Below are 64,879 nucleotides of genomic sequence, written 5' to 3' on the forward strand. Positions count from 1 at the left end.
TTTCAAACATATTGACAAATAAGGAACTGCAGCACAGGGCATGAGTGCTGAGTCCATGTGGGGTATCATGGGTTGGGTCCAGGGTCCTGGAACTGGGGCATGGTCAGTCAGTCTGGTGGGTCCTGGAGGTGGGGTGCAGTCAGTTAAGCCAGGGGTCCTACAAGTCCTGGCTGTTGTCCCAAAATGGTGGCAGTCACATGTAACCAAACCTGCAGGTACTGTGACAGTGAACTTCCAGGCAACGGCAGGCAGCTGGCAATCCATTGGTGATCTGAGGGTGGTCTGCCAGTCACCAGTGGATGAGTGGCAGGTAGACCTCAAGTGGTGACTGATGGATAGGGGAAAGGAAGGTGATGGGTCAATAAGAGACAGGGAAATGGGCAAATGATGGATGATAGTCGGGAGTCAGTGAGCAATCTGCACTCAAAAAGTAGTATGCTGGCAGATTGCAGGATATCAAGGTGGACAAATGGGGTAAACAGCAGGGATGAATGAGCAGCAAAAACTGCCTCACAGAGGAACAGATTTTCCTCTGCTTGAAACATGAGTTACAATGCTACAAGGAATGCAGCCTCCATTTCACCATCTTGGATCACTCATCTTCTTTTTTAAAATGTTTTTTCAAACAAAGTCTAAACAATAGCAAGCAAGTGAAATATACTACAAGGTTTTGGAGACCGTGGACATTATTTCACAGATGAAAACAGAAAACAATGAATTGAAAACATATAAAAAAGAAAAAATAAATAAATTATTTTGATGCAATTTCTAATAAATGTTTAGATCTCTATTTCAGTTGTCAGTGAGTGACTTTATTGAACAAGGTACATTTATTCTCGTATGGAATATGTAAGGCAAAGGATCAGAAACTACCTGTTAGGATAATCCTAAGACAATTCCAGGAAACATGGATTTTTTTAAGAACATTCTAAAGATTGAAGTAAGAAGCTCAGTAGTATGACCAAATCTCTGCTGGAGGAAGGCCTGGAGGTGCACTCCCACTGGTATGAAAGTTTTTTCCTGTTGCACACATTGAGGTGACAACAAGAGATGACCACAGCCACTGAAATATAGCACATTCTACAGGAACATTAATTTTATAATGTGATTTCATGTAATAAAGAAACACGTGCAGAAATATGTTTATCAAACTTGTAGCTACATATACGTGTCATTAGAGAATTAATAAGACTCTGAATAATAATTTTGCAGAAATTCTAAACCCATACCAGACTCCTGAATTCTAGAAATTCTTAATTGTTTAACAATAAAGAATGATTTAGAGGTAGAATTTGCAATATTCTGATTACATTATAAGAAATTTTAGAGCAAAGAAAAAGGTAAAGATTTACCTCAGTTATATCTAAATTTTTCTTCATGTTTTTAGAGAAATAAAAGAGCAATGAACACACCATACTCCATCACATAATCATCACCACTGCATTGTTGTATATTACCAGTATACTTTGCTTCAGAATCTTGCACCTGACAGTTTAGTAATAAAACACTTTCAGTTATATAGGACAGTTTTATAAAGGCTTCACACAAGGATATCACTTCACTTTTTCCAAAAAAGTATTTGGCATATGATCTACGATGATTATGAAGGGAAATTTGGCATTCACAAATTGGAGTCTTTGGTGAAGTATTCAACTTCAGCAGGTGGGAATTCTTTAGAGATTCAAATAAGCATCTGGGAGGTCAGGATATTGTTCTCTATGGACCAAGTCAGGAGGACAGGAGCAAATATGGATAGTATTTTTGGTGAGTTGTAGTAGCCACATGATGAAGGAAACTAGAATTAAAAATTCATTGAAGATGGTGACATATAAACTAGTTCAATTTAGAGGTTAAAGTAATTCAAATGGACGTGCTTTAACATTCCATTGTAACAAAATTCACCTACAATCTCTTAACCTCATTTCTGATCAATGATAAACTAAGTAAGATTATTATTGACAAAACATGTTTTGACTTGCTGGATTCATAGGATTATTTACATCCATTCAGAAATAATAGAGATTGGCCACATATTGCTTTGTGAGTTTGCCTTGCTGAATCTTTTTGCTAGGAGTATCAGATGAGAATTCTAATCTCCTTTCAAGGCTGGGAAGTCAAGTCAGGAGTCAGACTTCATCTTTAATATCTTTAAATCTGGGTAAATTCCTCTCTTCTTGCAATCACCAAGATATTTTAAGGTTTGTGGACCTGATGAGAAATACCTTGTTTACCAATGCAGACAGGAGGGAATTGTGTAATTCATAGCTATTTTGTCATACAATTATTGTGTTTATTAACAAAACTAAATTTGATAAGTTAAAACCCATGTCAAAATTGCATAAATGCATAGTTCCATTCTTTAATTAGTGTTTTGGTGGTTAATATTAGTTTGAAATGGGATCAGTATCAAATTAATATATACAACAAATAGTATATATCAAGTTATCATGTTGAGACAAAAATTTTCAAAAACTGTTTTGGGGAAGATAGACTATGACATCAGCAAAAGTTGATATCATCTCAAGGTATTTTCTTTTTATCATAGGTAACTGGTTAATACATTGTGAATATAAATATAATTCCATAATATGCTTAATGCTGATTGCTCAGAAAACATTTTTCATTAAAACCAATGTCAAAATAATCTTTTTTCCAAAGATTTGTTCAAGTTATATGAGCATGAATCCCATTTTTTGTTTTTTTCCCATATATTTCTAGAAGTTTGTAATTTCTACAAGTTCTGATTTTACTCTATGTAAATGTGAATAGAAATCTGACCAGAAGTTTTATAAATTTAATAAGAAATACCATCTTGTACTTAGGAAATATCATATAAATATAACACATACATAAATAAACATAGTGTATAACATGGCAGTCTTCTTCACAGAGCCTATGGCCTTCATTCTAAAATGTTAATCATGAATGAGGCAACATTATAATACAAACCTCAATGCATTATCCCCACTTAATGTTTTATCCTAACTGTGTTTTTGATAAAAATTCAATAATTTGAAATGATCTACACAATATGGAGTGAAGTTTTATTGAACAGGCATTCAGTAAAGATATTATGTTGATAAGATTATATTTAACATATTCCTATGGGTGGTCATTTTATTTCTAATATAATTTTTTTTCCATTCAACCTTCATTACTTGCCTCTAGCAATTAGAGAAATGCAAACCAAAACTAAGATTTCATCTCATTCTAGTCAGAATGGCAATTTTCAAGAATACTAGCAACAATAAGCTTTGGCAAGGACGTGGGGGAAAAGCAACATTCATGCTTTGCTGCTGGTACTGAAAATTGGTACAACCACTCTAGAAAGCAGTATGAAGATTCATTAGAAAACTTGGAATGGAACCACCATTTGACCCAGCTACCCCACTGCTTGGTCTATACTCAAAGAACTTAAAATCAGCATACTACAGAGATGCAGCCGCATCAATGTTTATAGCAGCTCAATTCACAATTGCTAATCTGTGAAACCAACCTAGATGCACTTCAATTGATGAATTAATAATGAAATTGTGGTATATATACCTAATGAAATATTACTCAGCCTTAAAGAATAAAATGATGGCATTTGCAGTTAAATGTATGGAGTTAGAGAATATCATGCTAAGCGAAATAAACCAATTCCAAAAAACCAAATGTCAAATGTTTTCTGTGATATTTGGATGCTGATCCATAATGGGATGGTGGGGGGAAAGGAAAGAATGGAACAACTTTAGACTGGGCAGAGGGGAGTGGGAGGAGGAGAAGGGCTTTTGGGATGGGGGAGATGGTGGAATGTAATGTAAATTATTACCCTATGTACATGTAAGATTACATGAATGATGTGACTCTGCATTGTGTATAACCAGAGAAATAAAAAGTTTTGCTCCATTTGGGTACAATGAGTCAAAATACATTCTGTTGTCATGTATAACTAACTGGAACAAATAGAAAAATTATACATTCATGTTATGTATATTTGCACTTAATTTTAAAAAGAGCCATTACTCTGGTATGTCCTCAAAACATTTTATTTTTCTCTCCTTATGTGATTGAACCAATCATTAAAGCAGTCTTTGCTCTGCTATTGAATTTGTGATGAAGCAAATTCTTTTCTTCACAGGAAATGGAAGACTTTGTCCAAATCTCAGAAGAAAACGGTGTCATGGTGTTTTCTCTAAGGTCAATGCTTGGTGCCCTGACTGAAGAAAGAGCTAACATGATGGCATCAGCCCTTACCCAGATTCCACAAAGGGTAAGATAAGGTGACCTAATGGTACAGAACTATGGAAAGGGTCTATTGAACTCTCTAAAGGATCTGATGATAGAAATTTCCTCCCAAAAAGTAAACTCTTGTGATATTTTAAAATTGTCTCAGCATTCACTTTAAAAACAAAATACACGTGGCAGCTGCTAAAATAGGGCAGCAGATATATCTGATTAATGAAATTCAACACTAACATTGTGTTAAGGTAGAGGTACATTTAAGAGGTTCACTGTGAATTTGATGTTGGTATGATAAATGGATACACAAAAATTACCAAATTCTGTCCTGCCATGTCCCTTTTCCCATGCAGGACCCCAATGTAGATACAAATGAAGTAAAATTTTAATGAACACCACACGATGATGATAAGTAGGTAATAAAAAGTCAAATTGCATCACATACTGTCATCTTCCCATATAATATTGGCCTCTATTCTTCTCCTAAATGATGAAAGGGGCTGTGTGTGGTGTGCTGTCCATGGTGCTATTCAGAGAAAGAAAGCCAGGGTAACTAACAAACCAACCAGACTTAGAGAAAAAGAAAAATGAACCTGCCCTGGTGACTGGCCCTGCCAGTTTCTTAAGATTGAAGATGTCTGAGTTAAGACAGGAAGCTGCTCCTAACGTGGACAGTCTGCATTAGAAAAATATAATCCCCCAGTGCAAACACTAATACAATAATTTATTTTAAGAAAGGATTTCTGAGCAAAGTTACTCACATATCTCTCAAAAGGAAAAAGTGTAACATTAATTTTAAAAGTTGACAACAGTAAAATATATATTTATAAATAATGATAAATGTGGGAAGTCATTAGAAATTTTTGTGTAGATTATTGTCCCAAAATGATAGTAACTATCCATTTTTAAATATTTATATTTCATATGGAGAAATTCATTTACTTCAGCAACTATTTCTGAACTCTGAAGATTGCATACCAAACACTGCTAATTAAAAATACTTACATAAATAGAATGTCCTTTATTTAAGGCCACATTTCAGTTATTTGCATTATCATCTCTCGTTCTTACTTCTCATTTCATTATCTGCATATAAGAGACATTCAACTATGTAACTTCTTAATCTATTCCAAATTTTAATATGCTATACTTTGAAATTTTCTCAAGGAATAAGAGATCTGCTTTACCCCAACAGGTTTTATGGAGATTTGATGGCAAGAAATCAGATACATTAGGACCCAATACTCCACTTTATAAGTGGATTCCCCAAGGTGACCTCCTTCATATGACCTGGGAAATAAATCATGAAATATGAAGAAAAGTTAATCAGAAAGATAAAAGTTGAATAATACATGAATATATTGAAAATATTAATGAAAAATTCATTACTTACCTAAGTTCTTTATATTTACTCTCTTGACAGGGAAAAAATGGATAAAGAAAAACTTTTGCATTTTATTAGACATGGTATAATATATTATCAGCATTTCAGATGCAATTACCTCCCACAGAGAATTTTTGTCACTTTCTGCATGGTCTCTCTGTCTCCCATTTCTTCAACTTTAGACCTACCCTTTGACCTATTACAGGGCTGTTTGAAATACCAAAAAAAACTGATACCTCTTCTTTATTACAATGTTCTCAGCATTTTCCATGACAAAAAAATGGCCATAATTTTAATCATGAAGTCCACTTCATTTCACAATAAAGTGCTATCAGTCCAACCTCTGATTCCATCACCACAACTACCCTACTCCCTGCTGCCTTGGACAGTGCACAGCAGACTCAAGGATGTCACTATTGCATTAATAGTACATAGTGGCTTACTTCCCCTCCTATGACTACACATGGTATTGCTGCTACCTGGAATACACTCTTTCTTTTGTCCACATGGCAACCTTTCCTCATCTTTCAAGTCTCAAGTCACATTCTTCCATGTAATCTTCACTTATCTCTCCAATGGACTTACGTGCTTCTTGTTCTGAGTTTTAAAAGCAATTTCAGTACAGTTTCATGGCTATAATCTGCTATCTAGAAAATAATTCATCTTAAATGACTCATGCTGTGCATTTCCTATCTTATTTATGACATAATTGATATTTTACCTTAATTTGTTCTAATCCTAGATCATCCAAAAACCAAAGCTCTTTTAACTCATAGTGGAACCAATGGCATCTAAGAGGTGATCTGTCATGGAATCCCAGTGGTTGGCATTCCTTTGTTTCCATATCAACCTGATAATATTACTCACATAAAGCTTTTTCTCAGCAAAGGAAACAATCAATAATGTGAAAAGAGAGCCTACAGAGTGGAAGAAAATCTTTTCCACACACAGAGCACTCATCTCCAAAGTTTATAAAGAACTTAAAAAACTTTACACCAAAAATACAAAGAACCCAATCAATAAATGGGATAAGGAACTGAACAGACACTTCACAGAAGAAGATACTCAGGTGATCAATAAATTTATAAAAATGTGCTCATCATCCCTAGTAATTAGAGAAATGCAAATTAAGACCACCCTAAGATTTCATCTAACTCCAGTTAGAATGGCTATTATCAAGAACACAAGCAATAATAAATGTTGTTGTGAATGTAGGGGAAAAGGCACACTCATACATTGCTGGTGGAGTTGCAAATTGGTGCAGCCACTCTGGAAAGCAGTCTGGAGATTCTTCAGAAAACTTGGAATGGAACCACCATTTGACTCAGCCATCCCACTCCTCAGTTTATACCCAAAGGACTTAAAATCAGCATACTACAGTGATTCAGCCACATCAATGTTCATAGCTGCTCAATTCACAATAACTAGATTGTGGAATCAACTTAGGTACCCTTCAATTGATGAATGCATAAAGAAACTGTGATATACAATGGAATATACATATGGAATATACATACAATGGAATATACATATATGTATATATATATACACACACACACAATGGAATATTACTCAGCCATAAAGAAGAATAAAATTATGGCATTTGCTGATAAATGGATGAAGTTGGAAAATATCATGTTAAGTGAAATAGGTCAAGCCCAAAAAACCAAAGTCCAAATGTTTTCTCTGATAAGTGGATGACGATATATAACGAGGGGGGCGGGGACTAAAGGGGAAGAGAAGAATGAAGATCAAGGGACCAGCTTGTGGATTGGATTTTAACACAATGCCAAGTACTGGTTTGCTCAAAGCATTGAATGCAGTCATCAAAGACCCTTCATGATTCTAACAATTTATTTCATTTAAGTGGTTGTATAGAGAGATTCTCTTGACAGTGAAAATAGATTTGTTCCTATTTTTAGTCAAATTTACAAAAATTAAAATGACTTATACAATGTGATATGTTTTTACTAAATCTGTTCTTTTAAAATTAAAAATCAAACTAATATGTTGACTGTATAACTAGTTATTATTAAATCAATATGATGCTAAAAAATATTAAGCAAAATTTTGAGTAAAGTGAAAGAATACAGAGAAAAGGTAATCAAATTTGAAGAAATATTACAAAAAATTCAAAACCTCAAATTTCTGAAATCATTAATCTTTTTATGTATTATGAACATTATTATGCAGATTTGAATAATTTGATACATGGATAATATATGTAATGGTCAATTCAGTTAATATTCACTTATCTTTTAAATACTTAAATTTCTATTGTCTCAAATCTTCAAACTCCTCTTTTCTGCTTCTTTATAAGATACATAAGAAGAGTTTTATCCTATAATCACCTGACTGAGCACAGAACAGTTATACTTATTCCTACTGTCCAACTGCAGTTTGATACCTGTTGTCCAACATCTCTATTCCCACTCCCTCCTACCCTGCCTAGCTTCTGTTCAGCGCAATCCTGAACCTACTTCCATGACCAACTTTTGTAGATTCTACACATGAAGGGGAACATGCAGTACTTTTCTCCTGGGTCCTAGTTTATATTGTTTAACAAGATGTTCATCAGTTCCATCCTCACTCTTGAAAAGATAGGATTCCATTCTGTTTCTATGACTGCTTAAAAATTCCCTGGCTATATATTTCACTTTTTTAAAATCTGTCATCTAAAAAGGAACACAACACTTGATTTCATATCTTCACCAATATTAAGAGAGTTGCAATGAAAATGAGGGTGCAGGTATCATTTTGATATACTGATGCCTTTTTCTTTCAATTTATACCCGTTGGTGGAAACACTGAGTTCCAGGAGAGTTGTATTTGCAGTTTTCTGAGGGACCTCCATGCTCTTTTCCACACTCTGGCAGTGATCTGTAGGAGTGCCTCTTCCTCTGCACCCCACCAACATCTGTCATTTTTCACCTTTTTGACGATAACCCTTCTTATTGAGGTTATTATCTCTTGTGGCTGCCTTTGTTTGCATTTCCTTCAGGATTATTGATGGGGAGGATCTTTTCATATACTTATTGCCTATTTCTGTTTCTTGAAAAATGGATATTCAGATTATTCATTTTTATGCAATATTTTTTCCTGTTGAGATTATAGCATTCATCATGTATTATGAATATTAATGTTTTATAGATAAATAGTTTGCAAGTATTTTCTTTCCAGTCTCAAAGTTTTATCTTTACCCTTCATTCTTAATTTATTATGTAAAATTACCTTAGTTTGATGTAATCATTTGTCTATTTTTGCTTTTGTTAATTGTGCTGTTGGACATTTATCCAAGAAAATGGTTATTGATCATTGTCTGTACCTATTCCTTCAACTATTTTAACTGTGCTATATATGTATTTTTCTTAAAAATTGTTTTTATCATATCATTATGAATTGTGGTAAGATATATGATGAACTATAACAATATACCATTACAAATATAATGATAAAATAATAAAATATAACTCCAACAGATTATTTGAGACATAGTTTCCAAGGCATACATTTTTTAATTATGTTTTTATTTTTACAGACTGCATTTTGATTCATTGTACACAAATGGGGTACAACTTTTCATTTCTAGGGTTGTGTACAATGTAGATTCACACCATTCATGTAATAATACATGTACATAGGTAATGATGTCTGTCTCATACCCCTGTCCTCCCTCTCATTTCCCTTTATGTAAACTAAAGTTCCTCCATTCTTCTCTCACTCCCCACCTCCCCACCTCCATTATATATCATCATCCACTTATCAGGGAAAACATTTGGCCATACATTTTATGTTTACATTGTGAAAGACAAATTGTTGAAGTATTTTAACCTAGTGAAAAATGTCTCATCAAAAGACAATTTAAGCTGGGCATGGTGGTGCACGCCTGTAATCCTACTGGCCTGTGAGTCTGAGACAGGAGGATGGCGAGTTCAAAGTTAGCCTCAGCACAAGTGAGATGCTAAGAAACTTTGTGATACCCTGTCTCTAAATAAAATACAAAATAGTGATGGGGAGGTGGCCCAGTGGTCTGGTGCTGCTGGTAAATCCCTGAAAAAAAGATAATTTCAGAAAATTTTCACTGAATAAGAAACCTCATACTTCATAAATAAATCTCTCTTTACCTTATCTCTCCACAACCACTGATCTACTACCGGTCAACTCGCATGCACATATCATGCAAATACAATCATACAATATTTACTAGATTGCAATTGGGATTTTTTGCTTAGTGTAATGGTTTTTTTTACTTTTTCCACATTAACCATATATAGATATTTGATTTCTGTTCATTGCTGAACAATATTCTTTGCATGGATATACTACATTTTACAAACCCATTCATTGTATCACAAACATTTGGTTGTTTTCAATTTTGACTCTTATGAACAAGAATATATATATTCAAGATATTCTTATATATTCAATATATTTGTATATTATATAATACATATTGTGTGAACATTTATTTTTGTTTCTTCTCTATAGTGCTGAGGAGTGGAATTACTGGTTCACATGTGAACATCTTGTCAATGAGTAAATCCTAATCAGTATTCCAAGCTAGTGGCATTTTACATTTCCACCAGCATTATAGGAGGATTCCCATCTATCTATGTCTTTGCTAATACTTGCTATCATCTGTGTTCCTGATTATAACCATCCTAATGGTTATGAAGTGGTATTCCTTGTGATCTTGATTTGCATTTATCTTATGGTTAAAGTTGATGAGCGTGTTTCCTTGTGTTTATGTGGCATGTGTATTTATTCTTTAGAGAAATGTCTATTCAACTCTTAAACTCATTCATAAATGAGTTATCTGTCTTCTAATGTTTGCATTGCAAGGATTCTGATGTTGATAGAGACAAGTCCATTACAAGATACTTGATGTGAAAATATTTTCTTCCATTCAAGAGAATGGAAGGTCCATCTACCATAGATGTTCTATTGATTTCTTCATAGTGCGCTTTTAAGCATGAAACTGTATCATTTTAGTTAAAATATCCTTTAGTTATCAAAATTTTTCAGCTCTGATAGAAGTGACAATGTACAGTACATAGTGCATAATCTATAATCAATTCAACATTAATCACAACCATCATTAATATTACTGTGTAAAGAAGACATCACCTAAAGGAACACTGGAATAATGCATAAAAAAAAATAGAAAGAAAATTCAGTGGAAAAGTAATTTTAAACAGTCAAGAAAAAAATAGAATGGGAATGTAATACAGGTCAGAAAAACAGAAAATGAATATAAATAAAATGCTGAATTCAACCATGAAGGTATTGAAGCTTACATTATAAAAACTGGAATTATTATCAAAGGCTCTCAGATCATATTTTTAAAAACTAAATATCTATTTATAAAACATTAATTTAATTATACTGGAAAGCTATGAGGGAAAAGGTAAGAAAAGTCCTACTGAAGTCATAATCAAAATAAGTCATTTTACCTCTACTAATATTACCATAATATTCTAAAATAACTACTAAAAATAAATATTAATATTTTTGTAATATTACTTGATGAGTCATTCCAAATGACACCATTCTCAATTTTATGCATCTACTAAATTAACTTCAAAGTAAACAAGTCTAAATTAACAAAAAGTATACATAGAATCTATTGTTACAATAAAAGATTTTAAACACTATTGCAATAACTCAAAATATTTTTTAAAAAACTAATAAATATAAGTGTATATAATATTGCTATAAACTAATAAATATAACCAAAGTGATGAATGTATATTTATGCCATAACACCAATTTAGTAAATTTGAAAACATTGAAGTCATAAAGAATATATTCAACAGACACAGGAATTAAGTGAGGAAAATAATACAAAGGTACTTAAGTAAAATAACCACCTATGGACATTACTCTTAAGTACATGGGGAGCCATTATGGAAATTTTGGTCAAAATACAATCAAAGCTGATGTGTTTAATCAAAAAGGATCTTTCTGACTACTGAGTGGAAACAGAGTAATGGGTAGAAGAGAAGAGCAGAAATAGAATTGTTAGAAGTCATTTCACCCACCATGACACAACACCTCTTCAAAAACATCAAGATGATCATTTTCAAATAACATTTAACCATTTTACTTACTACACTGAAAATGGTTTACTACCACTTGGTCTACTAGAAGAGATTAACTTTCCACCTGACCTTCCATTTTCACTTTGGAAAATATTTATCCATCAGAAATTTCCAATTTTGGGAGTTTGAACTACTTTAAATCCATTCTTTCCAAACACCATTTTCATTTTAATTACATTTGAAATGGAAGTCAAAAAAAATCAATAAATAAAACTCCAATTTAGAAGCCAAGATTTCCAAGACAACACAATGAAAAAAACAGTACTTTTAAGCTTGTACTATGGCACGTATTTGACCCACTTCTGTGAAACTTTCAAAGAAACTTCCAGACTTGGAAAGTTAGGTCAATTAACCTGCTTTAAATGTTAATGTCTTATGTTTGTCCTTTAGATATAAAGAGAATGCTATGAGATTATCAATAATTCACGATGATCAACTAGTGAAGCCTCTGGACCGAGCTGTCTTCTGGATCGAGTTTGTCATGGGCCACAAAGGAGCTAAACACCTCCAGGTTGCTGCCCATGACCTCTCCTGGCTCCAGTACTACTCTCTAGATATGACTGGGTTCCTGCTGGCCTGTGTAGCAGCTGTGACATTCATCATCACTAAATGCTGTCTTTTTTTGTTGCCAGGGATTTGCTAAAACAGGAAAGAAGAAAAAGTGTAGTAGTTTATTTGTCCTGAACCTGGGAGTCCTCACGGATGAGCCCCTTTCAGTTTACCCGGCAATGAGGGGTGACTATGCTAGACTCCCTTCTATCTGTGAGAAAGCAAAATTTCAAAACATACCTAACCAACTCAAAGTTTCTTTTTCAGAGATTTAATTCCTGGTTGAGGAGTATAAACATTTCAGGTCAAAGAAAAATCAACACTGAGGAAGTTTAAACTATATGAATCTGTGTAGAAATTTAATAATATAATTTATTATTCATAAGAAAAAACTTGATGAGCTTAATTATGATTATTCATTGAGACAAAACCAGTAAGGATACACTCATCCTATCAATATGGTTTCTCAAATTCTCAGCCTGCTTTAACAATTTTGGTGCAGAATTTTGTATATTTAACTTTCTTGAAGAAAGTACTTAATAATTATAATTGAGTAAAAAGTCTAACTCTTCCCTTGGATTTGAGAGACCAGTATTGCTGCTATCTTTTACCATAAATCCAGCTTCATCATTACTTCTCTCCCGAGCATCTGGAAAGATGTTTGCCTTCTTCCAGCTAAGTCACTTCCCAATAGAATGTCTATGGAATCGCAAACATAATGATTCCTATCTGCTTCTACTGTACAGTTGAACTACTGAAGAAAATATTTGGTTTCATTATCTCATTATTATTCACTCTTAATCCTTCAAAAAAGTTGCTCTGGTTGCCCACTCTCATAATCATACTTTAGCAGTAGATACTAGGTCTCAATTTTAGGCTGTGGTGATATAAAACAGTAACAGGAAAGAAACTTGCTGAATTTTACTCTCTCCTCAAATAGGAAATAATGTTACCTAAATCTGTTACAGTTATATTGTGAAATGTAACAAATTTTTCTAGACAGTTTGCAATGTTTACTCTTCCATAATCTGTAATTATGAAGAGCTTGTCTGATTTTTCTTTCTCCCACCCATAACACTGGTAAGGAATCTAAAGCATTTGGAATAATTGAAAATAAAATCATCATGCTTTTCCTTCAAAACTCAGCATGTTATCTATTATAATAATCAGTAGCCCTGAAAACAATACAAAAATATATAAATTGTATGGATAATATATAAATAAAAACACAATTATTCTAAATGCTGTCCTTTAAGGAAAATATCAGGGAACCATTTTATTAACAAAGAGGCCAAAATTGAGGAATAGTTAGTGTTTTAGTCAACTTTTTCAGTGTGACTGAATGACCCACCAGAACAATTGTAGAGGAGGAAAAGTTTATTTGAAAGCTCACAGTTTCAGAGGTTTTGGTCCAGAGAAGTCCAGTTCCATTCCTTGTAGCTCGGGTTAGGCAGAACATCATGGTGAGAGAGTGGAGGGAAGTAGCTCACATGATGAAGAGGAAGCAGAGAGAAAGACTCCACTTACCAGATACAAAATATAGACCCCAAGACCATGACCTCAATGACCTGCCTCCTCCAGTCACACCCCAACTGCCTCCAATTACCACTCAATTATTCCCATCAGGTGATTAATTCAGTGATTGGCTTAGGCTGTCACAACCTAATCATTTCCACCCTAAACCATTTCCCATTGTCTCACACATGAGCTTTTGGGGAACATCTCACATCCAAACCATAACAGGTACTTATCTTTTATTGGTATGAAGACCACAAGCCAAGCCTCACAAGAGACATTCTCCTTCTTAAGGTAATGATTCAAAATAAATATTAAAACTTATTTTTTTCATATCTTTTCCCCACTTCTTTATTTGTGCATTATAATTGTACAAACTGATAGGATTCAAAGTGACATATTTGTACATGGACACAGATACACAATGTAACAATATGATTTGGCCAATCTCACTTCCCAGCAATTTACCTCTCCCTCCCTACTTCCACCCTTTGGTTGCTTTTCTCTCCTGATCTCATTTTGATTTTAATGAGATCTACCCCCATCTTTCCTTTTCCTCTCTAGCATTCACATATGAGAGAAAACAGAAAACCCTTATCTTTCAAGTTTGATTTATTTTGTTTTATCATAATGGTCTCTTGCTCCATCCATTTTCATGAAAATGACATAAGTTCATTTTTCTTTATGGTTGAATAAATACCATTATATATACTAATTAATTTTATTAATCTATTCATCCATTGACTGACACCTAAGCTGGTGCCATAGTTTGGTTATAGTGAATTGTGCTGCTGTAAACATGGGTATGCATGTATCACCTTAATAAGATAACTTTAATTCAGGTATATACTGAGAAGTGGTATAACTGGGTCACGTGATGTTTCCACGTCTAACCTTTTGAGTAACCTCCATACTGATTTCCATAGTGGTTGCACTAGTTGACAATCCCACCAACAATGTGAAAGTGTTCTTTTTTCTCCTTTTTCTCTTCAGCATTTATTATTCTTATTATTCTTGATGACCACAATTCTGACTAGTAAAAGATGGAATCTCAGCATTGTTTTGATTTCTTTTTCTATTCTTATCCCTTTAATTTCCCAACCAATAAATGGGTTTCTTCACAGAAGAAGAAATGCAATCAACAAATACATGAAAAAATGTTCATCATCTCTTGTAATTAGAGAAATACAAATCAAAAATATTCTAAGATTTTATCTCAATCTAGTCAGAATGGCAATTATCAAGAATACAATCAATAATGAGTGTTGGTGAGGATGTGGGGGAAAAGATACACTCATACATTGTTGGTGGAACTGCAGATTGGTGCAACCAGTTTGGAAAGCAGTATGGAGATTCCTAAGAAAACTTAGAATGGAACCACCATTTGACCCAGCTATCCCACTCCTCAGTTTATACCCAAAGGACTTAAAATCAGCATAGTATGGTGACACAATCATGGCAATGTTTATAGCAGCTCAATTCATAATAGCTAAATTATGGTGCCCACCTAGATGCCCTTCAACAGATAAATGAATAAAGAAAATATAGTATATATACATAATGGAATATTACTCAGCCTTAAAGAAGAATGAAATTATGGCATTTGCAGATAAATGGACAGTTTTAGAGAATATCATGCTAAGTGAAACAAGTCAAACCCAAAACAACCAAAAGGTGAATGTTTTCTCTGAGAAGTGGATGCTGATCCATAGTGGGGGATGGATAGGGAAGGATGAAGGAAATTTGGATTATGCAGAGGGAAGTGAGGGGGACTAGGGGAGTGGGGATGGCAAGGTCAGTGGAATGAGACAGACATTATTACCCTTTATACATGTATGGAAAAAAATTTTAAAAAGATGGGGCAAGAATCTCATGAAAATCCAAGGGGGACCAGTAGAGGAAAGGGACCAGGGGGTAGAAAGATGGGAGGGAGGAGGGAAATGCTAGGAAGTGATATTGGCCAAATTATATTGTTATAGTGTGTGCACATACAGATATTTAACAACAAATCCCACCATTATGTACAACTATAATGCACCAATAAAAATGTGGAAAGATAAAAACTTAAATAAATTGATTAACATTTTTAAAAAGAGAAATTATAGGAAGGGTTTTGAAAGAATTATTTATACATCTCATCTAATAATTTATATATATTAAGGACAAATCAAGCTAATACACTCAGTTGTTAATAATATTGTTAAATCATGAAGCCTGAATTCATTTTCATGCAGTAATCATGCAACATATGTATAAACAAAAGCTTAGTGATCATCAAATTATGAGAAATATTGCAAATCATCAAACAAATACATAAACAGCCATGAACACAAATAGATGAAGGAGGCAAATAGGCAATCACACAAGTGAAAATGACTAATAACAGGTAGAATATGACGACTGTCACAAAAGGAAATTGAAGGTACTCCATAAAATTCAGTAACTTTCAATAAATTTTGTCAGCAAGTTACGAGTGGAAAGAACATACCTCAACACAATTAAAGACACATGTGCTGGTCTCACAGATAACATATTATTGAGTAGTGAAAATTTGAAATTTTTCCTTTAAATTTGAGAGCCAGAGAAGAATGTTCACTTTCACCACTTATACACAACATAAAATTGAAAGTCCAACCCAGAACAATTAACCAAAGAAAGAAAGAAAGAAAGAAATTTCATGCAAATAAACTTTGACCATGTTGATACCACATGATCTTATATACAGAAAACCCTACTCTCTCCACCAGAACCTTTTGGATGAAAAAGAACAGATGAATCATTCTTGATAATGTTACTGGATAAAAGATCAACATACAAAAATTACTAGTGTTTCTAAAAACCAAGAAGGAACTACCTGAAGAATCAAGAAACCAATCCAATTTACAATAGTTATGAAAACATAATTAGGAATAAATTTAACATGAAAGGTAAAAGAATTCAAAACTGTAAATTTTGAAAAACTGATAAAAGAAATTGAATGAAACACACACACAAATGGAAAGATAGCCCATTTTTATAAAAGAATACAATTTGGTTGAAATTCCACAAAATATAAAGCAATCTTACAGTCAGAAAGCAGTAACAAAATACTAATGAATTTATTTACAAAAATAACTTATAAAACATAAACATAATAAAATCTACCTGGAATAATGAAAGACATAAGGAAACATTGTACTTCTGAACAACAAAAAAAAGAAACACAGTGAGAGAGATCACAATACTTTGCATCAAAATATATTACAAAGTTATACAAAGCAAAACAGCAATGGATGAACATAAAATCTGATAGGTGGAATATCAGAGGAGAAGGGAAGCAGAGAAACTATTGAACTCCAAGAGAAACAATTGTTCAATTTTCCTTTCAGACTTTTTTTTCCCCTTTCTATTTCTGCTCTCACATCCCCACCAATGTTGAATCCACAAACTTTTCATTCATCAGGCTATTGAGAACTGGGATATCTGAATAGTATATTACAGTTTCATTATATATACTTTTATTTTTACATTTTTCTATTTCTTTTGTATTTTTTATTTTTTCTTATATTATTCTGTCATTATTTTTATTTTTATTTTCATTATTTTTTAACTCTATATATTTTTGTCTCACTTATCTTTTTCCCCAGATTTTCTTTGTCTTTTCCCCTGTTCACAACTTCTATTGATTGCTATTTCACTCTCCTATGATTTAACACTTCATCCTCTCCACACTATCTCATAAACATCATATCCTACACCACCTCTGTTCTCTCTTTATCAACCATTAGAAATTGTAGAATCTTTTGCAAACCTATTGTTTATATCATAGACAATAATTGAAGATATCATTTCTGTTTATTGCAACAAAACAGTAAATGTCTTAATAGGAACTATTTGGTTTAAGGCTGCATATTGTTTGCAATGGGTGTTGTTAATATTTATCTCACCCTTAAAGGTGAAGTACTGGAAACCTACAGGGAAACTATAAGTCTATAATGTAGAAATTGTAAGACATTGGATCTGCACCACTAAAGGGGAAGACATATGAACAACATGAAAAAGCAAGGGAAGAAAGCAACCCAAACAAACCAAGATACTAAAATAATAAAATCCATTGACAACACAATAAAATAAATGTCAGAGAAGGAGTTCAGAAAGTACATAAACTGATCTGCAAAATGAAGAATGCTATAAGAGAACTAATACAGATAACAAAAGATTACTTCAATAAAGAGATTTAAGAAAACAGAAATTATGAAAAAAACAAACAAAAATTCTTGAAATAAATGAAACAATAAACCAAATTAAAAATTCAATAGAAAGCATCACCAACAGACTAGATCTCTTGGGATACAGAACCTCAGACAATGAAGACAAAATATATAAGTTTGAAAATAAAGAAGACTGTGCAGAGAAGAGAGTAAGAAACCATGAATAGAACTTCCAAAAATTATGGGATAACATGAAATTTAGACCAAATGTAAGATTTTGGGGGATAGAGGAAGGCAAGAAAATACAAACCAGAGGAATGCAAAATCTTTTCAATGAAATTATATCAGAAAGTTTCCCAAACCTAAAGAATGAAATGGAACACCAAATACAAGAGGCTTCCAGGACCCCAAATGTACAAAATTACAATAGACCCAGATCAAGGCAGATTATAATGAGAAAGACAGAATACAATACAGAATAACCATATAAAATAAAATACAGAATAACCATAGAATTTTAAAGGCCCAAGAGAAAAGTATCAGAATACACATAGGAGAAAACCAGTTCAAATCTCAGCAGATGTCTCAACCCTGACTCTCAAAGCTGGAGGTCCTGGAACAACATATAGCAAGCTCTGAAAGAAAATGGATGCCAACCTAGAATCTTATATTCAGCAAAATTAAGCTTCAGATTTGATGACATAATAAAAACCTTCCATGATAAACAAAAGTTGAAAGAATTTACAACTAAAAAACCTGCACTACAAAACATTCTCAAAAAAAAAAAAATAGTCAAAATAGTCCAGGGGGAGGAAATGGAAAAATAAAAATTAGCAAAGGGAAGAACTACTCTAAAGGAAAAGCCAATCAAAGGAGAAACCAAGTCAGGTAAAAAACCAAAAATAAAATGACCAGAAATACAAATCATATTTCAGTAATAACCCTGAATATTAATGGCCTAAACACATCAATCAAAAAACATAGACTGAAGTGAATTCAGTAAAGTAGCAGGTTACAAGATCAATGCTCATAAATCCAATGCATTTTTATACATAAGTGATGAATCTTCAGAAAGAGAAATTAGGAAAACTACCCCATTCACAATAGCATCAAAAAAAATAAAATACATGGGAATCAATCTCACAAAAGAGGTGAAAGATCTCTACAATGAGAACTACAGAACACTAAAGAAAGAAATTAAAGAAAACCTTAGAAGATGGAAAGATCCCCCATGGTCTTGGATACGAAGAATTAATATTGTCAAAATGGCCATACTACCAAAAGTGCTATACAGATTCAATGCAATTCCAATTAAAATCCCAATGATGTACCCTACAGAAATAGAGCAAGCAATTATGAAATTCATCTGGAAGAATTATAAACCCAGAATAGCTAAAGCAATCCTCAGTAGCAAGAGTGAAGCAGGGGGTATCGCAATACCAGATCTTCAACTCTACTACAAAGCAATAGTAACAAAAATGGCATGGTATTGGTATCAAAATAGAAAGGTGGATCAATGGTACAGAATAGAGGACACGGACACAAACCCAAATAAATACAATTTTCTCATACTAGACAAAGGGGCCAAAAACATGCAATGGAGAAAAGATAGCCTCTTCAACAAATGGTGCTGGGAGAATTGGAAATCCATATGCAACAGAATGAAACTAAACCCATATCTCTCACCATTCACGAAACTAAACTCAAAATGGATTAAGGACCTCGGAATCAGACCAGAGACCCTGCAGATTATAGAAGAAAAAGTAGGTCCAGAGCTTCAACATGTCAGCTTAGGACCAAACTTCCTCAACAGGATTCCCATAGCACAAGAAATAAAAGCAAGAATCAATAACTGGGATAGATCCAAACTAAAAAGCTTTCTCTCAGCAAAGGAAACTATCAGCAATGCAAAGAAAGAGCCTACAGAGTGGGAGAAAATCCTTGCCAATCATACTTCAGATAGAGCACTAATCTCCAGAATCTATAAAGAACTCAAAAAACTCTACACCAAGAATGCAAATAATCCAATCGACAAATGGGCTAAGGAAATGAATAGACACTTCACAGAAGAAGATCTACAAGCGATCAACAAACATATGGAAAAATGTTCAACATCTTTAGTAATAAGAGAAATGCAAATCAAAACCACCCTAAGATTCCATCTCACCCCAATTAGAATGGCGATTATCAAGAATACAAGCAACAACAGGTGTTGGCGAGGATGTGGGCAGAAAGGTACACTCATACATTGCTGGTGGGACTGCAAACTAGTGCAGCCACTCTGGAAAGCAGTGTGGAGACTCCTTAGAAAACTTGGAATGGAACAACCATTTGACCCAGCTATCCCACTCCTTGGCCTATACCCAAAGGACTTAAAATCAGCATATTACAGAGATACAGCCACATCAATGTTCATAGCTCCTCAGTTCACAATAGCCAGATTGTGGAACCAACCTAGATGTTCTTCAATTGATGAATGGATAAAGAAACTGTGGTATATATATATACAATGGAATATTACTCAGTCATAAAGAATGATAAAATTATGGCATTTGCAGGCAAATGGATGAAATTGGAGAATATCATGCTAAGTGAGATATGCCAATCTCAAAAAACCAAAGGACGAATGATATCACTAATAAGTGGATGATGACACATAATGGGGGGTGGGAGGGGTTAGTGTTAGGGTTAGAGTTAGGGTTAGGGAGGGGGGCAAGAATGGAGGACGGAAGGACTGTAGAGAGGGAAAAGAGGGGTGGGAGGGGTGGGGGGAAGGGAAAAAATAACAGAATGAATCAAACAACATTACCCTATGTAAATTTATGATTACACAAATGGTATGCCTTTACGCCATGTACAAACAGAGAAACAACATGTATCCCATTTGTTTACAATAAAAAAAAAGAATAAAAAAAATATGCAATGAAGAAAGATAGCCTCTTCAACAAATGGTGCTGGGAAAACTGGAAAACCATATGCAACAGAATGAAATTAAACCCCTATCTCTCACCCTGCACAAAACTCAACTCAAAACGGATCAAGGACCTCGGAATCAGACCAGAGACTCTGCATCTATAAAAGAAAAAGTAGGTCCAAATCTTCAACTCATTGGCTTAGGATCAGACTTCCTTAACAGGACTCCCATAGCACAAGAAATAAGAGCAAGAATCAACAACTGGGATAGGTTCAAACTAAAAAGCTTTCTCTCAGCAAAGGAAACTCTCAGTAATGTGAAGAGAGAGCCTACAGAGTGGGAGAATATCTTTGCCACTCATACTTCAGATAGAGCGCTAATTTCCAGAATCTATAAAGAACCCAAAAAACTCTACACCAAGAATACAAATAATCCAATCAACAAATGGGCTAAGGAAATGAACAGACCCTTCACAGAAGAAGATCTACAATCAATCAACAGATATATGAAAAAATGTTCATCATCTCTAGTAATAAGAGAAATGCAAATCAAAACTACACTAAGATTCCATCTCACTCCAATTAGAATGGCGATTATCAAGAACACAAGCAACAATAGGTGTTGGCGAGGATGTGGGGGAAAAGGTACACTCATACATTGCTGGTGGGGTTGCAAATTAGTGCCACTCTGAAAAGCAATATGGAGATTCCTCAGAAAGCTTGGAATGGAACCACCATTTGACCCAGCTATCCCAGTCCTTGGCCCATATCCAAAGGACTTAAAACCAGCATACTACAGAGATACAGCCACATCAATGTTCATTGCTGCTCAATTCACCATAGCCAGATTGTGGAACCAACCTAGATGTCCTTCAATTGATGAATGGATAAAGAAACTGTGGCATATATACATACAATGGAATATTACTCTGCCATAAAGAATGATAGAATTATAGCATTTGCAGACAAATGGATGAAATTGGAGAATAGCATGCTAAGTGAGATAAGCCAATCTCAAAAACAAAAGGATGAATGATCTCGCTGATAAGCGGATGATGACATATAATGGGGGGGTGGGAGGGGTTAGCATTAGGGTTAGGGTTAGGGTTAAGGAGGGTGGCAAGAATGGAGGAAGGAAGGACTGTATAGAGGGAAAAGAGGGGTTGGAGGAGTTGGGGGGAAGGAAAAAAATAACAGAATGAATCGGACAACATTACCCTATGTAAATGTATGATTACCCAAATGGTATGCCTTGACTCATGTACAAACAGAGAAGCAACATGCATCCCATTTATTTATAATAAAAAAATAGATCTAAAGTAAAAAATGTAAGAACTATAACTATAAAATTCTAATTGAGAAACATTATATAATTATTTGTGACCTAGCATGTCATTTATTCCTTCCATAGGGCCCCCAAGACATAAACAACTAAATTAAAATGGATAAATTGGACTTCATCAAAATTAAAAATACTCTGCATCAAAGAATACTATCAAGAAAACTGAAAGAACAAGCCACAAAATTAAAATATATTCTTGTAGTGCCTGTACCTAATGAGGGACTTGTATCAGGTACATATAAAGACAGTCGGAGATTCAATAATAAGAACAAAAACCCAATCAACAATTGGATAAAGGATATGAGCACTCCTGCCTCCAAAAAAGATATAGTAGCTGAAAATTGACAAATAAAAAAATGTTCAGCATCATTAGGATCAGGCAAATTTCAGTGAAAACCACAAGGGGGCACCATTTCTCTTAACTAGCATGTTTATAATCATTTACAAAATAATAAAATGACGGCAAGAATGGGAGAAACTGGAATCCACAAACAGTGCTGACCAGAATGGGAACTGGTTCAGATTCTTTGAAAGAGTCTGTCAGTTCCTCAAGGGTTAAACACAGAGTTATCATAACACTCAAAAATTCCTTTTTACTTATATTACCAAAGAGAAATGAAAACATAGTCACATAAAATTAGCACATAAATGTTAATAAATATCCTTCATATCAATACTTATTGGGAAAAAACAAATTTCCATTGACTTAGGAATGAATAAATATTTATCCACAATATAATATGATTTGGCAATGATAAAATGAAACCCTGATACTCTATCGCATGAATGAACTTTTAAAACATTATAAAAAGTATTTAACGTAATTAAAAACACCACATATTGTTTTATACCATTTATATGAAACCCCAGAAATAAGACAACCTATAAATAGAGAAAGCAGATTAGTGGTAAAATCAATAAAAGTATTAAATTTATTTCTGGAATGATGTAATATTGTAAACTTAATTTCAATGCTTCATTACAATTCTGAGATTATAATATAAATCATTGAACTACATATTTAAAACTGATGAATGGCATGATATGTAATTATATATCAACTTTTGTACAAAAGAAAATTTAAGTGGGGGTGGGAGGGGTTAGTGTTAGGGTTAGAGTTAGGGTTAGGGAGGGGGGCAAGAATGGAGGAAGGAAGGACTGTATAGAGGGAAAAGAGGGGTGGGCGGGGTGGGGGGGAAGGGAAAAAATAACAGAATGAATCAAACAACATTACCCTATGTAAATTTATGATTACACAAATGGTATACCTTTACTCCGTGTACAGAGAAACAACATGTATCCCATTTGTTTACAATAATAAAAAAAGAAAGAAAATTTAACTGTGATATGCAAAACAGTGCTTATCACAGAAATATTATGACTATATTTCTAGTTTAATGTCAGGAAAGCTACATAAAAAAGTAAAATCTTGTGACTGTTTTCAACACTCTTCTAAAATCTCTAGTATAACAGATGATTTTTACGTGTAAGTATAGCAACTCAAGAGCAGGAAAACTCTTACAGTCATAAAAGAATCATTGCACATTTTCTTATACTCAAGAGGTCATCTACCTTTTGATTTGTCCACTTTTCTTTCCATATGTGCATGTACCTTGGCATGTACAAGTTCTGTTTTAGCTACTTGATGTTCCTTCTTAGATATCAGCAATAACACAGAGATCACAATATGAAGGAGAAAATTCATTTTGCCAGGAAATCTATTAAAATGATTGCAGTTCTCCTGCTGCTGCTACTGGTTCTGGCAGCCCTGGGAAAGTGCTGGTGTAACCAATGGAAACAAACATCAGATCAATGTAAAAATAATGCTTAATGAACTTGTCCAGATAGATCACAAGGGGGAGATGATGGCCTGTTCTCTAGATACTAGTCAGCCCCTTTCTTCAGAAAACTGCAGATTATTCAGTGGACTAATGACAATTATTGGCATATTAGTCATAATCAGCAACATGTACTTCCAGTCACCAAGGGCAACTTTAGTATGACCAAAAATAAGTCCCCAATCTCCAAGCAGTCATGACAATCATGGAATCCCTTTTATAGCAACTACCTGTGGTGATCTGCAAGCAACCTGCTCACAGATTGATTTCTTTGGACTGCTCCCATTATAGTGGAAACACCTTTTTGTTTTTTCTTGGAATAAAATCTTATTCTGGAAATAGATGTCCCTCTCTGGCATGAGATGTTCCTACTAAAACTACCATCTACAGACTTAGAGAATGCCTTCTTCACCATCATGGTAAACCATGCAGTATTACTTCTGATCAAGAAACCCTTTTCACAGCAAATGGATTTTAAGAATTGACCCATGCTCATGGAATTCACTAATGTTAACATATTTCCCACCACCCTAAAGCAGTTTGCTTGATGGTACAAGTGGAATTGCCTTTTTAAGACTTCTTACATTGCCAAGTAGATTGCACAAACATTTCTCCCTTCTTAATGTTCTGAAAATGTTTGTGCATGCCTTTCTCTCTTTCTCTTTCTCTAATATTGTTTCTTTCCCATTTTTTGTCATATAACATAAAATAGCCTGACTTTATACTGTAGTTTTCAAGTACCATTCATTTTACCTTGCAGTATTTGTATTAGAGGCTATCAAGGAGAAGAGTGAACAATCAGGCTTTACTTCCTATTTGTGGGAAGGTTAAATGTGGATTTTGCTTTACACAGCTTAGTTTTATCATATTAAGTGGAATTATGATCTTGTTATTTCCTTTATTTGGATAAGATTGTAGTTTATGAACATATAGTGAATGACAAATTGGCATGGGTGGATTTATGATAGCTAATGTTATGTGTCCTCTTGATCAGATCTTGGAACTCTTAGATAACTGATCAAACATTATTTATAGGTTTGTTAGTGAAGGCATTCATCAATCTCAGGCCTTCATAACTGAACTGAAATTGGCATTGCTACTAGCTTAGCCCAGGGACTCTGCTTATCTTGGCTGGCTGAATTTGACCATTTGCCTGCTGCATAAGAAATAGACAAAAAGGAAAAATGAAATTTATGCAGTTTGATCAAACTGGGAAGACAAGGCAAGATTGCTTGTCCCCTCAATTCCCACAAAAGAGGTTACAATTTATAGAAAAAAGAAATACTGTCGATGTACATATGTAGATTAAGTTGGCCTGAAGAGGAGAAAAAATGGAAAAAAAGGTAGGAAATACAAATATGCAGATTTAGTTAGTCTGTGCTAGACAGGTTCCTAGATAGTTACAAAGGCCTGAGATTGCTCCCAGCTTCTTTGGCACCTGTCAGGTTGGAGGGTTTTAGTCCTTTTGTTTCCTTTTAGGAGAAAGTTGTTCCTGGTTCAGGCAGGAAGTAAAACTCAAGTCTGCTTCAACACCATCAAGTCTCTGGATCTCAGGTCTTTGAACTATGCCTCTAGCCTTCTGGAGTATCCAGGTTGCAGAGGGCAGATCATGGGACTTCACAACAATCTCAGTTGTTGTTACCCATTCCATCATGATGAACCTTAATTTTTCTGAAGAACCCTGAATTATTGTGAGCATATGTTTTTAACTCTTACTTATTCTTAATAGATTGGTTCTATGTCAATATCCACTGTCTTTATTGACTTGCCTAACTATTTTAGTTAAAGTATCTAATACTACTTCTCTCTTTACTCCTCTGTTGCTTTTTCGGTTGTCTATATCTGTCTTACTATTTCCTTGGGATTCTATTTATTTCATCTTATATGTTTTCCATTCCATAATTTCTGTTCAATTCCCTTTCTCTTTCTTTAATTATTTCTTTCTTTTTTTTTTCTTTCTTCCTTTCTTTCTTTTTCTTTCTTTCTTTCTTGTTTGTGCATATAAAATTACTTCTTTTAATTAGAATGATAATTCTTAGTAACCTTACATTAGTTTAGTATGATATTGAGATATTCAGATATTGAGAGAACCTGTGCAACTGGAGATGTTAACAGTAGAATCTGTCAGTCAACCTAGATGCTGAAATCAAAGTTCAGGTTACCACCTATCCTCCAAGAGGGTAGAAGTACTCTGACCATCACCACTAATTATCTCCCTATTTAAGACTCGCCAAAGGAGATCTCTTAGTTTCCAGTGTATCTGAGAGTTAACCCTTGAATAACTGGCCTCTGAATAACGATAGCAGGAATTTAAATAAATAAATAAAACCCAGAGAGCTACACTCCATTAAGCAAAACAAAACAAATCAGAACAAAAATACACTAATTTAGGTGCATAGAACCAAAGGTAAATTCATCAGAAAAACCAAGAGCTTAAAAACAAAAAAAAAGGCAGATATTTTCCTTTCAAAAAAAAAAAAATGAAACAGCCAAAATTACTCTAATAATGTGGTTTATAGAACATTTACATTATATCATTATTCCATATCAGAATATACTCAGTCCAGATATTTGAAGATTTTGAGAGTCCATGATATTCTGGGAGAGATGGTATCTTGTGAAAAGTTTCTCATGAAAAAGAAAACTTGTACATTGTACATATGGAATTTTTTTATTTTCCTTCCTTTTCATCAGTGGTAAATCTGGAGAGAAGGTCCACAGGAAGTGGGAGTCCCTGTCATTCCTGGGCTGCTTGTGTCAGCATTCTGTCTTATGAACCTGAGTCCCTGTAGTTTGGATTAACATCTGCATTGTCCGCAAAGCAAAATATGAGTGGATCTTTTAAAGTATTCTAGAGCTCTGGGACCTGGCACACCAGCCTGTTGTAATCCCATCCCTTTCTCTGTATCCCCCTTTCTCTAGTATTTACAAATAACCTATTGAGAGAACAGAGTCCCAGAATACAAGAAAAGAGAAAACAGCCATTTATGTGCAATAGCTTCATGATTTAAAAGTGCCAAGCTCCAGTCCCCAGGGAAGACCTCTAGAGAGAATAATGTAGGAGACCTGGATATGTAACAAGGTATAGAAAAAACATTTCCACAAAATCTGGAACATGAACTGTGTTATCCAAATAGAGGAAGATGAGCTATGACTTCAGGAACAGCTTGACCCCCAGTAAACAGCAGTGGAACACAGTGTCCTGGGACAATAATTCAGCAAAGTAAACCAGTGGAGCTCAGGGAATACAGTGTCAGTTTGCAAACAGCATTTCTTAGACCATGATAATAGGGAAGAGAACCTAACTAATTCATAAGATATGGGAGACTGAGGAGGGTAAATATTGTCTCCTAAGGTCTCATCTAGGAAAAGGCATGAGTAGCCTACAAAAAGGGAATGATGGGCCTTGGCTTTAGGGAATTAGGAATCTCGAGGCAGAGGAACAAAACTGGGGCCTGATTAATGATGCTGAAAAATTCAAAGTTCTAAAATCATAATTTTCCCTTCTATAATCATTTCATTGCTCAGCCTAGTCATAACTGCCATGCTTCAAAAACTGTGGGTCATCTCTTCTTTCTTCAAGTTACAGATCTCTGTGCAAAATTGAAGTGTAGTTCCAGACATTTCTTTTTTATAAAGGGCATCAAATTTCTCATTTTGGGCCACTGTGAAGTAATTTTTCCAGTCACCAATAATCCCTAAAAATAAAAAACAAGAAAACATATTAAAGATAAAAATATATCCATTATGAAGGAAAAGCTAATATATACCAAAGGAAAGATTTGCTTATATGTGAAAACTTTAAAATGTCATTTCCTTAAAAAGCTGGACATTTTCTCTCATCTGTAACTATGGCTTATAACTAAATACACAGTCTAACTTTTAAAAAGGCGTTCTAAGAAGAACTAATTTTCTTATGTAAATTCATGGAAGTGCAATTTTTTTCCTGAGAGAGATTCTTTTACTTTTTCTGATTTTTTGGGGTCATGAGGTTATCACTGAATCCTCTGGATCAATAGTCAGGGTACATTATATTTCATGAGTCACTTTGGGAAAATGTACAAAGAAGAGTCATTAGCAAAAAGAACTACAAAACAGAAAGCTGATGTACAGTTTTTTCAGCATTTACGAATGAAAATACAATGATACTTGGAAGACACTTGTTTTCCCCAAATTCACAAGGTTTGAACTTAATGTGCAACTGAGGTAAGAATAACACGATTAAAATCACACATAGAACATCCCTGAACCATCTTTTCAAAATTAAAATATGGGGGATATAAGTTTACATTCAGTCTCTCATACTTGGATGATTATAAAAATCATTTTTAAAATGAATGAACTGTTAACGTACTACTAATGTTCTTGGAGGAAAATACTTTTCCCATTTTATGAAATATTAAATATACTATATTGAATTACAAACTATATGTTGATTCATGAGACTTTAATAAAACTTTCAGGTCCTCTAAATGAAAAAGATACTCCTAAACAAGGTTGTTTCCCTGGTTATTACGCTTTACTTTATGTTCACCAGATGGCAATAGCTCTTTGTAACGTACATGAGGATCCACACAAACGTATTTGGGGTAGTGCATCTGCAAGAATGTTATTTAAAACAGGGAAGAACACAAATTTAAGAGATAAAAAGTTATTTGTGAAGCATTCTGGTGACCTTTGATCTGTGCATAAATTATGTAATATACACAAACATTTTGTAAGAACTCTAAATAAAGTAAGTGCTGGCCAAAGGCCAGATTTTTGTTTTGTTGTTATTTGGGACATAGGAATAAACATTGATCATTATCCATCTCCTCCTTTATGCTGACTATTGTTCTCCTTAATAAGGACATTAATTTTCCCTTCAAGCATTTTTCAAGTCTGGGTATGCCTGGCTCCTGTGTCCTACTTCACATGGATCCATTTGTAGCATTCATTTGTATGATTCTTACACCCCATCATTAGCTTTGTGAAACAAATGTATTTGTCATTTTTCCTGAACGGCCTAAAGGATATGTGCTGCATGTAGGTATTCAGAAACAGCTTTTCCTATATGTGAATTATTGGGTGAATACATGAATGAGTGAATGAATGAATGAACAGATAAATTTTGAACTATTTGGACCCATAATACTTATTACTTCTTCATGTATTATGTTTACAAAATACCCTAATTGCTTACATTTCATTTGTTACAATTCTCCCACAAAACTTATGCCATAGGTGTTCATATTTTCCCCATTTTGTCAGTGACATAGGCAGAGCTTTGAGAGGTGAGTTAATGTATTTAGTGACATAGACTTTGGCAAATGCATAGCCTGGATATACCTTAGATCTATCTATCCACAAATGTTAGTTCTGTATCACCATCAGAGGAGATGCAAAAACCAACCTCATTATTAGACAAGCATGTACTCTTTCCTGTCAAAACTGAAGAAGTTATAGAATCCAGATAAAGGACTTGTCTCCTCTACTCATAAATCTTAGGAGATGGCATTGATTTTATCTGATTGGAGGTAAAAAAAAATCTCTTGGAAATTACATTCAGTGACCTGTCTGTCACTGAGAATTTGCTTAAAAAACATTTTTTAAATTTTCTACCAAGGAATGAAAAAATATATGTCTCTTACATATAGTATATTTTATATTACATTACATATATTATACATATATCCATTTTTTGTTCCAATCTATAATGTAACATTTCTAAAGAAAAGTCTGCCTTGCTCTCTTTCACTAGAGGTAATTTTTAAGAAGTTAAATGCAGTAGTTTTGGGGAAAAAAAAAAAGCTTAATTTGAAAACGATAAGTATATTTTGTGTTTTAATGTTATAAAAACCTCTTTAGAAGAGAATTTACTGTATAACCCCTTTCAAATTGATGGTTTTGATTCATCTGTTCAAGCACACAATACATTCCTAGGGTTATGCTTACTTCCAAAAATACTAACTGAAATTCTGCTCCTTCCTCTAACTCAAGAAAGAATATTAAAAGTATATGGTGATGTTATTATTAGATGGGTGACATATCAGTTTAAGATAATTTGTTAAATGTGTTTTTTATTAATAATCAGACATTTTACACGTGTCAAATGTAATAAACCACAATAAATACAATTTTCTTTTCTTTTCTTTTTGTTTTTTATTCAGAGACAGGGTCTCACTGAGTTGCTTAGCACCTCTCTTTTGATGAGGCTGGCTTTGAACTCTTGATCCTCCTGCTTTAGCCTCCTGAGCTGCTGGGATTACAGGCAAGCGCCACCGGCCCAGCCCACAATTTTCTTAAATGGAAGTAAAATTGTATTTTAACACCAAATGCTATATTATTCTATGTTAAATTTGGACTCTATGTTTCCTGTAATTCAGAAAGTATCTATAGGGAGCTAAAATTTCCCATAGGATAAAAAAAAAAAAAAGATCCTTCCTGTTGGTGAATCTTCATACTGAAATGAGCACTATTTTCTAAATGATGCGGAGGCTGTAAAGAACAAAGTACTATACTCAGTAAAATTCATATAACATTGAGTAGAGGAAAGGGACCTGTGGGAAGCCATCCATGACTAGCAGAATCCGGCTTGCGGAGCCATGGGATAGAGAGGTCTGAGTCCCAGGAACTGGCAGTCATGAGAGACTGTTTCAGATAGCCTGGGATAGGTGACTCTGTGCAGAAGTGGATCACTGCCTGAGGAAATGCCAATTCTGGGATGACCTGCCAACGCAAATGGCTTCCCTAACTCCACCCCATCCTGTTCCTCACAGAAGAAGCTCCTCCCAGTCTCCCTTGACCTGTGAGACTATAAATAAAGGGAAGGTGGGCTTCTCCAACTTGTTAGAGGTCAGATCTTGGCATGGCTCAATCCATCACAACCCCTTCCATTTGAAAAGATTATTTGTTCCTGTTATTTAATTAAATGGGTTTCTTGGTGACTAATCAATAACTGACACTGTCCTTTGACAGAAACCCTTTCCCTCATACACACTGGACAAGGTAGGGTCCCCTGCTTACAGGGGCCTATGCCAATTTAAACAAAGAATTAAGGAAGTAAGAATGACAAACTTGGAATTACACCACAATTGTCAAAAACCATTCTCGGCGATCCAAGATGGCGGCCTAGAGGGAGACTGCACCTCCGGTCGCTCCACAACCCAGGAGTTAAGAAGGGGAGGCATTGAGAGACTCGAACTGAAGTGGAGCCACGGGTGAGTCTGCCCACTGGGTAAAGCTCGGCCCGGGTGGCAGGCCCAGATAGAGGTGGCTTATCGGAGCCGGGCAGGGCAGCTAGAGTCATCCACAGGCAGTCCTGCGCACTCCGGCGGTGGGCCCCGCCCACACAGCCAGCTTCTCCAGGTTCTCGGAACGGAACTGGCCCGCTAGTGAGAGCCTGTCTGAACAGAGCACGCTCCGAGTCCCGGAGCCCCTGCAGTGCAGTGTACTCCTGCAAAGAACCAGCGGAGAGCCTCGATCTGCAGTCAGCCTCAGGGATAAGGGCAGGGCAGCAGGAGACCTCTTCAGGCGGCACTGCCCACTCCGGCTGCGGGCTCTCTTCACCGGGCGATCCAAGATGGCGGCCTAGAGGGAGACTGCACCCCCGGTCGCTCCAGAACCCAGGAGTTAAGAAGGGGAGGCATTGAGAGACTCGGACTGAAGTGGAGCCACGGGTGAGTCTGCCCATTGGGTAAAGCTCGGCCCGGGTGGCAGGCCCAGATAGAGGTGGCTTATCGGAGCCGGGCAGGGCAGCTAGAGTCATCCACAGGCAGTCCTGCGCACTCCGGCGGTGGGCCCCGCCCACACAGCCAGCTTCTCCAGGTTCTCGGAACGGAACTGGCCCGCTAGTGAGAGCCTGTCTGAACAGAGCACGCTCCGAGTCCCGGAGCCCCTGCAGTGCAGTGTACTCCTGCAAAGAACCAGCGGAGAGCCTCGATCTGCAGTCAGCCTCAGGGATAAGGGCAGGGCAGCAGGAGACCTCTTCAGGCGGCACTGCCCACTCCGGCTGCGGGCTCTCTTCACGGGGCGATCCAAGATGGCGGCCTAGAGGGAGACTGCACCCCCGGTCGCTCCAGAACCCAGGAGTTAAGAAGGGGAGGCATTGAGAGACTCGGACTGAAGTGGAGCCACGGGTGAGTCTGCCCACTGGGTAAAGCTCGGCCCGGGTGGCAGGCCCAGATAGAGGTGGCCTATCGGAGCCGGGCAGGGCAGCTAGAGTCATCCACAGGCAGTCCTGCGCACTCCGGCGGTGGGCCCCGCCCACACAGCCAGCTTCTCCAGGTTCTCGGAACGGAACTGGCCCGCTAGTGAGAGCCTGTCTGAACAGAGCACGCTCCGAGTCCCGGAGCCCCTGCAGTGCAGTGTACTCCTGCAAAGAACCAGCGGAGAGCCTCGATCTGCAGTCAGCCTCAGGGATAAGGGCAGGGCAGCAGGAGACCTCTTCAGGCGGCACTGCCCACTCCGGCTGCGGGCTCTCTTCACGGGGCGATCCAAGATGGCGGCCTAGAGGGAGACTGCACCCCCGGTCGCTCCACAACCCAGGAGTTAAGAAGGGGAGGCATTGAGAGACTCGGACTGAAGTGGAGCCACGGGTGAGTCTGCCCACTGGGTAAAGCTCGGCCCGGGTGGCAGGCCCAGATAGAGGTGGCTTATCGGAGCCGGGCAGGGCAGCTAGAGTCATCCACAGGCAGTCCTGCGCACTCCGGCGGTGGGCCCCGCCCACACAACCAGCTTCTCCAGGTTCTCGGAACGGAACTGGCCCGCTAGTGAGAGCCTGTCTGAACAGAGCACGCTCCGAGTCCCGGAGCCCCTGCAGTGCAGTGTACTCCTGCAAAGAACCAGCGGAGAGCCTCGATCTGCAGTCAGCCTCAGGGATAAGGGCAGGGCAGCCGGAGACCTCTTCAGGCGGCTCTGCCCACTCCGGCTGCGGGCTCTCTTCACGGGGCGATCCAAGATGGCGGCCTAGAGGGAGACTGCACCTCCGGTCGCTCCACAACCCAGGAGTTAAGAAGGGGAGGCATTGAGAGACTCGAACTGAAGTGGAGCCACGGGTGAGTCTGCCCACTGGGTAAAGCTCAGCCCGGGTGGCAGGCCCAGATAGAGGTGGCTTAGCAGAGCCGGGCAGGGCAGCTTGAGTCTTCCCAAGGTAGTCTTCCACACTCCGGCAGTGGGCTCCTCCCACACGGCCAGCTGCACGGTGCAGGCCCACAGTGAGAGCATTTCCGCACAGAGCCAGTTCCAAAACGTGGAACCAGTAGGGGGCTAGGGGCAGTATTCTTCGAATGAGGTGCTTTATCAGATTCCTCCAAGACATCAGGCTACTGAAGGCTGGGAGGTGATACACTGGAAATCTACTGGGACACTATAAGCCAATAGTGGAAAACTGCAATATCTCAGGGTCCCACTGACAACTGACCATTATGAGAAAACAAGGGAAGAAAATGTCCCAAACAAACCTAGATACTACATCAATAAAACCTAATGACAGCAGAGCAGAAGAAATGTCAGAAAGGGAGTTCAGAATGTACGTAATTAAAACGATCAGGGAAGCTAATGAGGAGATGAAAGAGCAAATGCAGGCATTGAAGGAGGAGATGAAAGAGCAAATGCAGGCATTAAATGATCGCACCAATCAACAGTTAAAAGACCAAATACGGGAAGCAAGAGATCATTTCAATAAAGAGTTAGAGATACTGAAAAAAAACCAAACTGAAATCCTTGAAATGAAGGAAACAATAAACCAAGTTAAAAACTCCATAGAAAGCATAACCAATAGGATAGAACACCTGGAAGACAGAACCTCAGACATTGAAGACAAAATATTTAACCTTGAAAACAAAGTGGAACAAACAGAGAAGATGGTAAGAAATCATGAACAGAATCTCCAAGAACTATGGGATATCATGAAAAGGCCAAATTTGAGAATTATTGGGATTGAGGAAGGCTTAGAGAAACAAACCAAAGGAATGAACAATCTATTCAATGAAATAATAACAGAAAATTTCCCAAATCTGAAGAACGAAATGGAAAACCAAGTACAAGAGGCTTATAGAACTCCAAACATACAAAATTACAACAGACCCACACCAAGGCACATTATTATGAAAATACCTAACATACAAAATAAAGACAGAATTTTAAAGGCCGCGAGAGAAAAGAATCAAATTACATTCAGAGGGAAACCAATAAGAATATCAGCAGATTTTTCAATCCAGACCCTAAAAGCTAGAAGGGCCTGGAACAACATATACCAAGCCCTGAAAGAAAATGGATGCCAACCAAGAATCTTATACCCAGCAAAACTTACCTTCAAATTTGACGATGAAATAAGATCCTTCCATGATAAACAAAAGCTAAAGGAATTTACAAAAAGAAAGCCAGCATTACAGAACATTCTCAGCAAAATATTCCATGAGGAAGAGATGAAAAACAACGATGCAAATCAGCAACAGGAGGCGCTAGCCTAAAGGAATAGCCAAATAAAGGAGAAACCGAATCATGTCAAAAACAAATATGAGTCAATTGACTGGGAATACAAATCATATCACAATAATAACCCTGAATGTTAATGGCCTGAATTCATCAATCAAAAGACACAGACTGCCAGATTGGATTAAAAAGAAAAATCCAACAATATGCTGCCTGCAAGAGACACATCTCATAGAAAGAGACACCCATAGACTAAAGGTGAAAGGATGGGGAAAAACATACCATGCACACGGACACAGCAAAAAAGCTGGAGTATCCATCCTCATCTCAGATAATGTGGACTTCAAACCAAAACTAGTCAGAAGGGATAAAGAAGGACACTACATGCTGCTTAAGGGAAGCATAAATCAGCAAGACATAACAATCATAAATATCTATGCCCCGAACATTGGCTCATCCACGTACGTCAAACAAATCCTTCTCAATTACAGAATTCAAATAGACCACAACACAATTATACTAGGCGATTTTAACACACCTCTCTCACCACTGGATAGATCGTCCAAACAAAAATTGAATAAAGAAACTATAGATCTCAACAACACAATCAGCAATTTAGACTTAACGGACATATATAGAATATACCATCCAACAAAGAACGAATACACTTTCTTCTCAGCAGCACATGGATCCTACTCTAAAATAGACCATATTTTATGCCACAAAGCTACTGTTAGTAAATACAAGAAGATAGAGATACTACCTTGTACTCTATCAGATCATAATGGATTGAAATTAGAAATAAATGACAGAATAAAAAACAGAAACTTCTCCAATACCTGGAGACTAAATCATACACTATTATATGATGAATGGATAACAGAAGACATCAGGAGGGAAATTAAAAAATTCTTAGAAGTAAACGAGAACAAAGACACATCATATCAAAATCTCTGGGACACTATGAAAGCAGTACTTAGAGGAAGATTTATTTCATGGGGTGCATTCAAAAAAAGAAGTAGAAATCAACAAATAAACGAGTTAACACTACAGCTCAAAGCACTAGAAAAAGAAGAGCAGACCAATACCAAAAGTAGTAGAAGACAGGAAATAGTTAAAATCAGAGCCGAAATCAACGAAATCGAAACAAAAGAAACAATCGGAAAAATTAATAAAATAAATAGTTGGTTCTTTGAAAAAATAAATAAAATTGATAAACCCTTAGCCACACTAACAAAGAGAAAAAGGGAGAAAACTCAAATTACTAAAATTCGGAATGAACAAGGAAACATCACAACAGACACGAGTGAAATACAAAACATAATTAGAAGCTATTTCGAAAATCTATACTCCAACAAAACAGAAAACCTTGAAGACATCAACAAATTTCTAGAGACATATGAACTACCTAAACTGAACGAGGAGGACATACACAACTTAAATAAACCAATTTCAAGCAATGAAATAGAAGAGGTCATCAAAAGCCTACCAACAAAGAAAAGTCCAGGACCAGATGGGTTCTCAGCCGAGTTCTATAAAACCTTTAAAGAAGAGCTCATTCCAATACTCCTCAAACTATTCCATGAAATAGAAGAGGAGGGAACCCTACCAAACTCGTTCTATGAAGCCAATATCACCCTGATACCTAAACCAGACAGAGACACATCAAGGAAAGAAAATTTCAGACCAATATCCTTAATGAACATCGATGCAAAAATTCTCAACAAAATTTTAGCAAATCGCATACAAATATATATTAAAAAGATAGTGCACCACGATCAAGTGGGTTTTATCCCAGGGATGCAAGGTTGGTTCAACATTCGGAAATCAATAAATGTCATTCACCATATCAACAGACTTAAAGTTAAGAATCACATGATTATTTCAATAGATGCAGAAAAAGCATTTGATAAAATACAGCATCCCTTCATGCTCAAAACACTAGAAAAAATTGGGGTAATGGGAACATTCCTAAACATTATAAAGGCCATCTACGCTAAGCCCATGGCTAATATCATTCTAAATGGTGAAAAACTGAAAGCGTTCCCCCTAAAAACTGGAACAAGGCAGGGATGCCCTCTTTCACCGCTTCTATTCAACATCGTCCTTGAGACTCTAGCCAGAGCAATCAGACAAACCAAAGAAATTAAAGGGATACGAATAGGAAAAGAAGAACTCAAACTATCCCTGTTCGCTGATGACATGATTATATATTTAGAGGAACCTGGAAATTCCACCAGAAAACTTTTAGAACTCATAAGTGAATTCAGTAAAGTAGCAGGTTACAAGATCAATGCTCATAAATCCAATGCATTTTTATACATAAGTGATGAATCTTCAGAAAGAGAAATTAGGAAAACTACTCCATTCACAATAGCATCGAAAAAAATAAAATACTTGGGAATCAATCTCACAAAAGAGGTGAAAGACCTCTACAATGAGAACTACAGAACACTAAAGAAAGAAATTCAAGAAAACCTTAGAAGATGGAAAGATCTCCCATGTTCCTGGATAGGCAGAATTAATATCGTCAAAATGGCTATACTACCTAAAGTTCTATACAGATTCAATGCAATTCCAATTAAAATCCCAATGATGTACCTCGCAGAAATAGAGCAAGCAATTATGAAATTCATCTGGAAGAATAAAAAACCTAGAATAGCTAAAGCAATCCTCAGTAGCAAGAGCGAAGCAGGGGGTATTGCAATACCAGATCTTCAACTCTACTACAAAGCAATAGTAACAAAAACGGCATGGTATTGGTACCAAAATAGACAGGTAGATCAATGGTACAGAATAGAGGACATGGACACAAACCCAAATAAATACAATTTTCTCATACTAGACAAAGGTTCCAACAATATGCAATGGAGAAAAGATAGCCTCTTCAACAAATGGTGCTGGGAAAACTGGAAAACTATATGCAATAGAATGAAACGAAACCCCTATCTCTCACCCTACACAAAACTCAACTCAAAATGGATCAAGGACCTCGGAATCAGACCAGAGACCCTGCATCTTATAGAAGAAAAAGTAGGTCCAAATCTTCAACTTGTTGGCTCAGGATCAGATTTCCTTAACAGGACTCCCATAGCACGAGAAATAAAAGCAAGAATAAACAACTGGGATAGATTCAAACTAAAAAGCTTTCTCTCAGCAAAGGAAACTATCAGAAATGTGAAGAGAGAGCCTACAGAGTGGGAGAATATCTTTGCCAACCATACCTCAGATAGAGCGCTAATTTCCAGAATCTATAAAGAACTCAAAAAACTCTACACGAAGAATACAAATAATCCAATCAACAAATGGGCTAAGGAAATGAACAGACACTTCACAGAAGAAGATGTACAAGTAATCACCAGATATATGAAAAAATGTTCAACATCCCTAGTAATAAGGGAAATGCAAATCAAAACTACCCTAAGATTTCATCTCACCCCAATTAGAATGGCGATTATCAAGAATACAAGCAACAATAGGTGTTGGCGAGGATGTGGTGAAAAAGGAACACTCATACATTGCTGGTGGGGTTGCAAATTAGTGCAACCACTCTGGAAAGCAGTGTGGAGATTCCTCAGAAAGCTTGGAATGGAAACACCATTTGACCCAGCTATCCCACTCCTTGGCCTATACCCAAAGGACTTAAAATCAGCATACTACAGAGATACAGCCACATCAATGTTCATTGCTGCTCAATTCACCATAGCCAGATTGTGGAACCAACCTAGATGTCCTTCAGTTGATGAATGGATAAAGAAACTGTGGCATATTTATACAATGGAATATTACTCCGCAATGAAGAATGATAAAATTATGGCATTTGTAGGCAAATGGTCGAAATTGGAGAATATCATGCTAAGTGAGATAAGCCAATCTCAAAAAACTAAAGGACGAATGATCTCGCTGATAAGCGGATGAGGACATATAATGGGGGGTGGGAGGGGCTAGCATTAGGTTTAGGGTTAGGTTTAGAGTTAAGCTAAGGAGAGCAGTAAGAATGAAGGAAAGAAGGACTGTGTAGAGGGAAAAGAGGGGTGGGAGGGGTGGGAGGGAGGGGAAAAATATAATAAACATCATTACCCTATGTAAACGTAAAAAAAAAAAAATAAATAAATAAATAAATAAATAAATAAATAAAAAAACCATTCTCATTTAACAGAATAGTAAATAAAAGGAGAAATATTCTTCAGACATTAATGTATTCTACAATCAGCTTTACACACATTGTTTCATTTAGTAATGTTGACTCTAATTGAGCAACTTTTGGTGCTAGGCTTTATTAGTGTCCTATTTTTACAGATGAAGAACTTGAAGCCTAAACAGGCTAAATAATGCAGGAGAGATCACAGAACTAATACTTCAGAAGAAAGTAAAACAGGAAGTTAAAATGAGCACAGTGTTTACCTTTGCGCATGAAAGGGGATTTGCTGTGATCCAGCACTGCACTGGGCAGGTGTGTGTAATTCAGCAGAGGGTTGTCCTTCATCGCTTCAAATGAGGTGTGATGGATGATCCGATCCAAGATCTCATCATTTAAGTCCTTCTCTAGATATCTAGCAATCTTCTTGATTTCCTCCTTTGGATTCTATCAGTGGGTGAAACACACATTCAAGGAAATGAAAAGATTATAAATGACGATTAAATGTAAAAAATTGCACACATAATTTTTTATTATGGGTTAACTCCAAATGTTGAAGGAAATTTATAGTTGGTTGGGTCCATTCTCCATAATTTTTTAAAGAAACTAAAGTTACTGAAGACTTAATATATGTTTGCCTTGAAAACTAATAGAATTCGTTCAGGTATAAACCATTTAAAAAAAAAAAAAAATGGTAGACTCCAGGGATCAGTGGTAGAGTGTTTGCCTAGCATGCTTGAACCATGGACTCAATCCCAGCACTTCAAAAAAAAGGGGAAAAAGGAAAAGATTCAAAGGTACAAAGATATCAAGGCCTAAATTACTCTTAAGCTATTTAGAATGAAATGAACAAAATATGAAAAGTGGATCATTCTCAGTTGCTAATGGCATAAATTTATCTTTGTAACTTCTTTGGAAGCAATTAAACCTGCATGGATGTACCTAGAAGATTTGGGGGAAAAGAAGCTGAAGTTGAGAAAGATGAGTTAGAATTTACCAAAATGCATTGCCTATTCACATGTTGGAGCATGACATAAATATTCATGGAAAAAGTGAGCATGGAAGTGATCGCTCAAATGTAGTAAACAGTTCAAAAAGAAAAACAACTGAGTCAGTGGACAGTACACACAGGATGATCATGAGTATGCAATATGGGTAAACTTAGGAGAGAATTTCAAAATGAAAGGATATTCAAAGAAACACAGTGGTTAACAAATGAGGGAAATGAATATGTTGTTGATTTCATAATTAGAAAATTATTAATGACTATCAAAATATAGATAAGCAGACATGGAGGATAGGAAAGAAATGATATTATTTTGGACTTGATAAATTAATTTCAAAAATGAAGATTAATCTTTTTATCCTAGGACAGGGCAAGAATGTTATACTGAATAAATATCTACCACTTTTACCTCTTTCATGTCTTCATAGTATAAGAAAAGTATTGGATATTCTTCCTTTTTCTTCCACCAGTTCTTAACATGATTAAACCATGAACCATAGGTCACTAGAACCAGAGAAAAAGTCTATTTCCATAAGTATTCATCAAATCAGTTTTTTTCCTGAACATAAGTTAAATTGGAAAGACATTTTGTGAAATTTGGTAATCATGGGAATTGAGAACATAAGATCAATTTTAAAAGGTAGAATTAGTATTTATGGATGTAGAAGCAATTAAATTTTTTAAAGTGAAATACAATGAAAGCATTTCAGAAAAAAATGCATTGACTGCCAATAAATTATATTGTTTCACATGAAAAAAAACTACTTTCATTCAAATTATTTCTATCAAGTATCTATTACAAATATAACAGGTATAATAGATCTTACTAATGATTTTGGCAAGTTAAGCAATGTCTATTGTGAGCACAGACTGAGAACAGATTTCTAGCAACTGAGAAAGGATTCTAGAATGCTTTCGTTATGCCAATGATATCAGGTTTATAAACTGAATATTATAGTAAAATGTTGGATACAGTTGACTTAATTTTCTAAAATGGAATTTGAATGTATTTGTGCTGAATTTGAATGTACTTATTTAAAAAACAAATTTTGAAAGGAAAATCCCTAACAATAATGGCTAACTACTGTTTAAAATAAAACATCACTTATGAATTTTAAGCTAAGGCCCACTTACCATTTCCAGTCATGAATTTCTCCAAATATTCTTCCCATGTTCCAGGAAGAGGATGTAAGTTATTCATTAAGTCAAAATGGTAAAATGATACTGCAACATCCTTGGCATTTCGAGCAAGATAAATTATCTGCAGGAGGGAGGAAAACAAAAATAAAATAGAAAGTATTTGTATCAAAAAAAAAAAAAAAAACCCATAGATAATTAAAATGGCATAGTACATTTTCTCCTAGAAACTGTGGAGGATAATGCTTATTCATCAATACCTCAATTACAGAATCAATTTAAGTGATTTTTCTGATAGAGCAATGCTTTTATGAGATAAGCATAGAGATCTGTATGCTTTGGAAAAACCTTATCAGTTTCTGGCTCCCTTGACTCTGGGATCCATGAATAAACTACACCATCTTCAGGAAGAACAGAGAATACCAAGCAAATTTAAAATAACAAAATTGTGAGGCCTCAGTGGCCTCATTTCTACCACTTAAGCACCTGGAAGCCTATGACAGGTTGAAAAAGAGAAAGGCTAAGAAGACAGGGGAAAGCAAAGAGAGGCATTAAAATCAGTTTATAGGGGAATTCAGTTCAGAAACTGGAAGACACACACCCACTTTCCCTTGCCTTTCTCCTCTAAGGATCAGTAAAGCCCTACAAATTTAACAGACAGTGATACAGAAACTCTGAAACTATACTGAATAGTCACCTCTTAACTTGAGGACGATGTAGTATGCTCCCTCTGGGTTTTCTTTTTATCTCCTATATGCTCTTGAATTAGGCAACAAGGTGGTTTGTGACCTGGACCCATTAGCAAGCATAAACCAAATAAAATAATACCCTGCTGGTATCCTAGACAAAGGATCAGGAAATAAAAAGCCCAAAAGAGAAGGGGAAAATCTCAAACTCTATTCTACACCTGGGGCTCATCTACATGACCTGATGCTCTGGGCTTTCCCAGCTTCTGCTGCACAGCTGGGGCCCCCACGGGTAGTTCCATATAGCAATCACAGCAGCCAAGCTCTGTTTCTGCCTGCCGTCCACCAGGTGGCACAAGAAGCCCCAGACATCAAGGCTCTGTCCTCTTTTCAGTAGGTCAATCAGTACTACCAGGCGGTCCAAGACATACCATATGCCTCTGTATGTGGCATGAGCAGGGACAAAGGAAGATCACCAACAGCCCCTGAATGTCAACAGGACAAGAAAGACATTGCAGGGATCATGAAAATAAACTCCTCTAGGAACAAAGTCCCAAGAATACAGTAAAAACCTATGTGCTAAAAAACTTCAACAGGGTAAATAACTAATGAAAATAATCCTAATGACACAATCAAAATATCCAAGATATAAATAGAAATAATCTGCCTTTCTAAAAACTAGGAAAATCACAATTTAAATGTAAAAAGACAACACCAATACTGAGATAAATTAAATCTTGAATTATCTGAACAGGATTCTAAATCAACTTCATAAAGAAGTTATAATCCTCAATTAAAATTTTTCTTGAGATAAATGAAAACATAGATAGGAAAGAAACATGTTATACATGACAAGTTTTATGTAAATGGAAATTACAGACCTAAAATGTACGATACCTGAAATAAAAACAGCTTACTCATGGACTTAATACAGTAAGCATAATAGAGGATATAAGGAGCAAACCTGAAGATACATCAATAGAAGTAACTTGATGTAAACGACACAGAGAAAAAAGACTGAAGAGAAATGAACAGAATCTTAGGGATCTGTGAAATAATAATGAAAGATCCCACAATCATATATTCAGAACTCCAGAATAATAGGAGAAAGAAAAAAAAACTGAAAAATGATTTGGAAAATTGATGACTAAAATCTCCCATGCCTTAATGGTTTATATATGAGGTATCCCCCAAAAGCTTCTGTGTTAATGCAGGAATATCCAAAGGTAATATGATTGGATTGGATTGTGAGAGCTGAAAATAATCAGTCCATCCTACTCTGAGTGAACTGAGTGGTAACTCTAAGTAAGTGGGGCATGGCTGGAAGAGATGGGTCACCTGGGGGCATGTGCTGGCAGGGTTAAAATTCCCTGTGGTTCCTTCCCCTCTCTTTCTCTGTTTCCTGGCCGCAATGAATGCCTTCCTCCATGATGTTCTACTTCATTTTGGGCCCAGAGCAATGGAGTCAGTCCAACATGGAACAACCTCTGAAACCATGAGCCTAAAATAAACTTTTCTTCTTCTAAGTTGCTCTTATCAGGTATTTGGTCATAGGCAACAAAATGGTAACACTCATGTATATTAAAGGAAATAAATCTAGAAATCCAAGAAGCCAAATGAACTCCAAAAAGGAGAAACCAAATAAAGTCTGACCAAGACAAATTTCTTAATAAATTTCTCAAATAGAAGGACAAATGAAAATCTCAAAAACCAGCCAGAAAGATACTACATTGCATATTAAGGATCATTGATGTGAATGGCAAAGAATTTCTCATTCAAAATCATGAAGACCAAAAAGAAGTGGCAAAATACTTTTCAAGTACAGAAAACAAAATATTGTCAACTGCAAATGTATATGCAGTTAAAACTCTACTTAAAGCAAGAAGGAAAATAATGACATTATCAGATACGGAAAACCAATAAAAGCTGTTATTTGCAGACCTATCTTACAGAACGGCTAATGGAAGCTCCGAAAAGAAAGAAAATGACCACAGAAGAATGGAATCCTCAGAAAGAAAAAGAGCAAGAAAATGGGTAAAAGAGAGGTAAACATAAAAGAATATCTTTGACTTGGTGAGTTTCTTCTTTATATTTTATAATTGAAGCAAATTACACCAGCACTGATGAGGCACATTATTCATGTACTGGAAACACTTCAGACCCTTATGTTTAACATGTGGGGAGGGCACAGAAAATAAAGTAAGATGGCTACATTTTATTTGAAGGAGAAAAATGCTGACAACAATAGTTTGTGATAAGTTATGTATGCTTATATGTTGATAGTGATATCTAGAGTAGTCACTAAGAAAACCATATCTAAAAACAAAATAATAACAAAAAACTCCTCAAAAACATTATAAGCAAGTGAAAATGACACTCTTAAAAAAAGTTCTGGCATGGCGCTGGAGATATAGCTCCGTGGTAGAGCACTTGCCTGCAATGTGTGAGGCACTGGGTTTGATCCTCAGCATCACATAAAAATAAATAAAAAATAGGGCGGTGGGCCCCGCCTACACAGCCAGCTTCTCCAGGTTCTCGGAACGGAACTGGCCCGCTAGTGAGAGCCTGTCTGAACAGAGCAGGCTCCGAGTCCCGGAGCCGCTGCAGTGCAGTGTACTCCTGCAAAGAACCAGCGGAGAGCCTCGATCTGCAATCAGCCTCAGGGATAAGGGCAGGGCAGCCGGAGACCTCTTCAGGCGGCTCTGCCCACTCCGGCTGCGGGCTCTCTTCACGGGGCGATCCAAGATGGCGGCCTAGAGGGAGACTGCACCCCCGGTCGCTCCAGAACCCAGGAGTTAAGAAGGGGAGGCATTGAGAGACTCGGACTGAAGTGGAGCCACGGGTGAGTCTGCCCACTGGGTAAAGCTCGGCCCGGGTGGCAGGCCCAGATAGAGGTGGCTTATCGGAGCCGGGCAGGGCAGCTAGAGTCATCCACAGGCAGTCCTGCGCACTCCGGCGGTGGGCCCCGCCCACACAGCCAGCTTCTCCAGGTTCTCGGAATGGAACTGGCCCGCTAGTGAGAGCCTGTCTGAACAGAGCACGCTCCGAGTCCCGGAGCCGCTGCAGTGCAGTGTACTCCTGCAAAGAACCAGCGGAGAGCCTCGATCTGCAATCAGCCTCAGGGATAAGGGCAGGGCAGCCGGAGACCTCTTCAGGCGGCTCTGCCCACTCCGGCTGCGGGCTCTCTTCACGGGGCGATCCAAGATGGCGGCCTAGAGGGAGACTGCACCCCCAGTCGCTCCAGAACCCAGGAGTTAAGAAGGGGAGGCATTGAGAGACTCGGACTGAAATAGAGCCACGGGTGAGTCTGCCCACTGGGTAAAGCTCAGCCCGGGTGGCAGGCCCAGATAGAGGTGGCTTAGCAGAGCCGGGCAGGGCAGCTTGAGTCTTCCCAAGGTAGTCTTCCACGGCAGTGGGCTCTTCCCACACGGCCAGCTGCACGGTGCAGGCCCACAGTGAGAGCATTTCCGCACAGAGCCAGTTCCAAAACGTGGAACCAGTAGGGGGCTAGGGGCAGTATTCTTCGAATGAGCTGCTTTATCAGATTCCTCCAAGACATCAGGCTACTGAAGGCTGGGAGGTGATACACTGGAAATCTACTGGGACACTATAAGCCAATAGTGGAAAACTGCAATATCTCAGGGTCCCACTGACAACTGACCATTATGAGAAAACAAGGGAAGAAAATGTCCCAAACAAACCTAGATACTACATCAATAAAACCCAATGACAGCACAGCAGAAGAAATGTCAGAAAGGGAGTTCAGAATGTACGTAATTAAAACGATCAGGGAAGCTAATGAGGAGATGAAAGAGCAAATGCAGGCATTGAAGGAGGAGATGAAAGAGCAAATGCAGGCATTAAATGATCGCACCAATCAACAGTTAAAAGACCAAATACGGGAAGCAAGAGATCATTTCAATAAAGAGTTAGAGATACTGAAAAAAAACCAAACTGAAATCCTTGAAATGAAGGAAACAATAAACCAAGTTAAAAACTCCATAGAAAGCATAACCAATAGGATAGAACACCTGGAAGACAGAACCTCAGACATTGAAGACAAAATATTTAACCTTGAAAACAAAGTGGAACAAACAGAGAAGATGGTAAGAAATCATGAACAGAATCTCCAAGAACTATGGGATATCATGAAAAGGCCAAATTTGAGAATTATTGGGATTGAGGAAGGCTTAGAGAAACAAACCAAAGGAATGAACAATCTATTCAATGAAATAATAACAGAAAATTTCCCAAATCTGAAGAACGAAATGGAAAACCAAGTACAAGAGGCTTATAGAACTCCAAACATACAAAATTACAACAGACCCACACCAAGGCACATTATTATGAAAATACCTAACATACAAAATAAAGACAGAATTTTAAAGGCCACGAGAGAAAAGAATCAAATTACATTCAGAGGGAAACCAATAAGAATATCAGCAGATTTTTCAATCCAGACCCTAAAAGCTAGAAGGGCCTGGAACAACATATACCAAGCCCTGAAAGAAAATGGATGCCAACCAAGAATCTTATACCCAGCAAAACTTACCTTCAAATTTGACGATGAAATAAGATCCTTCCATGATAAACAAAAGCTAAAGGAATTTACAAAAAGAAAGCCAGCATTACAGAACATTCTCAGCAAAATATTCCATGAGGAAGAGATGAAAAACAACGATGCAAATCAGCAACAGGAGGCGCTAGCCTAAAGGAATAGCCAAATAAAGGAGAAACCAAATCATGTCAAAAACAAATATGAGTCAATTGACTGGGAATACAAATCATATCACAATAATAACCCTGAATGTTAATGGCCTGAATTCATCAATCAAAAGACACAGACTGGCAGATTGGATTAAAAAGAAAAATCCAACAATATGCTGCCTGCAAGAGACTCATCTCATAGAAAGAGACACCCATAGACTAAAGGTGAAAGGATGGGGACAAACATACCATGCACACGGACACAGCAAAAAAGCTGGAGTATCCATCCTCATCTCAGATAATGTGGACTTCAAACCAAACTAGTCAGAAGGGATAAAGAAGGACATTACATGCTGCTTAAGGGAAGCATAAATCAGCAAGACATAACAATCATAAATATCTATGCCCCGAACATTGGCTCATCCACGTACGTCAAACAAATCCTTCTCAATTCCAGAAATCAAATAGACCACAACACAATAATACTAGGCGATTTTAACACACCTCTCTCACCACTGGATAGATCGTCCAAACAAAAATTGAATAAAGAAACTATAGATCTCAACAACACAATCAGCAATTTAGACTTAACGGACATATATAGAATATATCATCCAACAAAGAATGAATACACTTTCTTCTCAGCAGCACATGGATCCTTCTCTAAAATAGACCATATTTTATGCCACAAAGCTACTGTTAGTAAATACAAGAAGATAGAGATACTACCTTGTACTCTATCAGATCATAATGGATTGAAATTAGAAATAAATGACAGAATAAAAAACAGAAACTTCTCCAATACCTGGAGACTAAATCATACACTATTATATGATGAATGGATAACAGAAGACATCAGGAGGGAAATAAAAAAATTCTTAGAAGTAAACGAGAACAAAGACACATCATATCAAAATCTCTGGGACACTATGAAAGCAGTACTTAGAGGAAGATTTATTTCATGGGGTGCATTCAAAAAAAGAAGTAGAAATCAACAAATAAACGAGTTAACACTACAGCTCAAAGCACTAGAAAAAGAAGAGCAGACCAATACCAAAAGTAGTAGAAGACAGGAAATAGTTAAAATCAGAGCCGAAATCAACGAAATCGAAACAAAAGAAACAATCGGAAAAATTAATAAAATAAATAGTTGGTTCTTTGAAAAAATAAATAAAATTGATAAACCCTTAGCCACACTAACAAAGAGAAAGAGGGAGAAAACTCAAATTACTAAAATTCGGAATGAACAAGGAAACATCACAACAGACACGAGTGAAATACAAAACATAATTAGAAGCTATTTCGAAAATCTATACTCCAACAAAACAGAAAACCTTGAAGACATCAACAAATTTCTAGAGACATATGAACTACCTAAACTGAACGAGGAGGACATACACAACTTAAATAAACCAATTTCAAGCAATGAAATAGAAGAGGTCATCAAAAGCCTACCAACAAAGAAAAGTCCAGGACCAGATGGGTTCTCAGCCGAGTTCTACAAAACCTTTAAAGAAGAGCTCATTCCAATACTCCTCAAACTATTCCATGAAATAGAAGAGGAGGGAACCCTACCAAACTCGTTCTATGAAGCCAATATCACCCTGATACCTAAACCAGACAGAGACACATCAAGGAAAGAAAATTTCAGACCAATATCCTTAATGAACATCGATGCAAAAATTCTCAACAAAATTTTAGCAAATCGCATACAAATATATATTAAAAAGATAGTGCACCACGATCAAGTGGGTTTTATCCCAGGGATGCAAGGTTGGTTCAACATTCGGAAATCAATAAATGTCATTCACCATATCAACAGACTTAAAGTTAAGAATCACATGATTATTTCAATAGATGCAGAAAAAGCATTTGATAAAATACAGCATCCCTTCATGCTCAAAACACTAGAAAAAATTGGGGTAATGGGAACATTCCTAAACATTATAAAGGCCATCTACGCTAAGCCCATGGCTAATATCATTCTAAATGGTGAAAAACTGAAAGCGTTCCCCCTAAAAACTGGAACAAGGCAGGGATGCCCTCTTTCACCGCTTCTATTCAACATCGTCCTTGAGACTCTAGCCAGAGCAATCAGACAAACCAAAGAAATTAAAGGGATACGAATAGGAAAAGAAGAACTCAAACTATCCCTGTTCGCTGATGACATGATTATATATTTAGAGGAACCTGGAAATTCCACCAGAAAACTTTTAGAACTCATAAGTGAATTCAGTAAAGTAGCAGGTTACAAGATCAATGCTCATAAATCCAATGCATTTTTATACATAAGTGATGAATCTTCAGAAAGAGAAATTAGGAAAACTACCCCATTCACAATAGCATCGAAAAAAATAAAATACTTGGGAATCAATCTCACAAAAGAGGTGAAAGACCTCTACAATGAGAACTACAGAACACTAAAGAAAGAAATTCAAGAAAACCTTAGAAGATGGAAAGATCTCCCATGTTCCTGGATAGGCAGAATTAATATCGTCAAAATGGCTATACTACCTAAAGTGCTATACAGATTCAATGCAATTCCAATTAAAATCCCAATGATGTACCTTGCAGAAATAGAGCAAGCAATTATGAAATTCATCTGGAAGAATAAAAAACCTAGAATAGCTAAAGCAATCCTCAGTAGCAAGAGCGAAGCGGGGGGTATTGCAATACCAGATCTTCAACTCTACTACAAAGCAATAGTAACAAAAACGGCATGGTATTGGTACCAAAATAGACAGGTAGATCAATGGTACAGAATAGATGACATGGACACAAACCCAAATAAATACAATTTTCTCATACTAGACAAAGGTTCCAACAATATGCAATGGAGAAAAGATAGCCTCTTCAACAAATGGTGCTGGGAAAACTGGAAAACTATATGCAATAGAATGAAACTAAACCCCTATCTCTCACCCTACACAAAACTCAACTCAAAATGGATCAAGGACCTCGGAATCAGACCAGAGACCCTGCATCTTATAGAAGAAAAAGTAGGTCCAAATCTTCAACTTGTTGGCTCAGGATCAGATTTCCTTAACAGGACTCCCATAGCAGAAGAAATGAAAGCAAGAATCAACAACTGGGATAGATTCAAACTAAAAAGCTTTCTCTCAGCAAAGGAAACTATCAGAAATGTGAAGAGAGAGCCTACAGAGTGGGAGAATATCTTTGCCAACCATACCTCAGATAGAGCGCTAATTTCCAGAATCTATAAAGAACTCAAAAAACTCTACACGAAGAATACAAATAATCCAATCAACAAATGGGCTAAGGAAATGAACAGACACTTCACAGAAGAAGATGTACAAGTAATCACCAGATATATGAAAAAATGTTCAACATCCCTAGTAATAAGGGAAATGCAAATCAAAACTACCCTAAGATTTCATCTCACCCCAATTAGAATGGCGATTATCAAGAATACAAGCAACAATAGGTGTTGGCGAGGATGTGGTGAAAAAGGAACACTCATACATTGCTGGTGGGGTTGCAAATTAGTGCAACCACTCTGGAAAGCAGTGTGGAGATTCCTCAGAAAGCTTGGAATGGAAACACCATTTGACCCAGCTATCCCACTCCTTGGCCTATACCCAAAGGACTTAAAATCAGCATACTACAGAGATACAGCCACATCAATGTTCATTGCTGCTCAATTCACCATAGCCAGATTGTGGAACCAACCTAGATGCCCTTCAGTTGATGAATGGATAAAGAAACTGTGGCATATTTATACAATGGAATATTACTCCGCAATGAAGAATGATAAAATTATGGCATTTGTAGGCAAATGGTCGAAATTGGAGAATATCATGCTAAGTGAGATAAGCCAATCTCAAAAAACTAAAGGACGAATGATCTCGCTGATAAGCGGATGAGGACATATAATGGGGGGTGGGACGGGCTAGCATTAGGTTTAGGGTTAGGTTTAGAGTTAGGCTAAGGAGAGCAGTAAGAATGAAGGAAAGAAGGACTGTATAGAGGGAAAAGAGGGGTGGGAGGGGTGGGAGGGGTGGGGGGGAGGGGAAAAATATAATAAACATCATTACCCTATGTAAACGTAAAAAAGAAAAATAAAAAATAAATAAATAAATAAATAAATAAATAAAAAATAAAAGATTCAAAAAGAAGATACAATAAAGTTTTTAAAAAAAATTTTTGGTAAACTAAGCAATGGGAAAAAAATGCAGAAACAAAGGTATGACAAACAACAAAAAGCAAAAAAAAAAAAAAATAGCCATGACAGATTTTAGTTTTAAAATGTCAGTTTTTTTTAAATGTAAATGATAGAAGTATATGAATTTAAAGAAATTGGCAGAGCAGATTTTAAAAATCATGATATTTACAAGAAACTCACTTCAAAGTGACAATAAGTTGAAAGTAAATGAATGTAGAAAGAAATCTCATGCAAACATTCATCTGTAAAAACCAGGAGTGGCTTTCTGGAATATGAGATGAGGTAAAATTCAGTACAAAAAATTACTAGGGACAAGAAAGGACATTGCATAACAACAAAAGGATTAAGCCACTAACGAGATAATGCAACCCTAACGCCCAAACACAAAATAATATACTTCAGAACATGGATCAAACCCTGGTAAGCTAAAATCAGCAATCAAGTCAAAAGTTATACTTGGGGATGTTCATAATTCACCTCATCAACTGACCAAACCACCAACCGCTAGAAAACAAACAAGGATAAAGAACCAAATAATATTATCAGGCAACAGGATCTAACCAGAATTTATAGAACATTCCAACCAATAAAGGAAAATGTACATTCTTCTCAAGTTCCCATGGAACATTCACATAGATGGAGATAAAATATAAGATACTTTAAAGAATAAAAATTATATAATGTACAGTCTTCGATGAAAATGGAATCAAACTAGAAAGCAATAATAAAAAGGCAGCATGAAAATTCTTAAACATTGGAAATGAAACACCAAACTTTGAAATAATTGTACATTAAAAAAGTGAATTTCAAATGGAATAAAAACATTCATAGTATTGAGTGAAAATCAAAGTACACCATATCAAAATTTGTGGAATATAACCAAAGCAATTCCAAGAGGAAATTACTTCACTAAATGCTTACTCTAGAAATAGAGGAAAGGCACCAAATTAATAATCTACATTCTTATCTGAAGAAATTTAAAAAGAAAGAGTAATTAAACCCAAACAAGCAGGACAACAATAATAAAAATAAGAGCACAAATCCATGAAAATGAAAGTAGAAATATAATAGAAACAAAAATGTGACTTTTAAAAAATTAATAAATTTGATAAACCTTTAGCAAGAACAGCAAAGATAAAAGAGAAGCTACAAACAACTAAGATCAAGAACAAAATGGTGGGTATCATAACAAATCCTCAAACCTCTACAAGGTGGGTATGTATTATGTGAATAATTTTTCATTCATAAATTCAACAACTTGGAAAATTTCTTCACATACTACAAACTAGCAAAAGTCAGGTAACATGAAAGCAATAATCTTAATAACACTATAGCTATTGAAGAATAGAATTTGAAATTTAAAACTTAACCCAAATCAAATATATATGCAGGCACAAATAAATGTTCCCTGAAGAATTTTACCATATAAATAAGAGCTAGCACTCTTATGTTAAGTTTTTGTAGAAGGTCACAATATCTAGGGACAGCGGAAGATTCAAAGTACTAACACTGTCCTAAGGTGAGGATTCTGTTGCGACTCAAGTGTAGATAACTTAAGTAAGTAAGCTTACACTAAATTTTTTTTTTTAAGTTGAAACAATTCCTCATGTAGCTCAGTTCTCATGGTCACAGTCGATTAAACATCAGGCCATTTTCTTAATATGTGAATGGGTAAAGAGACAGGGTCACACTTTAAAATCAGCTTGCAGTCAAGCGCATACCTTGCAGTTGTTCTCCCAGAAAGTCTTAGGAAAAAGGTCAGTTGGTAGATGTGTCTTCACAATCCGAGGTGATGGATTCTTCTCTAATTGTTCTAAACCTAGGGAATTTTAGTTTGGTATTTAGAAAAATTAGAGTCTCCAAGGAGCCTGCATTTCCTCATCTTGTCAGCCAATTTTTCAAGATGCTTTTGAGCAGCATATCATGTAGCTAAAGGTTGTACCACTTACAGGCATTTCTCTGCATTCCAAGGGGTAGTATTTTGTAATAGTTAAGAGTGTACAATTTAAGACTATTATTCCTGTGTTAAAATACTATCACTTATTCATTGTCAGATATTTTAAAAATATCTGAGTCTCCATGCTTCATTTCCCCTTCTCCAAATTGAGGGATAATAATGTCTACTTTGGTAATTTTAAGTTTTATCATATCTCCTCCTTCAGGTCTCTCATCCACTAAATCTTTTTTTTTTTTTTTTTTTTTCTTTTTTTTGCGGTGCTGGGGATTGAACCCGGGGCCTTCTGCTAGCAAGACAAGCACTCTACCCACTGAGCTATATCCCCAGACTCATCCACTAAATCTTAAAGTCCTATGCATCTTTCCTTTGTTTTTCACAGTATTACTTATATCCAACCTAACCTCTAAATTACCTTCTAATTATATACAATCTTTCCACCTTCTGCATAGGAAGGTCTTCCCACACAAAATTGTGTCTGACTTTTGAAAACAATAATTGTTTCTGTTGTTTGCAATAATTTCTTATATATGTTAGAAGTCTCTCATTTGTCATTAAAACACTCTCTTCAAATGTTCTTTTTGACACATATTTTTTAAGTTTATTTAGTTCCTTGTTTAGTGTCTCTTCCCATACCTCTTCTCACCCTCACCCGCAAACACACACAACACAATGGAGATTCCAACAGAGCAGGTAACTTGTTTTCTTCACCAAGGGATGTCCAGTAGAGCACAGTGAACAGCATGATTTGCATTAAGAAGAACCTTCTTATGTCAATAAAAACAGATCTCGTTAGCTTAAATATCTCCCACGCAATAAAGGTGACTTTTCTGAATTTTCAATTTAATTGAGTTTCTTGTATGTTATCTGAAAACGTGAATTATGGATCTATAAAATTCCACCAGGAATTTTATTATACTTCCAACATGGTAGCTACAGTCACTTTACCCAGCACAGAGAAATGAGAAATTATAATTTTCCACAATTCACTCTTCCCAAATGTATATGAAATGAACTTGCTTCCATTACTTTTATGAAGTCTTCCACAATTCTGTTTTTCCAGATCTCTCCCTCAGCTACCTGTAAAATTTCTTTCCCTAGTATCTTAATCATTTCACCATATGAGTCTCTTTAAATGAGCTCTTTATATCCACAAATATGAATGTTAAGAAAATGCAAATCCATCACAAGTATCCCCATTCAGGATCCAGAGTAAATCTGAGGGCCAGAGTTTACCCTCATCTCCTAACTGAACGACTGTTCCCTCTCTGGCAACCCTCCCCAGCTTGCTTAGCATCCTAACCCTACTTCATGTCAATAATCCTTGACTCCTTGTCTCAGATTATTTTGACTCACTTTTTCATTTCATACTTTCCTATGGCTGAGTAATATTCCATTGTGTATATGTACCACATCTTCTTTATCCATTCATCTGTTGAAGGGCACCTAGGTTGGTTCCATAACTTAGCTATTGAGCTGCTGTGAACATTGACGTGGCTGTGTCACAATAGTATGCTGATTTTAAGTCCTTTGGGTATAACTGAGGTGAGGGATAACTGGGTCAAATGGTGGTTCCATTCCAAGTTTTCTGAGGAATCTGGATTTGAAGTCTTACCTCATTCTGGAACTCATTTTGGTTACTTCCCCAGCACAGTCCTTCAGTTCCAAGCCTTAGCAGTTTGGCCTCGACCTACAGACAACCACAGTAGGACTGACACCCTCCCGGTTGATCCCTGTCTGCATATGGACGTAATCAGTCCAGCCTGTCTGCTGAGAGATACCTCCTCTATGGGAGAGGATTTGGGTTCTGCTCTTGACATTGATAAGCAGGTTTACGCCATCCACCTTCATATCTCTGGTTTCTAGCAGAGCTCAAGAGCCAAGCTCCCCTTCAGCTACCCTTCTCTCATCCCTATAGGACACCATGTTCTTTCATTCCCTCTTAGGTAAATGACTTTTCTTTTCCCTGTCTTTTGGCAACTCCTATCCCCCTACCAAGCCTCCACATCTAGTTTCTACAGACTTCTGCTCTTTTCATGTTTTTCCTCTGGCTTTCCCTGGGCTATAGCATTGCTTACCACACCCAATAATCCTGGGAGTGGTCTAATGCATATATTTCAACATGTTCCAAACACTATAATTTTAATCCATTATTTAAATTTTTCAGTGCCATCTTGAACTTAACATTTTGAAGCTGAATTATTAATTGTCTTATATCCAGATATATTCCTCTCCAAATACTTTCCGTAATAGTAAATCATTCCATAGTCTCCTTGATTTATCATAATAAAACTTGGGAATCATCCTTAATTCTTCAACTTCCCTTACATTTACTATGCAGTTCATCAATAGAATAAGTATAACATATCTTGTCGGGAATCCTCAATTTCATCTCTCACAGAAGCCAGTGGAATAATTCCATTTTAAATATAAATATAGCACAGCTTCATAGTTTTTCCTTGCTTAAAACTCTTCTATGTCTTTTGCACTAAGTTCAGAATAAAATTGAAGAACTTGTTAAGAATCACAAGCCTTACATAATTTGTCCTTGCTTATTAATCTCTGTTTGCTTTACATGCCCCTTTCCCCTCTTTTGATGGTCAGATTTTAGTTCGTGTCCTACGCCGGGTTTTTTCTACATCAAGACCCTTATGCCTGCAGGGCACAGAGGCACATGCCTGTAATCACAGTAGCTCGGGAGGCTGAGGTAGGAGGATCTCAAGTTCAAAGCCAGCCTAAGCAAAAACGAAGTGCTAAGCAACTCGGTGAGACCCTGTCTCTAAATAAAATACAAAATAGGGCTGGGGATGTGGTCCAGTGGCCGAGTGCCCCAATCAATTCCCAATACCCCCCAAAATAAAAGCACTTATGCCTAATGCTTTACCTTCCTGGAATGAGCTTTTTCCAACTGTGTGCATGGCTTTGAGTCTTAATTCCCAGTAGCTGCCCCTAACACTCAACCTGAAGGAAGCTCTCCTATTATTCCTTTTCCTGGCATCTGATACTCTGTAAGATTAATAATATTGATATATTGTTAATGTATTTATATTTTTATTGTCACAGTAATCGTAAGCTTCCTGGGAGTAAAATATATAATTTAATAATTATTTTGTATCTGACTAATAGCACAATGAAGTTCTTTAGAAGTACTCCATAAATATATGTGAAATGAAAAGTGAATTTTATTAATAAATTTCATTCTTAAAACAGAGTTGGTAAACTTCTTTGCTTATTTCTTAAATTACAAGATGTCTTAAGTTTGAAGTCATTGCTCTAATGTGACAAATTCTATACAATAAAAGTCAATAAAACACGAGGAACGCTATTCATATTATTAACCAAATTCAAGTGCTTTCTACTATTGAACCCTTTCATCTTTGGTATCATACCTGGATGTGCAATGGACTAAGCAACAGTTCTTTATATGCCTTGGTTATCATATTGCTTGCAACTTTCATTTTAATGCTACCAAATCTGAATTTCTCTGAGTGGCCATTACAGATATAATAATACACATGTTATGTAAATAATATTACAAAATTATAATTACCAGGTGACAAATTTACCTGACATACTTATTCCAGGAACAGCCATTTCCAGCATGGGAACTTTAGCAGAAATAACATCTCTTTTACATTTTTCAACATCTCCACCATTTAGAACCATGTCCAAGATTTCACTAATCCAAGTGGTACCTGTAGAAAAAAAGCAAACTTTTTCATAATCAGTACCTAATTCTAGTAAGAAAAGCAGAAGCCTTTCATATTACTATATGCAATTAGGAACTTAATCCTGAGTTTCCATTTTTATACCACAATGTCTATTTTAATATACTAGAAGTAGATGGTGACACTGACTAATAGGAATATTAACTTTACTTAGGATGATAATTTTACAGAGAAGTTCATTCCAGAAAACAAAAGTCGAAGTCAGACCTGCATCAGTCCTTCAGAACTCACCTGACTTAGGGTAAGTTGCTATCACGATGTCATCTGGCCTGCTGCGGAACCTTTCAATCCTTTCCCAGTTGTGGGCAAAAGCATAGACCATGGGGTAGCCATGGACCATCTTCAGATTTTTTCGCATGACATCCTTTTGGGAAATCATTTTTGTAGCAGATTGTACAAATACTTAACAGACTTCCTGCTGACAGTAAAATCATGGAGAAATAGAGATTAGAAATCAGAATCTGAGTGACAAGTATCATCCTTAAGAAAATGCAATGTAACAGAAAGCAGAATTGACCTTTATCACACTGAGTACACAAAGATCTAATTACAAAGGGCATTTTTGCAAGCATAAGGATACAAATTGCAACAGGAGCAACTGACGCAGTGACAAAGAAAGCAAAGGTCTTTAGCAGAAATTTTGGGGAAAAAAATAGGACTACACATTTTATTTTCAATTAAAATCATGTTTCCAGAAATATGCTAAAAAATCTGGATTTACAACAAAACATTTTTTTCCTGATAATTAGCAGTTTAGTTGTACCTTATTTTTCCTTACAGGAAGTCTATTGTCATTCTTACCCTTGTTCTGTAGGTATTGCATGTGTTTTCTCTGCTTCTAAGACTGTTTTTCTTATCACTGGTTTGAGCAATCAAATTATGGTGTGTTCTGTACAAGCATACAATTCAGCTATACTGAGCTTCATGGGAATGTGAGCTTATGGTTTCTATTAATCTCAGCCATTATTTCTAATTTTTCATTTTTTATTTTGTACTATTTTATATTTATCAAATTAATTAACAACTAGTATTCAAACTGAAGTCCATGTGCAATCATCATGTGCTACTGGTCCCATCTGAGAGTTTGTTATAAATATGGAATCTCAGGTGCCAATCTAGAATCAGATTTTTAAATTTTAGCAAGATATTCAAATAATGTTTCCCCTTAAAATTAGAGAGGGAACTTTAAACCATGTTTAACTTACTCTCTAACAGTGTAGGGTGTGTATAAATGATTTATCAAAATGAATTCAATGGCTTCTAGAAAATAAATTGCACTGATTTTGGTACACATGCAATTTTTTTTCCTAATTCTTTACCAGGGATTGAACTCAGGAGCACTTGACCACTGAACCACATCCCCAGCCCCATTTTGAATTTTATTTAGAGACAGGGTCTCACTGAGTTGCTTAGCACCTCGCTTTTGCTGAGGCTGGCTTCGAACTCATGATTCTCCTGCCTCAGCCTCCTGAGCCTCTGGGATTACAGGCGTACACCATCACTACCCAGCTTTTCCTAATTCTTACCCATGTTGAACAGGCATCTTTGATACTAAAAATGAGGTAAAGAAACAGAGCTTCAGAGTGTCTTCCCAAAGACACAGATAAGGAGGGGCAACCCAAGAATAGATTGTGTATGTTCATGTGATTATTCAGCACACTGACTACATGACTGATGTGATCCTACAATATGTATAATCAGAAAAAAATGAGAGGTTACACTCCATGTACGTATGATCTATCAAAATGTATGAATGCATTCTACTGTCATGTACAACTAATTGGAACAAATTTTAAAATTTTAAAAAAGAAAAAAAAATGTTAACAGAGAAAGATGGAAGGAGTAACAAAATGAAAGCAAGGCAGCCAATTCTGACACAAACCAGTCACATCTGGGATGTGGGTGTGGCCAGTCCAGGAAGCTCCAGGGGATTAGAACTGAGTTAGCACTGCTCACCCTGACCAGTGGCTGATGGTGAGTTCAGAATCACAGGGGGAGAGCCACACAGAGGGGAGAGCTGGAAAACCTAAGATGATTAGTGTCATTGACCAGACATGCAGGAAGGTGGATGTCACTAAAATATAAAAATTAGGTTGCAAAAACTTTTAAAACTACAGGAAAGTGACAGGCAATTTTTGTGGTTATAAATTATATTCTACATGACATATAAAGTCTTCCTGTTGAAGTTGAGCCATAGGCTGAAAATTAAAATGTCTAAGATTGACTTAAGGAAGATTAATGAAGAGAAAATGAAAAATAATGTCCCTCTTAGGAGAAACTGAATCATCCGTCATTAAAACTAAATGATTCTACACAAATGGTACGCCTCTACTTCATGTACAACCAGAGGAACAAGTTGTACCCCATTTGTTTACAATTAAAAAAAAAAAAAGATACTCAAAAAAATAAATAAATAAATGATTCTTTTAATAAAAAACACACTTTCTTCAACTCATTCCACCCTAACAAAATTCAACTCTATCAGGCCCATATCCAATTTCAGCTCCAGAAATAAATGTAGTAAACAGTATATTCTGTATTCTGGAATGTGCTTCAGAGTGGTGTGTGTGTGTGTGTATGTGTGTGTGTGTAGAAGATAGGGGAAGAAAGTTGAGGCCTTGAAGAGGATTTCTTTATCCCGAAGTGCCTTGAGGTCTTAAGAGAAGATCCTCAATCCTGGCAATTCTTCAGAAGCATTCCACTGAACCCCGAAAAATAAGTAAACACTGAAAACTTGAGAGATTCTTCCCAGCATAAACAACAGCACTGGGTTTCCCATGGGAAAAATTAGAATTATGCAAAGAACATTCAAATTAGGAAACTGCTCAAAACAAATTGTTCTAACCAGCACAATGCTCTGTAGATACAGGACAAAACCTTCAAGAGATTAAAAAGCAATTTTTACCTTACAATGTAGCCTCCTCTCCAGAAGTAAACAAGTGTAAGGACAGATCAGATCTGAGCACAGCAACAGCAGTCAGTGATAACAGCCAGGGACTCCACAGGCAGGGTGAGTTTGAACTATACAAACAGAGGGAGGCCCTGCTGTCTCCACAGGTGGCAGATCCAGGAAGTCCAGAAAAGGAAATGGAGGAGGGTGGTGACCAGAAGTCAGCTCAGGCGGAGTTTACTTGAATTTGAACTCCCCCCACAGGCTGCAGAGGGTGTGCAGGAAACTCAGAGGGAAAGCACATGAAGAGTCAGTGGATCAAAACCTTTTGCCTTGCTACTAGGAATGTCTTCTAATAATTTCAATCATGATGAAAAGTGGTTGTGCTGTATGTATGTTTCATCTCGAAGAAACATGAGTTTCCCACAGGATGGAAAGATCAAGTGTACCAAACATACGCTGAAGATGAACATTTATTTGGAGAGCTGAAACAGAGGGCAGACTGATTGATGGTTTCATAATGCTTTTTTGTCACCCTAATCATTTCCATAACTGCTCAGCTTTTTTTCTTTTAATGCTGACTGACTAACATATAAACAGAAGGAGTAAACTAGAAGCTAGTAGTCTACGTGAAGGGGGAAAATTGGGACCCAGGAATATACTCTTGTCCTCCACTACTTCAAGTACCTGTAAGTTTTCCTTCAGTCCAGTTGCTGAAAGAAATCCTTTGGTTAATTGGCATTCATCTCAGATTTAGCTACAATGAAAAGCACCAAGCCGTTGCTGGGTGATTGAATTTATGTAGGCCCAGGGAAGTGAGGAAGTCCTGAAAGAAAGTAGCACATTCTTTTACACCATCAATTGTATTTACTGATTCTTAAGGAAAATTTTCAAGGGCGTTCTGATTTTAAAAGATGTTCCCAGCAGATTCTGAATTATTTGGAGATTTTCAGAATATTTTTTCCAAAATATCTTTACACACTTTTGTGTAAAAAAAAAAAAAAAAAAATGGTGTTGTAATATACGCACTGGTTCTAAGCTGAATTTTGCTACTAAGAAAAACTATTTCTTACTTTGGAATAACTTTTTAGAAGCAAAATTTTTAAATCAAGGGGTATATACTTTGAGAAGTTTGTACCAATTTAAACTCACCTCAGCAGAATATCAACATACTGAGACAGGAGATTGAAATGGGGATATCAGAGAATGGGATCTCACCACCCCAGATTAAAACTCGAGGCTAACTCTTGTCTTTTCTTCTGGCTCCCTGACTGGGAGGCCCCACTCATGCTTGGACGCTTGGACATTCTGCTGTTGCCTTTCATTTCCTTGACTATTTAACATTTGTCAACCCCAGAGAGTTGTTTTAAACCCAAGCAATTTTTTTCATTTTAAGGAACAAGTACAGGACCAACTCAGATTAACAAACATATTAAACCATTCCATTGTGGGAATAAGAAATTAAAATTGGACACCTTTAATTGCCTCAAGGAAAGAGAACAATCAAGGGAGACTCTCCAATGAAAGGTTAGTTCTTCATCAATACAGTATAAAAGCCTCTAGATACAGAACCACTGATGGCATCCTCTTGGGACCCCCACCCACACTGTGGGAGCTTTCATTGCCTGCTTCTGAAGATCTGCTTCTGAATTCTCACCCTCTGTCATCTGCATATTTTACTCCTCAGATACGTGAGACAAGAACCCTCCAGCACTCACACAATCCTGTATTATACTACCTTTATCCATGTGATCGCTACTAGATAGAGGCAAATATTGTGGTGTTGCATGTTCTTTTTTTTTATTATTATTTTTACAGACTGCATTTTGATTCATTGTACACAAATGGGGTACAAGTTTTCGTTTCTAGGGTTGTGCACTGTGTAGATTCATACCATTCGTGTAATCATATATGTACATAGGGTAATGATGTCTGTCTCATTCCACCATCCTTCATACCCCCGCCCCCTCCTTCCTCTCATTTCCCTCTACGTAATCTAAAGTTCCTCCATTCTTCTCTCACCCGCCACCCGACAACCCCAATTATATATATCATCGTTCACTTATCAGGGAAAACATTCAACCTTTGGTTTTTTGGGATTGGCTTATTTCACTTAGCATGATATTCTCCTATTCCATCCATTTATCTGCAAATGCCATAGTATTATTCTTCTTTATGGATGAATAATATTCCATTGTACATTTATACCATAGTTTCTTTATCCATTCATCTGTTGAAGGGTATCTGGGTTGGATTCACAATCTAGCTACTGTGAATTGAGCTGCTATAAACTTCGATGTGGCTGCATTACTGTAGTATGCTAATTTTAATTCCTTTCGGTATAAACCAAGGAGTGAGACAACTGGGTCAAAAGGTAGGTTCATTCCAAGTTTTCTGAGGAATCTCCACATTGCTTTCCAGAGTGGCTCCACCAATTTGCAACCCTACCAGCAATGTATGAGTGTGCCTTTTTCCCACATCCACGCCAACACCTACTATTGTTTGTGTTCTTGATAATAGCCATTCGATCAGAGTAAGATGAAATCTTAGGGCAAAATATTTTTTTCATCATGCTGTTTTAGGTGGCATTTTTTAATTACATTCAAGTTTGATCAACTTCTATTATTCAAACATATTATTTTTAGGAGGAATTCAGAAAGCTGCTATTAGTTTATTCTTTTTTTATTGTAAACAAATGGGATACAGGTTGTTTCTCTATTCGTACATGCAGTCAAGGCATACCATTTGTGTAATCATAAATTGACATAGGGTAATGTTGTTTGATTCATTCTGTTATTTTTTTCCTTCCCCGCCACCCCTCCCACCCCTCTTTTCCCTCTATACAGTCCTTCCTTCCTCCCTTCTTACCACCCTCCTTATCCCTAACCCTAACCCTAACCCTAACCCTAACACTAACCCCTACTACCGACCATTATATGTCCTCATCCACTTATCAATGAGATCATTCGTCCTTCAGTTTTTGAGATTGGCTTATCTCACTTAGCATGATATTCTCCAATTTCATCCATTTGCCTGTAAATGCCATAATTTTGTTATTCTTCATGGCGGAGTAATATTCCATTGTATATATATACCACAGTTTCTTTATCCATTCATCAACTGAAGGGCATCTAGATTGGTTCCACAATCTGGCTATGGTGAATTGAGCAGCAATGAACATTGATGTGGCTGTATCTCTGTAGTATGCTGATTTTAAGTCCTTTGGGTATAGGCCAAGGAATAGGATAGCTAGGTCAAATGGTGGTTCCATTCCAAGCTTTCTGAGGAATCTCCACACTGCTTTCCAGAGTGGCTGCACTAATTTGAACCCCACCAGCAATGTATGAGTGTACCTTATTCCCCACATCTCCCCAACACGTATTGTTGCTTGTGTTCTTGATAATCGCCATTCTAATTGGGGTGAGATGAAATCTTAGGGTAGTTTTGATTTGCATTTCTCTTATTACTAGAGATGTTGAACATTTTTTCATATATCTGTGGATCGTTTGTACATCTTCTGTGAAGTGTCTGTTCATATCCTTAGCCCATTTGTTGATTGGATTATTTGTATTCTTGGTGTAGAGTTTTTTGAGTTCTTTATAGATTCTGGAAATTAGCGCTCTATCTGAAGTATGAGTGGCAAAGATATTCTCCCACTCTGTAGGCTCCTCTTCACATTACTGAGAGTTTCCTTTGCTGAGAGAAAGCTTTTTAGTTTGAACCTATCCCAGTTGTTGATTCTTGCTTTTATTTCTTGTGCTATGGGAGTCCTGTTAAGGAAGTCTGATCCTAAGCCAACAAGTTGAAGATTTGGACCTACTTTTTCTTCTATAAGATGCAGAGTCTCTGGTCTGATTCCGAGGTCCTTGATCCATTTTGAATTGAGTTTTGTGCAGGGTGAGAGATAGGGGTTTAATTTCATTCTGTTGCATATGGTTTTCCAGTTTTCCCAGCACCATTTGTTGAAGAGGCTATCTTTTCTCCATTGCATATTTTTGGCCCCTTTGTCTAGTATGAGAAAATTGTATTTATTTGGGTTTGTGTCCATGTCCTCTATTCTGTACCACTGATCTACCTGTCTATTTTGGTACCAATACCATGCCGTTTTTGTTACTATTGCTTTGTAATAGAGTTGAAGATCTGGTATTGTGATACCCCCTGCTTCCCACTTTCTACTGAGGATTGCTTTAGCTATTCTAGGTTTTTTATTCTTCCAGATGAATTTCATAATTGCTTGCTCTATTTCTGTAAAGTACATCATTGGGATTTTAATTGGAATTGCATTGAATCTGTATAGCACTTTAGGTAGTATGGCCATTTTGACAATATTAATTCTGCCTATCCAAGAACATGGGAGATCTTTCCATCTTCTAAGGTTTTCTTCAATTTCTTTCTTTAGTGTTCTGTAGTTCTCATTGTAGAGGTCTTTCACCTCTTTTATGAGATTGATTCCCAAGTATTTTATTTTTTTTGCTATTCTGAATGGGGTAGTTTTCCTAATTTCTCTTTCTGAAGATTCATCACTTATGTATAAAAGTGCATTGGATTTATGAGCATTGATCTTTTAACCTGCTACCTTACTGAATTCACTTATGAGTTCTAAAAGTTTTCTGGTGGAATTTCCAGGTTTCTCTAAATATATAATCATGTCATCAGCGAACAGGGATAGTTTGAGTTCTTCTTTTCCAATTTGTATCCCTTTACTTTCTTTGGTTTGTCTAATTGCTATGGATAGAGTTTCAAAGACAATGTTGAACAAAAGTGGTGAAAGAGGGCATCCCTGACTTGTTCCAGTTTTTAGGGGGAATGCTTTCAGTTTTTCACCATTTAGAAAGATATTGGCCATGGGCTTAGTGTAGATGGCCTTTACAGTGTTAAGGAATGTTCCCACTACCCCAATTTTTTCTAGTGTTTTGAGCATGAAGGGATGCTGTATTTCATCAAATGCTTTTTCTGCATCTATTGAAATAATCATGTGATTCTTGACTTTAAGTCTGTTGATATGGTGAATGACATTTATTGATTTCCGGATGTTGAACCAACCTTGCATCCCTGGGATAAAACCCACTTGATCATGGTGCACTATCTTTTTAATATAGTTTTGTATGCGATTTGCTAAAATTTTGTTGAGAATTTTTGCGTCGATGTTCATGAAGGATATTGGTCGGAAAATTTTCTTTCCACGATGTGTCTCTGTCTGGTTTAGGTATCAGGGTGATATTGGCTTTATAGAATGAGTTTGGTAGGGTTCCCTACTCTTCTATTTCATGGAATACTTTGAGGAGTATTGGAATGAGCTCTTCTTTAAAAGTTTTGTAGAACTCGGCTGAGAACCCATCTGGTCCTGGACTTTTCTTTGTTGGTAGGCTTTTGATGACCTCTTCTATTTCATTCCTTGAAATTGATTTATTTAAGTTGTGTATGTCCTCCTGGTTCAGTTCAGGTAATTCATGTGTCTCTAGAAACTTGTTGATGTCTTCCAGGTTTTCTGTTTTGTTGGAGTATAGATTTTCAAAATAGCTTCTAATTATGTTTTGTATTTCACTCGTGTCTGTTGTGATATTTCCTTGTTCATTCCAAATTTTAGTAATTTGAGTTTTCTCCCTCTTTCTCTTTGTTAGTGTGGCTAAGGGTTTATCAATTTTGTTTATTTTTTCAAAGAACCAACTATTTATTTTGTTAATTTTTCCGATTATTTCTTTTGTTTCAATTTTGTTGATTTCGGCTCTGATTTTAACTATTTCCTGTCTTCTACTACTTTTGGTGTTGGTCTGCTCTTTTTTTTCTAGGGCTTTGAGCTGTAGTGTTAAGTCGTTTATTTTTTGATTACTACTTCTTTTGTTGAATGCGCCCCATGAAATAAATCTTCCTCTAAGTACTGCTTTCATAGTGTCCCAGAGATTTTGATATGATGTGTCTTTGTTCTCGTTTACTTCTAAGAATTTTTTATTTCCCTCCTGATGTCTTCTGTTATCCATTCA

At 36.5% G+C, this 64,879-nt stretch overlaps 2 protein-coding genes across 3 annotated transcripts in view; one reads left to right on the forward strand and one right to left on the reverse strand.

The window, feature by feature from the left end:
* Positions 1 to 5,539, forward strand: part of LOC124994273 (UDP-glucuronosyltransferase 2B15-like) — a 16,188-nt gene extending 10,649 nt beyond the window's left edge. The window contains exons 3-4 of the mRNA XM_047566036.1: positions 4,124 to 4,255; positions 5,420 to 5,539. Of these exons, the coding sequence (XP_047421992.1) occupies positions 4,124 to 4,255; positions 5,420 to 5,539 (252 nt within the window). The remainder of the gene's footprint in view (positions 1 to 4,123; positions 4,256 to 5,419) is intronic.
* A 21,026-nt stretch (positions 5,540 to 26,565) lies between these two features.
* Positions 26,566 to 59,136, reverse strand: LOC124994471 (sulfotransferase 1B1-like). Of its 2 annotated transcripts, none has more exons than XM_047566421.1 (8): positions 58,914 to 59,136; positions 56,240 to 56,426; positions 55,847 to 55,975; positions 52,048 to 52,145; positions 40,748 to 40,874; positions 40,023 to 40,117; positions 38,874 to 39,054; positions 26,566 to 27,754 (listed from the first exon to the last, which is right to left on the reverse strand). In XM_047566421.1, the coding sequence occupies exons 2-8, from the start codon at positions 56,385 to 56,387 to the stop codon at positions 27,606 to 27,608; spliced, it is 927 nt and encodes a 308-aa protein (XP_047422377.1). In that variant the 5' UTR covers positions 56,388 to 56,426; positions 58,914 to 59,136; the 3' UTR covers positions 26,566 to 27,605. The 2 variants fall into 2 exon arrangements, with proteins under 2 accessions (XP_047422377.1, XP_047422376.1); XM_047566420.1 differs by having other exon boundaries at positions 56,240 to 56,423; positions 58,914 to 59,135.
* Positions 59,137 to 64,879: the final 5,743 nt, after the last annotated feature.

Source organism: Sciurus carolinensis, chromosome 10, assembly GCF_902686445.1.
Source record: "Sciurus carolinensis chromosome 10, mSciCar1.2, whole genome shotgun sequence".
Classification (NCBI taxonomy): domain Eukaryota; kingdom Metazoa; phylum Chordata; class Mammalia; order Rodentia; family Sciuridae; genus Sciurus; species Sciurus carolinensis.

What these genes read in the sequence shown, in the direction of transcription:
- LOC124994471 (XM_047566421.1), bottom strand. Translation starts at nt 56,387, where the DNA reads ATGATTTCCCAAAAGGATGTCATGCGAAAAAATCTGAAGATGGTCCAT. An exon ending in AGCAACTTACCCTAAGTCAG is followed by an intron (nt 55,976 to 56,239) that starts GTGAGTTCTGAA and finishes TTTTTTCTACAG; the next exon opens with GTACCACTTGGATTAGTGAA. An exon ending in TCTGGGAGAACAACTGCAAG is followed by an intron (nt 40,875 to 52,047) that starts GTATGCGCTTGA and finishes TCCCTCCTGCAG; the next exon opens with ATAATTTATCTTGCTCGAAA.